Source organism: Oryzias latipes, chromosome 18 (genome assembly GCF_053564925.1).
Source record: "Oryzias latipes strain Hd-rR chromosome 18, Olatipes_Hd-rR_3.1".
In the NCBI taxonomy this organism is placed as follows: Eukaryota; Metazoa; Chordata; class Actinopteri; order Beloniformes; family Adrianichthyidae; genus Oryzias; species Oryzias latipes.
In genome coordinates, this window is record NC_136254.1 from 8,262,337 (window position 1) to 8,318,991 (window position 56,655).

Genomic DNA, 56,655 nt, shown 5'->3' on the forward strand with positions numbered 1-56,655 from the left:
TCCTCCCACAGTGAGAGTAGGGGGTTGGCCCTATGAGGGGGTGGGCTGTCTATTGAACTGATTGGACCGCTCTAGACCGCCTCTAAGTGGCAGCAGTAGGAATCTATCAAAGGAGTCGACAAGCTGAGGTTCTGGAGCTGCGGGCTGCTCTTTTATTTCTCCATTGTGGCTTTTTAATTGAAGAAAATGTTATTGCTTTTTATTTTAAAATGTGATGTAATTTTCTGATTATTCTGATATGTAGTTTATCAAAGCTGCACAAAAAATTGTGATGAATATTGAGAGTTGTGTGCCTCTGAAAATGTGTTAGTTATGAACAAATGTCTGTGTTGATCTGTGTCAATGTTGCGTGTGGGAACATGTTTGTGCAGAGAATCGCTATATGCGGCTTTTTCTGTGTGCAAATATCAACAGTGCAGTTGTGTGTGGTTGTATACAAATACAATAAAAGAAAAATAAATCATTGAATATTTAAAAAAAAATAGTTTTAAATACAGCGGAAAAATAGTGGATTGCAGAAAAGATTTTTTTATTCCTTTTTTAAACAGTTTACACACACACACACACACCCACACACACACGCACACACACACACACACACACCCACACACACACGCACACACACACACACACACACACACACACACACAGTATTTGCTCCACAACATTAAAACAGGTCCACCAGCTCTTTTTCTAATCATCTTATGATTTTATCATTTGCATGTTATGTTCTTCACATACGCAATGTCTGCATTTATTCTGTCATGAATCTTATAATTTCCGATTTTGCAATAAAAATGGTAAAATCATTCAAAGGCAAATCCAACAAATACATTTGAGTTTGAACATTTTCTGCTCTTCTAATTAGCTTCTATGTAAAAACAAACAAATAAACAAAAACAAGATTTAGATTCAGGAACCAAAATGAAGAACATGTAAATGGTGTCTCAGACTTATAAGAAATACTTGACCTAAGACTCATCTAAAGATCCTTAACTTAAAGAGTCCATTTGTGAAAGCAGGTGAAATCAACAGCATCTGGTCATACATGTGACCTCACCCAAGTTTTTAAGAACGTTACATTTGGCAGATTTCAAAACTCAAATTCAGGTTACTGGTTACAATGCATGAGCTGCATAATTATGTGATCGTTTCGATAGTGTCCACACCATAATTTAAACATTATTTATTGTTGATCTATTAGTAAGTGGAGTTATTTGAGCTTTGGACATTTGAAGCGTGAGAAAAGATTAAGGTGCGTCTGGTTCAGAAAACAATTTTTCTTTAAAGACCAATTAGATGAAGCAGATTTATAATCAGAATTGCTGGAGATCTCTATAAAAGGGCATAAGGAAACATAGTGAAGACGTATAAAGTGTATACTTACTATCAATTTTTAGTCACAATTGAAAATTTACATCGATCCACAAATCTAACCTATTCTTCTTTACCTTTCTAGTAGACACCCGTTTAATTCCTATGTCTAATTTTGGTCTTTACTGTGAATTTTAAACCCTTTTTCGGTCAAACTCATCAGAAAACATGTGTGGGTCTGAGCTGCTGTCTTTGAGGGACAGTGGGCCTATTTAGTGGTTGCATAAACCACATTTATGTCTTCTGCAGCTTTTGTCCTGGTCTTTGCTTTCCATCGGAAACTGACAGCTGCATAGTTCAAAGCATCAGAGTCCAGGTTCTGTAAAGATAGTTGATTTCCAAATTAAACAACCTAATTACAAAGAAGTAAATAATGTTCTTATTCACCTCTTTTTGGTGTCTTTCAACTGGAGCTGAAATTAAAAAAACAAAACAAAACATCAACCAGTAAAAAAAATGTTTTGTAGGATATTTTTCCAAGTATAAATTCAAGAAAATGTACCTTTTGGATAAGACCTGATTTTCATGAACAGCATGACGATGATGACCATCAGAAGAAAAGCAATAATGCTTCCCAGAATTATGGTCAGCAGTTCTGGTGATCTGGACATTTCTAAGTAGCAAAACAAGAATTAAATTATAAGTTACATAAAAAACATCCAGGTAAAAATGTAATATTTTTCTAAATGATCTTACCATATACCAGCAAATGCGTTGCACCAAAAATAACTGCGCTTGTACTGCCTCTATGTCCACAGAAATATAGTCCAGAGTCAGAGAAGTTCACATTTTTGATGTTGAGAAAAACATGTGTGATGTTAGATGTCATAAAAAATCTTTCTTTGAATCCATCCAACATAGTAGCGTTGGACTCTGAGGTTATCATTGATGAAATGATTGTGGCGTTGCGTCCATCATTCAGTTTGAACCAGAGAATGTTAGATATTAAGTTGCTGAAGTTTGAGCACTTCAGTGTAACTTCTCCTTCAGGTTGAACCTTTGCTGTGTGAAACTCAGGGGTTGACAAAGAGATCAGACCTGAAACATTAAAGAGAAATTTAAATCTAGCAATCAAACCAGTCTTTGAGAACAATCCAACCAGAGAAACGTTGGTGGTTTACGCGCGAAAGAAAGCAGTTACTGTGCTGAGAAGAAAATGTAGAAGTACCGTACTTACTGAGGGTGCAGAGTAAAGCCAGAACCAAGGTAAGGTTCACCATTGTGTGCACAGCAGAACTCCACCTTTACAGTGTTTGCTAGTGAACTGTGCTCCAGATACAATGATGTGAAGGTGAGGAGGGGGCTTGTCTACTGAGTGATGCAACTGCTCCCTTCATCCTTAAAATTTACATGCCACAACTTATTGTATCTTCAAGAGTGAGAAGTTCCATCATGAGAAAATAAAACTGAACTTTCACAGTTTATGTGAAGCGAGGGATATGTTAAACATTGACTAACGAATAAATTACTGATGTTGTTATTAGAGACGCTTTTGTTTAAGAATGTTCCCAATCTTCTATGTATTTTCTTTTCACAGATTTTTCTTTGTTCATACTCATTTATTTTGTTCATTTTCTTACATAAGCTAGTGCTTTTGTGCAATTCTTTTTTCCTAATAACATTTGAAGCAGACTACAAGTTTCCTCAAAGAGACCTGTAGTTCATATAAATGAGTCTTTGCCCATTATATAGCACAAATGTAAAGAGATCAATAATATAGCAGTGGTATATGGGCTTTGTGGTCAACATTAAATATTAGGTTAAAATGAGCCACTTATTTTGATCCTGCTCAGAGACAAACATGTGAGCCTTATTAAAATGAAGACAGCTCAAATGTTCTCATGCTGTGGTTGCTGCATCTATTTGCAGCCAGGATGCATGCTTTGATTTTATCTGGTTCAAGTGTTTGCCTCACTGAGTGAGATTTTTCAGTTTTCAGTTTACATCATTGGAAGATTCATGCCTCTGCTTCATCAATTCATTTCTAAAAATGGAGACCTCATCGGGCATGATCCCTTACTTTATTCTGTTTGTGTTCTGCCAAAACAGTTCAAGAAAAAAGGCCTTTCTCAAACTGTTATTATTAGTTTAATTTCTGTGTAAAATCGAGTTGATGGTTAAAGTTTTTAATTTTGTTTTTTTTAAAACAAGTAAAGTGTAAGTTAATATTATCATGGTGCCTCTGTCAGTGCTCCTCCCCTCCCAGCTCTGCTCTGCTCCTGACTCACCAGCTGTGACTACTCACCTCATCAGCCACCTGCTCTCCTTAAGGAGACCCAGCTCCAGCATTCTTTGCCAGTTCGTTAACCCTGATGGTGCCTAGTCTCCTGAGCTCTACGTCTGGCCCCTTGTTTTTCTTACTTCCATGCTAATCTTGTTTTGCTGTCTTTCAGGAACTTCATTCCACGAGAGTCACCAGAGTCATCCACCACCTCGAGCAGAAGCTGAAAACCAGAACTTCCTGAATCGTTCAGCTCCTCACGAACTCCAGCCAGGCCACAGTCACGGACTCCAGCCGCGCCACAGTCAAGTACTCCAGCCACGCTGGTGCTAACGCTCCGGATCACGTCAAGATCCAGATCCGCTGCTACGCCACTCGATCCTTCGGAGGTTACGCTACGAACTCTGAATACCCTCGTCCGGACCCCTGGCCATGCCTCGGGCTCAGCTACGCCAGGACTCCAGTCTCACTATACATCAAGACCCGTTGGATCTACAAATAAATATTATTACTTGCCTAACTACTTACCTGCCTCTTCCTTCCTGGTTACAGTCTCTGGGTTCGTCTCGTGTTCTGACCATGACAAATATTCTCTTTAAGTAGAGGACTTTGTCATTTAAAAAGAGAGACAGAGAGAAGTCTGCACACATATATGATGGTTTGGTCAAAGTCAAAGTCACCTTTATTGTCGATTCTTCGCATATGCATCACATACAATAAATCGAAATTGTCATGGTTCCCCCGGGAGCTTCCACTGATTGGACCCAGCTGCAGCCACTTACATCATCAACCCCACAGTATATCAGAGGGCCGGTTTCCAGTATTCATCGCCTGATCGTTGCCAACTATGGTGAAGTACCTGGTCTCATGCTCCACGTGTTCTAGCGAACTTCTGATTACTCCTGAACGTCCAACTCAACCTATCATTCTGTCTTTAGGACAAATCTCTGCAACCAATCTCCTGCCGCCTGGGTCCAGTTTCCACCTCGTTCATTCCAAGCCATCATCACGCCAAGCCCTCCAGCCTCGCCGTGCCACACGCCACACTCAACCACCGCTCCACCAGCAGTTCTCCGGGACCACCCCCTGAACAAGACCCCGCTACCAGAGGGTTACTTACCGCCAGTCCGCTCCTCGCCACAGGACTCTCGCTCCACGGATTCCCATTCATCCTTGGCAAATAAAATCCGTCATTGCCAACAGGCTTCGAGCGTGATCTTTTCGGGTTTCAGCATCTGGGTCTATTTTCGTTCTCAGTCATGACAGAACGATCAGGCCATCCTCCAGACTCAGCTGACCCGGGAGATCTACGTTTCGCGGTCTCCCAACAAGGCGTGCTCCTGGGCCGTCAGGCTGACGCCTTCTCGCAAATGGCATCTGCACAGCAAGACCTGTTTCGTCGCATGGACAGTATGTCTCAAGCGCTTATGGATTTAACTAGCCAAATGGCTACCGCTTCCGTGAGTACGGCTCCTCTTCCGTCAACAGTCAATACGGCAACTCCCACTTCCGCCGCGTCACCTGAGAACTTCCGCCTGCAACCCGAGCCCTTCAACGGGGAAGTAGAACACTGTAGTGGTTTTTTGCTTCAATGTCAGTTAATATTCCAACAAGCTCCCAGATTTTACCAGTCAGATCACAGCAAAATTACATTGGTTGTCAATTCCCTCAGACAAAAAGCCATGCAGTGGGCTCAGGCATATTTATCTGCCAATCCCATCTCACACTTGTCATTTCACAGATTCATCGAAGAATTCAAGTTGGTCTTCGATCAACCACGGAAAGAAGACGAAGCCACTCGTCGATTATTAAATTTAAGACAACGCAACCGTCCTGTGAGCGATCATGTAATTGACTTCAGAATCTTGGCAGTAGAAGCTGGATGGCCGGACAAGGCCTTAAAAGGCATTTTTTATCAATCTTTAAACGACTCCATCAAAGACCACCTATGTTCACAACCTGAGGCTCTTACCTTTGAAGAGTTAGTTTCTGCAGCACTCCGTTCTGATGCTCGTCTTAAAGAAAGACAAGCCGAAAAAAACCAGCTGGTCACGTAGACAATATACCAACCCCCATCATACAGCTCCTTTGCTTAATTCTGCTCCTGCTTCGACCATACAGGAATCGCCTCATAGGACCCCAGATGAACCAATGCAAATTGGACATTCGAAATTAACACCCGAGGAACGACAAAGACAGAGGGAGGAACGCTCCTGTTTCTATTGTGGCAAACCCGACCATTTCATCTCCCAGTGCCAGCTCTGTTTAAACGCCAGAGCCCCCCGCTAGAGGACAGGCCGCGGGTGGGTAAAACCAATCATTCTAATCAATGTTTTATGTTTATTCCTGTCAAGTTATGCCTGCACACAAAATACCAAGAACTTCAAGCCCTGGTGGATTCTGGCACGGAACAAAGCCTCATAGACCATGATCTGATGTCAAAGCTGGCCTTACCCACTGAACGTTTGGACACTCCGGTTGAAGCGGCCGGATTGGGAGGACAACATCTGTCTCGAATCACCCATTGTACCAAACCCATTCTACTAATCACTTCTGGTAATCATCATGAGCATATTCAATTTTACATAACTTGGACTTCCCAGAACCCTTTTGTATTAGGTTTTCCTTGGCTCAGATTACATAATCCACAGTTCGACTTGTCTAAAAGTCTTATTACTAAGTGGAGTTTTTTCTGTATGGCTAACTGTCTTCAATCTGTTGTTCCGTCCATCTCTGCTTCCCCCGACTGTTCAAAGGAAGATATTGACCTTACAAAAGTTCCCTCCTGTTATCATGACTTAAAACAGGTTTTTCAGCAAATCCAAAGCGTCAGCCCTGCCCCCTCATAGACCGTATGATTGTTCAATCAATCTGCTTCCAGGGGCTAGCCTTCCTAAAGGGAGGTTGTTTAACCTATCTGCTCCTGAGAAGGACTCTATGGAGAGTTACCTCCAAGAGGCTCTCGCCAACAACCACATTCGTCCTTCTTCCTCTCCTGTCGGTGCAGGATTCTTTTTTGTGGAAAAGAAAGATAAGACCCTACGCCCCTGCATTGATTATAGGGAATTAAATCAGATTACGGTCAAAGATAAATATTCACTACCTCTCCTCAGTTCTGTTTTTGATTCGGTTGAAGGGGCCTGCATTTTTTCTAAACTTGATCTGCGTAATGCCTACTATCTCATTCGCATCAAAGAAGGGGATGAGTGGAAAACCGCATTTAACACACCTCAGGGGAACTTTGAATATTTAGTAATGCCCTTCGGGCTTACTAATGCCCCAGCAGTTTTCCGACGTCTTGTTAATGACGTCCTTCGGGATTTTCTTAATCGTTTTGTTTTCGTTTATCTCGATGACATCCTTATTTATTCTCAAGACCCTGAACAGCATAAAACTCATGTGCGACGCGTGTTAGAACGCCTGTTGGAGAACCGACTTTTTGTAAAAGCCGAAAAGTGTCAGTTTCATGTCACCTCGATTCCTTTTTTAGGTTACATTCTTGAACCCGGTTGTATACGCCCAGATCCCTCCAAAATTGAGGCCGTTTCCACATGGGAACCACCTACCAGCAGGAAGAAATTGCAACAATTCTTAGGATTTGCAAACTTTTATCGCAGGTTTATCCGAAACTGCCTCTCCCTTAACCAAACTCACCTCTCCTGTTAAACCATTTGTTTGGTCTACTGAAGCTCAGAATTCATTTGACACTCTTAAGAACCTCTTTGTATCTGCCCCTATACTTATCCAACCAGATCCTGCTCGCCAGTTTGTGGTTGAAGTTGATGCCTCTGACTCGGGAGTAGGTGCAGTACTGTCTCAGAGGGAGATCACTACGGGCAAACTCAAACCATGTGCTTTTCTTTCCAAGAAGTTGTCCCCGGCGGAACGGAACTATGACATAGGAAATCGGGAGCTGTTGGCCATCAAAATCGCACTGGAGGAGTGGCGTCACTGACTGGAGGGGGCGGCTCAACCCTTCATAGTCTGGACTGATCACAAGAACCTTGCCTATCTACGCTCTGCTAAAAGGTTAAATTCCAGACAAGCCCGTTGGTGCTTGTTCTTTGATCGGTTCAACTTCACCATTACTTACCGTCCCGGCAGCCGCAATGTTAAACCAGATGCACTCTCTCGCCAATTCAACCCCTCTGATGACAACGCTGAGTCCTCCATTCTCCCTTCCACCTGTTTTGTGGGCGTCCTCACTTGGGAAATCGAGTCCAAGGTCCAACAAGCCCAAGGTGAGGAACCAAATCACGCTCCTTGTCCTAACGGTACACTATACGTCCCTTCTTCCCTGAGGTCTGATGTCATCACCTGGGGACATTTATCCCGCATCGCCTGTCATGCCGGTATCCATAGGACCCTGGCCCTCATCCACCGACGCTTGTTTTGGCCCACCATGGACAAGGACGTGCGTGAATACATCGGGGCCTGTTCCACCTCTGCACGAGCTAAATCAGCCAACACTCAACCCTCCGGTTTGCTCCAACCACTACCCACACCCAGTAGACCCTGGTCACACATTTCCCTGGATTTTGTTACTGGTCTTCCTCCGTCCCATGGTAACTCAGTAATCCTCACAGTCATTGACCGTTTCTCTAAAGGTGTTCATTTCATTCCACTGCCTCAACTTCCTACGGCCATGGAAACCGCCAATGTTCTTGTCCACCACGTCTTCCGTTACCATGGGATCCCTGCCGATATTGTGTCCGACCGGGGTCCACAGTTCGTGTCACAGGTATGGAAGGCTTTCTGCAATGCCCTTGGAGCCACTGTCAGTCTCTCTTCTGGATATCATCCACAGACTAATGGTCAAGCGGAGCGGGCCAATCAGGAGTTGGAGGCGGCTCTCCGTTGCGTGGCGGCGCAGAACCCTTCAGACTGGTCTACCCATCTGGTATGGATTGAGTACTCCCACAACACTCTTCCCTCCTCTGCTACCGGTTTCACCCCCTTTGAGGCCTCCCTGGGTTACCTACCGCCTCTGTTTCCGGCACAGGAAGTCGATTCAGCAGTCCTTTCTGTGCAGCACCATCTACAGCGGTGCCGGCGCGTCTGGAGACAGACTAAAGCTGCCCTCCTTCATACCAGAGAGGCTAACTGCAGGATCGCTAATCGACACAGGGTGGTAGGACCCTCATACTCTCCTGGTCAGAAAGTTTGGCTCTTGTCCAAGAATATTCCTATTCATTCCACGTCTCGGAAACTCGCCCCCCGCTTCATTGGTCCCTATGTTATTGAAAAAAATCGTTAATCCCACCTGTGTCCGCCTCCGCTTGCCTGCTGCGCTCAAGTTACATCCGTCGTTCCACATTTCACAGATCAAGCCCGTCCAGGAAAGTCAGCTTTGCCCGCCGTCCACGGCCCCACCTCCCGCCCGTATCATTGATGGTGCTCCCGCCTTCACTGTACGTCGGATTTTGGACGTTCGTCGTCGGGGTCGGGGTCTCCAGTTCCTTGTGGATTGGGAGGGCTATGGTCCTGAGGAGCGTTCGTGGATCTCTCGCTCCTTCATCCTCGACCACTCCATGATCGACGACTTCTACCAAGCTCATCCTGATCGGCGTCTTGGACCGCCTGGAGGCGGTCGATGAGGGGGGGGTACTGTCATGGTTCCCCCGGGAGCTTCCACTGATTGGACCCAGCTGCAGCCACTTCCATCATCAACCCCACAGTATATCAGAGGGCCGGTTTCCAGTATTCATCGCCTGATCGTTGCCAACTATGGTGAAGTACCTGGTCTCATGCTCCACGTGTTCTAGCGAACTTCTGATTACTCCTGAACGTCCAACTCAACCTATCATTCTGTCTTTAGGACAAATCTCTGCAACCAATCTCCTGCCGCCTGGGTCCAGTTTCCACCTCGTTCATTCCAAGCCATCATCACGCCAAGCCCTCCAGCCTCGCCGTGCCATACGCCACACTCAACCACCGCTCCACCAGCAGTTCTCCGGGACCACCCCCTGAACAAGACCCCGCTACCAGAGGGTTACTTACCGCCAGTCCGCTCCTCGCCACAGGACTCCCGCTCCACGGATTCCCATTCATCCTTGGCAAATAAAATCCGTCATTGCCAACAGGCTTCGAGCGTGATCTTTTCGGGTTTCAGCATCTGGGTCTATTTTCGTTCTCAGTCATGACAGAAATTCTGTTTCTTAAACTCTCATGCCTGTTCAAGAGAAAAAATAAATAAATAGAAAAGAAAAGAGATAATTCTTTAGTCTATTTTTTACACATTTTTTGTTTCACACAAAACAAAAAATGAGAACTTAAGTCAGCTCAAAAATTATTTTTCTGACCACAATATTAATAAACAGATAATTTCACTTGAACCATCGCTAACACATTTATTTTCAGTATTTGGCATATTATTCGGCACTTATATATAAATCACATGTACTCCATTTCTACATGTGAGATTTCTAGATGGCCTTGAGCAGCTGCCTAAGGGGGTACAAAAAAACAGCCCGTTCACAACTTAACCTCCAAAAGTGTACGCTCAGTGGCAAGATCAAAACAGCCGAGCAGACCCATCAAGGATGGAAACTGAACAGTACTAGAAAAGTATGGGATATCAATTACTTTTTTGGGAGATAGAGATAGAACATAGCAGCAAAGCCCAGTGGGTGGTCTCTCTGAGATAAGAACAAAGCAACCTCCATGAACAGAATCCAGTAACCATCACAGTGGCAGACATCCAAGAAAGAGTTTTAGGTATGAAGAACGGGACAACACTGGTCCCTGACATGATACATGCATACTGGCTAAAGAAACTTACTGCACTCCACGATCGCCTGGTAGCACTAATGAACCTGATGCTAATAGATGGGACTCACCAGAAGGATCCCTCGAAGGGTGCAGTCTCATCCAACTACCGGACAATAACCTGTCTCTCCACAACATCGAAGCACATGGCAGGCATCACAGGCACCACTGTCACCTTCCATGATTCCTCCAGTTTTTCTCTGTGTCCCTGGTATTTCTCCAGGTTCTCAAGTTCCTTCTTCCTGATGTTTCTGTCCCTTGGTACTGCCACATCCACCACAATAGTTTTCCTATTTTGCTATGCTTCCTGCTCTTGTCGAGGACGGACGCTTATCTTCTCGCTCCTCCTGTATCAGCCCCCCCCAGCTTTTGTCTGTCTTCCCTGGAGCTGCATCTTTCTGCCTGCTGCTACTCCTGCTCTTTTAACACCCTAAAGATGGATCTGATCAGCTGGTCTTTGAATTCGATCGACAGAGTTTTTTACACACTAAGGAACGAGAAAGCGGACCCTTCCTGCCCAGACGGCACCCACGCGGCTGGATACACCAACAATCCATGGGGCAAGTGGAGGCTGGTGTGCCTGGCCCAGCTGTCTATGGAAGACGTTGAGGATGTGTACCTCTTTGGATTTATGATAATTGGATTCCTCATCATTGGGATCGGAGGATTTCTGATCTATCAGGCAGTCTGGGAGCAGAAGACGGGGAGAGGCGATTCGTCTGAGCTCTGTGGAAGGATTCTTCGGGGAGGAGAGACTCAGTACGAGAAACTTTCACAGGTGGATCAAAAGCTCTGTGCTTGTCTTGCCCACTTAAGCAGGATGCTCTCGATCTTTGAACTTGTGCAGAAGATGGATACCAACTTGGAGCGCGTTTCTGCCCGAATTGAGGCTAGACTGGTCTAAATTGCCCACATTTTGGATCAAATCTGCCTCTCAGTGCAAGACCAGTCAAGGACACAGCCAGCAGAGCAAACAACCTGCTGGCGCCGGAAAATCTAATCTAATCAGACCCCGCCCCCCCTGAGCTGAGACTCCTTGGCTCCAACCAAAACATCATTCGCTCTCAGAGTGTGAAAACCGCCGCTGTGCTGAAGGCCGATGCTGCTGCTCACCCACCCCCCCCTCGACCTCGAAATTCCTCGGAACTCACCCCCCGCCCCCGAGTGAGCACTCCTGGAGATGCGAGCGCCCGTGAGGAGCAGCTGCGACCGGAGTGTAACACAGGGGGGGGCCCCACCCCCCTATCCAACCTTCCCAGTGATCCTTGTGTACTGCGTGGCCATGAGAATATGTGCTTCTGTGTTCAGAGGATCTTTTTTTCTTGTATCTACACATTGTATCACAGTGTTGAGATACGACTTTTTTTGTCACCAATCACCCTACCTAAGAAAAAGGTGCGCAGTCGCTGCAGCTGCCTCAGTAAAACTCGAACTGTATGTGTATTTGTTGTATGTCTGATCTTGTTCGGGTTGCACCGGAAGTAATTTCGTATGTCGGTGTAAAAGCTGTGCGTATGACAATAAAAGGATTCTGATTCTGATTCTTTATCGAGTACAACAATGTCTGGTTGGTTCGTCATTACCATCCTGTCAGTCTGTTTATGGAAGCCCCAAACGATCTTTGCTCTCTCATTCTCTACCACTTTCAGAGGTGTTTCCCATTTTGACTTTGGGGTTTCCAGTCCATATTCTGCACACATGTTCCTGTATATTATTCCAGCAACTTGATTGTGGCGCTCCATGTATGCTTTACCTGCCAGCATCTTACACCCTGCAGTTATGTGCGGGATTGTTTCAGGTGCCTCTTTGCATAGCCTACACCGTGGGTCTTGTCTGGTGTGGTAGATCTGAGCCTCTATCGCTCTGGTGCTCAGGGCTTGTTCCTGAGCTCCCAGGATGAGCGCTTCAGTGCTGTCCTGTAGGCCAGCCCTTTCTAGCCATTGGTAGGACTTCTTGATATCAGCCACTTCAGTTATGGTCTGGTGGTACATCCCATGCAGGGGTTTGTCCTCCCATGATGATCTATCCTCCAGCACTGTATCCTCTGCTCTCCATTGCCTTAGACATTCACTGAGCACACTGTCAGTTGGGGCCTTGATCTTGATGTATTCATGCATCTTGGATGATTCATCCTGGATAGTGACTTCTACGCTCACTAGTCCTCGGCCTCCTTCCTTGAGGCTAGCATACAGTCTCAGGGTGCTGGATTTGGGATGGAACCCTCCATGCATGGTGAGAGTCTTTCGTGTTTTAACATCCGTGGTCTGTATCTCTTCCTTTGGCCATCTTATTATTCCTGCAGAGTATCTGATAACTGGCAGTGCATAGCTGTTCATTGTCTGGGTCTTATTATTGCCATTGAGCTGGCTTCTCAGGACTTGCCTTACTCGTTGGAGGTATTTAGCTGTCGCAGCTTTTCTTGTTGCCTGTTCCAGGTTGCTATTTGCCTGTGGAATTCCAAGGTACTTGTAACTGACCTCAATGTCTGCTATTGTTCCTTCTGGGAGTGAGACGCCTCCTGTGTGGACTACCTTGCCTCTCTTTGTCACCATCCGGCTGCATTTCGTGAGCCCGAATGACATCCCAATGTCAATACTATAAAATTTTAAAAGGAGTAAAGAAAACTACAGTACAAAGATACCAGTACTCTCACAGCCCTTCCATCACTAATACTCCAACTGTGAGGATTCTTCGTTTTAGCTTTTTTTTTAGTGGGATTCTCCTTCTTCTGTGGTGTATTGGCATTTGACAAACAGCTTATTGGTGCAATTTCGCCACCACTTATTACTTAATGCTTATTAATAACACTTAATAATACTTATTTAAGTGGTACTTTTCAGTAATGTTTTGTTTTGAATAGCACCTTGTGAGTTACTCCAGGTTTATATTAATCATGCATCGCTGTTTTTATTTCAGTTAATTGTCATCTGTCTATTTACATAATTGTGTATTTACATAAGTTGTCAACATTATTTCTTATATTGTTTTGTTTTTCTTCCCAGAAATGTAATATGCTGACTATTTAACCAATTACTAACATGTCTAAAGTCTGGGCGTAACTTTTTTTTGCAGAAAATGTTTTTTTAAACTTTTTTTAACAGTGTTTAGCGTGACGAAGGTTTGGCTAGTTAAGAGTCCATTTGTGTCAAAATTTTATATCAAAAGTTTAAAACTGTCATCCTAGAAATGAGCATTTTGTGGTGCATATTTGTTATTTGAACATCTATGTGAGATATCTATATTGATCAGTAGCAAATAGTGCCCTTATAACGTCTTGATAGCTTTTTTGTGTGGTGCTGTGTGATGGATGCTTCACTTCTGTTTTCAGGAAGTGTGATCAAGCCACATTATTTTACCACAGACTGCGTCCCCACTTCCCCTCAGTCTGCCTGAGGTCCACCCCCTAAACATTGAGGCACATAATGCAACATTCTTGCTAGATTAAGAGGTGATTAAAACTAGCCCTCTGCTAGCATCCTCCTAGAGTGAGTTGTACTAAAAAATACTTATGAATTCTGAGAGTGCCTCTGAAAATAAGTTAGCTATGAACAAATGTCTGTGTTGATCTGTGTCAATGTTGCGTGTGGGAACAAGGTTGTGCAGAGAATGTCTATATATGGGCTTCTTTATGTCTGCGGATATTAACAGTGCAGTTAATATACATAAGAAAAAATAAATCAACAAGTATTTCTAAAAGTGTCGTTTGAAATACAATGGAAAAAGGTGGATTGGAGAAAAGATTTATTTATTCCATTTATGAGCAGTTTTCATGAAAAAAAATAAAATAAAAAAACGTATTTGCTCCACAACATTAAAACAGGTCCACCAGCTCTTCTTTAAACCATCTTTCAAGACTTTGTTAACTTCTTATCTGATATAATTTGCATGTTATGTTCTTCACATATGCAATATCTTAATTTATTCATTTATAAATTCTATAATTTCAGATTTATTCTACAAAAAGGTAAAATCAATTAGTTTGAACATTTTCTGCTCTTCTGATTAGCTTCTATGTAAAAACAAACAAACAAGATTTAGATTAAGGAACCAAAATGAGGAAGATGTTTATGTTATCTCAGACTTATAAGAAATACTTGAAACAGGCCTGAGACTCACCTAAAGATCCTTAATTTAAAGAGTCCATTTGTGAAAGCAGGGGAAGTCAGCAGCATCCGGTCCGACATGTCACTTCACCCAAGTTTTGAAGAACGTTACGTTTGGCAGATTTCATAATTGAAATTCAGGTTACTTAGCACAATGGATGAGCTGCATAATTATGTGATCGTTACGTTAGTGTCCACATCATAATTTAGACATTTTTTATTGTAGTTTCATTAAGTAGTTATCAAGAGATTGCTTTGGAGAGTCAAAGTGTGTTAAAAGATTATGGTGTGCGTGGTTCAGAAACACCATTTTTCTTTAAAGCCCAACTAGATTAAGCAAATTAAGATCCATTCACACGTCTAATTTTTTCTTTTTGGGAGACACATGTATCATTTCTATGTCTACTTTCGGTCTCCACTGTGAATACATTTAAAACATTTTTCCGTAAAACTCATCAGAAAACATGTGTGGGTCTGAGCTGCTGTCTTTGAGGGACAGTGAGTCTATTTAGTGGTTGCATAAACCACGTTTATGTCTTCTGCAGCTTTTGTCCTGTTCTTTGCTTCCCGTCGGAAACTGACGGCTGCATAGTTCAAAGCATCAGAGTCCAGGTTCTGTAAAGATAGTTGAGTTCCAAATGAAACAACGTAATTACAAAAAAGTAATTAATATTCTTATTTACCTCTTTTTGTTGTCTTTCAACTGGAGCTGAAATAAATAAACATCAATTGTTAAAAAAGAAAAGTTTTTTTGTAGGACTTTTTTTTATATGCATTAACAATACGTTTAAAAAATGTACCTTTTGGATAAGACCTGATTTTCATGAACAGCATGACGATGATGATCATCAGAAGAAAAGCAATAATGCTTCCCAGAATTATGGTCTGCAGTTCTGCTGATCTGGACATTTCTAAAGTAGCAAAACAAGATATAAATTTTAAGTTACATAAAAAAACATCCAGGTAAAATGTAATATATTTCTAAATGATCTTACCATTAACCAGCAAATACGTTGCACCAAAAATAACTGCTCTTGCACCATCTTTATGTCCACAGAAATATAGTCCAGAGTCAGAGAAGTTCACATTTTTGATGTTGAGAAAAACATGTGTGATGTTAGATGTCATAAAAAATCTTTCTTTGAATCCATCCTTCATTGAAGCGTTGGAGTCTGAGGTTATCATTGATGAAATGATTGTGGCATTGGGTCCATCATTCAGTTTGAACCAGAGAATGTTAGATATTAAGTCGCTGAAGTTTGAGCACTTCAGTGTAACTTCTCCTTCAAGTTGAACTTTCAAAGTGTGAAACTCAGGGGTTGACAAAGAGATCAGACCTGAAACATTTAAGAAAAATTTAAATCTAGCAATCAAACCAGTCTTTGAGAACAATCCAACCAGAGAAACGTTGGTGGTTTACGCGCGAAAGAAAGCAGTTACTGTGCTGAGAAGAAAATGTAGAAGTACTTACTGAGGGTGCAGAGTAAAGCCAGAACCAAGGTAAGGTTCACCATTGTTGCACAGCAGAACTCCACCTTTACAGTGTTTGCTAGTGAACTGTGCTGCAGATACAATGATCTGAAGGTAAGGAGTGGGCTTGTCCACTGCGTGAATCAACTGCTCCCTTCTTAATAATAATGTACATGCCACATGCCACAACTTCATGTTTTTTCAAGAGTGAGAAGTTCCATCGTAAGACGATAAAACTGAACTTTTCACAGTCTACGTGAAGCAACAGTCGTTTTAAAAAGACTCTAACTAAAATATTACTAATGTTGTTTTAAGAGATGCTTCTGTTAAAAAATGTTTCTATATTTTCTATGTATTTGTTTTTCACATGTTTTTCTTTGTTCATACTTATTTAATTATATCATTTTCCTTGAAAAACTAGTGCTTTTGTTCAATTCTTTTCTCTAAGAACATTTGAAACAGACTACAAGTTTCCTCAAACAGACCTGTAGTTCTTATGAATGAGTCTTTGCCCATTATATAGCACAAGTGTAATGAAGTCAATAATTTAGCAGTGGTATATGGGCTTTGCTGCCAACATTAAATATTAGGTTAAAATGAGCCACTTATTTTGATTCTGCTTCTGTCTATTATTCCGGCCAATTGATTGTCTCTATGTATGCTTTCCCTGCCAGCGTCTTACACCCTGCAGTTATGTGCTGGATTGTTTCAGGCGCCTCTTTGCACAGCCTACACCTTGGGTCTTGTCTGGTGTGGTAGATCTGAACCTCTATGGCTCTGGTGCTCAGGGCTTGTTCCTGAGCTGCCAGGATGAGTGCTTCAGTGCTGTCCTGTAGGCCAGCCCTTTCTAGCCATTGGTAGGACTTCTTGATATCAGCCACTTCAGTTATAGTCCGGTGGTACATTCCATGCAGGGGTTTGTCCTCCCATGATGATCTGTCCTCCAGCACTGTATCCTCTGCTCTCCAATGCCTGATACATTCACTGAGCACACTGTCAGTTGGGGCCTTGAGGTTGATGTATCTATGCATCTTGGATGATTCACTAGTCCTCTGCCTCCGTCCTTGTGGCTAGCATACAGTCTCAGGGTGCTGGATTTGGGATGGAACCCTCCATGCATGGTGATGAGCTTTTGTGTCTTGACTTATTATTCCTGCAGAGTATCTGATAACTGGCAGTGCATAGCTGTTTATTGCCTGGGTCTTATTCTTGCCATTGAGCTGGCTTCTCAGGACTTGCCTTACTCGTTGGAGGTATTTAGCTGTTGCAGCTTTTCTTGTTGCCTGTTCCAGGTTGCTATTTGCCTGTGGAATTCCAAGGTACTTGTAACTGACCTCAATGTCTGCTATTGTTCCTTCTGGGAGTGAGACGCCTCCTGTGTGGACTACTTTGCCTCTCTTTGTCACCATCCGGCTGCATTTTTTGAGCCCGAATGACATCCCAATGTCACTACTATAAAATTTTAAAAGGAGTAAAAAAAACTACAGTACGAAGATACCAGTTCTCTCACAGCCCTTCCATCACCAATGCTCCAACTGCGACGATTTTGCGTTTTAGCTTTTTTGTAACCCTTGTGCTATCCTAGGCACTTTAACGTTGGGAGTTGGGTCATCTAGACCCACTAGACAGTGCTCTAAACGTTTTTTTTCCCAATGCTTTGTGATCTTCACTGGTGTCCATGGATTACATGAAATCTTTTCACCTTTATCCACCTTTGTCATGGTAGGGAGAACACGTCAATGTAAGGGTGGGGTCTTCTAAGATAGCACAAGTGTTAAAGGGGATTCTCCTTCTTCTGTGGTGTATTGGCAGTTGACAAACAGCTTATTGGTGCAATTTCGCCACCACTTATTACTTAATGCTTATTAATAACACTTAATAATACTTATTTAAGTGGTACTTTTCAGTAATGTTTTGTTTTGAATAGCACCTTGTCAGTTACTCCAGGTTTATGTTAATCATGCACCGCTGTTTTTATTTCAGTTAATTGTCATCTGTCTATTTACATAATTGTGTATTTACATAAGTTGTCAACATTATTTCTTATATTGTTTTGTTTTCTTCCCAGAAGTGTAATATGCTGACTATTTAACCAATTACTAACATGTCTAAAGTCTGGGCGTAACTTTTTTTTGCAGAAAATGTTTTTTTAAACTTTTTTTAACAGTGTTTAGCGTGACGAAGGTTTGGCTAGTTAAGAGTCCATTTGTGTCAAAATTTTATATCAAAAGTTTAAAACTGTCATCCTAGAAATGAGCATTTTGTGGTGCATATTTGTTATTTGAACATCTATGTGAGATATCTATATTGATCAGTAGCAAATAGTGCCCTTATAACGTCTTGATAGCTTTTTTGTGTGGTGCTGTGTGATGGATGCTTCACTTCTGTTTTCAGGAAGTGTGATCAAGCCACATTATTTTACCACAGACTGCGTCCCCACTTCCCCTCAGTCTGCCTGAGGTCCACCCCCTAAACATTGAGGCATATAATCCAACATTCTTGCTAGATTAAGAGGTGATTAAAACTAGCCCTCTGCTAGCATCCTCCTAGAGTGAGTTGTACAAAAAAATACTTATGAATTCTGAGAGTGCCTCTGAAAATAAGTTAGCTATGAACAAATGTCTGTGTTGATCTGTGTCAATATTGCGTGTGGGAACAAGGTTGTGCAGAGTGTCTATATATGGGCTTCTTTATGTCTGTGGATATTAACAGTGCAGTTAATACACGAAAGAAAAAATAAATCATCAAGTATTTCATAAAAGTGTCGTTTGAAATACAATGGAAAAAGGTGGATTGGAGAAAAGATTTATTTATTCCATTTATGAGCAGTTTTCATGAAAAAAAAATAAAATAAAAAAACGTATTTGCTCCACAACATTAAAACAGGTCCACCAGCTCTTCTTTAAACCATCTTTCAAGACTTTGTTAACTTCTTATCTGATATAATTTGCATGTTATGTTCTTCACATATGCAATATCTTAATTTATTCATTTATAAATTCTATAATTTCAGATTTATTCTACAAAAAGGTAAAATCAATTAGTTTGAACATTTTCTGCTCTTCTGATTAGCTTCTATGTAAAAACAAACAAACAAGATTTAGATTAAGGAACCGAAATGAGGAAGATGTTTATGTTATCTCAGACTTATAAGAAATACTTGAAACAGGCCTGAGGCTCACCTAAAGATCCTTAATTTAAAGAGTCCATTTGTGAAAGCAGGTGAAGTCAGCAGCATCCGGTCCGACACGTCACTTCACCCAAGTTTTGAAGAACGTTACGTTTGGCAGATTTCATAATTCCAATTCAGGTTACTTAGCACACTGGATGAGCTGCATAATTATGTGATCGTGACTGTAGTGTCCACATCATAATTTAGACATTTTTTATTGTAGTTTCATTAAGTAGTTATCAAGAGATTGCTTTGGAGAGTCAAAGTGTGTTAAAAGATTACGGTGTGTGTGGTTCAGAAACACCATTTTTCTTTAAAGCCCAACCCGATTAAGCAAATTTAGATCCATCCACAAATCTAACTTTTTCTTTTTGGGAGACATCTGCATCATTCCTGTGTCTAATTTTGGTCTCCACTGTGAATACATTTAAAATGTTTTTTAAGTAAAACTCATCAGAAAACATGTGTGGGTCTGAGCTGCTGTCTTTGAGGGACAGTTGGTCTATAGTGGGTCTATGGGTCTTTGATCTGCAAGATGGCGCCGTGAACGGACGCCTGTTGCCATAGCTCCTGTAAACGCTCTTTTACTCAAGTCTGTAATCATTGTCTCCTTTACTTTTTTTCGCTTTTTTTGCACTTTTTTTGTTGTTCTCCCATTATTTCTGTCGTTTTTCCATTTTTGTGCGTTTTTTTTACTTTTTTTCTCTCGCTTGATATTCTCGCATCGGAGGGAATAACAATGGAAAGCATGGCCATTGTTTACACGCTCGACCAGCTGCTGGCCCTGAGAGAGCCTAGCCTGTTTCATGGAGCTCGGCATGAGATTCCAAAAAGATACGGAGGAGACGTCGGGGTCGCAGAGCCGGGACTCACGTTAAGATGAACAGAAGGAGATTTAAACCTGTCGTGCCTGCAGTCATTATGGGAAATGTGCGCTCACTGGCCAACAAGGCCGAGGAGCTAACGACGCTAATGAACACCCAGACGGAGTATCGGGAATGCAGCCTACTGAGCTTCACTGAGACGTGGCTGCACTCCCACATCCCGGACAGCAGCGTCGCGGTTCCCGGTTTTACGACTGTGAGAGCGAGAGATGCAGCCGGCTGCAGTAAGAAGAGGGGCGGCGGGACTGCTCTCTACGTGAGTGAGTGGTGGTGTAACCCTGGACACATCTGCGTGAAGGAGCGACTCTGCACGCCGCATGTGGAGCTGCTGGCGGCGGGACTCCGGCCCTATTATCTGCCGAGGGAGTTCACATCGGTTGTGGTGGTGAATGTTTATGTTCCTCCATCCGCCGATGCTGAGGCCGCCGCTGACGTCATCACTACCACCGTTTCCCGCCTGCAGACACAGCAGCCTAACTCTTTCTGCATCATCACTGGGGACTTCAACCACATCAACATGGACAGAACGCTTGGGGACTTCACTCAATATGTGAACTGTCCCACCCGGGAAAATAAAACTCTGGATCTGCTGTATGCAAATGCAAAGAATGCATACAGAGCCACAGCCCCCCCCCCCCCCCCCCCCTCGGCAGGTCTGACCATAACCTGGTTCACCTCATCCCAAACTATGTCCCTATTGCCCTGCGGGAACGTGTTCACATAAAGGCTGTGAGGAGGTGGACCCCAGAAACGGAGCAGGCCCTGCAGGACTGTCTGGGGTCCTCAGACTGGGACGCTCTTTGCACGCCTCATGGGGAGGACATTGACGGCATGACGGACTGCATTACAGAATACATTAAGTTCTGTGAGGAGTCCGTTGTGCCTACTCGAACTGTTCGATGCTTCCCTAACAACAAACCCTGGATCAGCTGTGACCTGAAGAACCTCCTGAACAGGAAGAAGACAGCCTTCAGGTCTGGAGACCGGGAGGAGCTGAAGAGGGTGCAGCACCAGCTTAGGGATCAGCTGAGGAACGGAATAGATTCCTACAGGAGGAAGCTGGAATCCAAACTCCAGAAGGACAACATGAGGGCGGTGTGGTCTGGAATGAAGAAGATCACAGGATGTGGGGGGAGAAGCAGACCCATCACAGGCAGAAAAGAGAGAGAGCTGATGAGCTTTACACCTTTTTCAAAAGGTTTAGCTCTCTGAATGCCTCAGCCTCCTCCCCCCCACCTCCACCACACCACCCCCCCGCTCCTGCTGCCTCTCAACTATCTGACCTCCCCCCTCATGAACCCCCCACACCTCCTCACCTTTCTCCCCCCTCTACACCACACCTACTGGGCCCGCAGTCCATCACCCTCCCCCCAGTCCAACCACCACCCCCCTCCCTCCCTGTTTGACTGTAACAGCCTGCCAGGTGAAGAAACAGTTGGAGAATCTTAACCAGCACAAAGCAGCCGGCCCGGATGGCGTCAGCCCTCGTACCCTGAGGACCTGTGCCCACCAGCTGTCTGCGGTTCTCCAGCATCTCTTCAACCTGAGCCTCAGACTGGAGAAGGTGCCCCTCCTCTAAAAAACCTCCTGCCTGGTCCCCGTTCCTAAGAAGACCTCGCCATCTCACCCCGGGGATTTCCGTCCGGTTGCCCTCACCTCCCATGTGATGAAGGTGCTGGAGAGGCTGGTGTTGGCTCAAGTGAGACCGGTGGTGAGCTTTTCTCTGGGCCCCCTACAGTTTGCCTACCGGCCGCGCCTTGGGGTGGATGATGCTGTCATCCATCTGCTGCAGCGAACTCACTCACACCTGGATGGTGGTGGAGGCATGGTGAGAATCACCTTCTTTGATTTCTCCAGTGCCTTTAACACCATCCAGCCTTCTTTACTGGGTGATAAGCTGCGGCTGATGGGTGCTGGTGCGTCCACCGTCTCCTGGATCACTGACTACCTGACAGACAGGCCACAGTTTGTCCGACTGGGCGGCGTCCTGTCTGACGTGGTGCTGAGTGGTGTGGGAGCCCCACAGGGCACTGTGCTCTCTCCATTTCTGTTCACCTTATACACCTCAGATTTTCAGCACAACTCAGAGTCATGTCACCTACAGAAATTCTCTGATGACTCTGTGGTTGTGGGGTGTATAAGCGGTGAACGGGAGGAGGAGTACAGGAGGCTGGTGGACGGATTTGTGGAGTGGGCTGGAGAGAATCACCTGCTGCTCAATGTGGACAAGACCAGGGAGATGGTGATCGACTTCCGGAGGAAAAGGACAGTCTTACAACCCCTCTGCATCCTGGGCAAGGATGTGGAAGCGGTCGAGGAGTATAAATATCTGGGTGTGACTATCGACAGCAGACTGAGCTGGAGGAGCCACAGCACTGCTGTGTACAAGAAGGCCTGCAGCAGACTCTACTTCCTAAGGAAGCTGAGGTCTTTCAATGTGTGCAGCAAGATGCTGGGGATCTTCTACCAGTCTGTGGTAGCCAGCACCTTGTTCTCCTCCGTGGTCTGCTGGGGAAGCAGTATTGCGGTCAGTGACACCAACAGACTGAACAAGCTCATCAGGAAGGCGGGTTCTGTCATTGGCTGCAAACAGGACACATTTGAAACAGTGATGGAGAGGAGGTACCTGAACAGACTCCTTTCAATCATGGACAACCCAGAGCATCCTCTCCACCCTGTTCTGGACAAACAGCGGAGCTCCTTCTCTAGAAGGCTCAGACAGCTCCGCTCCAAAACTGCCCGGTACCAAAAGTCATTCATACCCAATGCAATAACCCTGTTCAACAACACACAATGCAAAAGATAACTTTGAACATTTTTTTTAATTTTTTTTATATATATATATTTTTTTATTATCTCTCTATTTAGTTATTTTCTATTTTGCACATTTGTTTTGCACATCTTTTTACTTGCACTTATCTGTAAATAGATTTTTAAATAATAATACCTTGATGTCTGTATTTATGCTAAATTTTCTTGTTCTTGCTTTTTTTTTACTTAATTCTAAGTCTTTTTTTCCCTCTGCTGTCAGTTGCTATGGTGACAAACAAATTTCCCACGTGTGGGATCAATAAAGTATCTCTGATTCTGATTCTGATTCTGATATAGTGGTTGCATAAATGACGACTTGTCGTATTTCGGGCAGATACTCGCTGCAGTGTTTTACAGGTATCTACCCTAGGGCGGTTCAGTCAATTAACTCACCTGCTCAGCGTCCTATTTAAGCCCAGGTGCGTAGCTGTTCATTCTCTTTCTTACCTTCAGCGCTCATTCTTCGCCGGTCTCCGTGCCCGCGGGTCTCCTTCTCTTTCGGCGTCTTGCTGTGTTCCCCCCGTCCTTCGGATGGATGATCCCCATTTTTCTGATGTGGGGTTTTCGTTTCGCTGCGTCTGCTCTCCTTTTGCGGCGATCAGCGGGCGGCTGATGGCGCCCAGCGTGTTCGTTTCGCTGCGGTCGCGTGCATCTGCAGGGGGTGTGCTGCAGTCCGCTTCAGGAGCAGTCCGCTTCTTCTCGTCTGCCGTGGTCAGCCGAATTTCTACGGTGAGCGGCATGCAGTTCTTTTCCTGTGTTGTTTTTCTAAGGCTACACTCTTGCTTCCTGTTTACTTCGGTGACGTCACGCCCCTAAGGACCCTGGGAATTGTAGTTTTGGACTCATGGTCCACTTCGTGATGCACTGCTGATTCCTTTTCTGCTGTTTAGTTCTGCGTCGTCCGGTTATTGTTTCAGGGGTTGTGGGGTCTTTTCTGTGGTTGTGAAGGCTGGCGGTCCTCGTTTGGACAGGTTTCTCATGCTGGCTGAATTTGTTGTGGCTTTTAGCATTTTTTCTGTTGCTTTTTGTTCTTTGGGAGCTGAGTGTGAATCTTGACTATCTTTAATTCGATGCTGGCTTTATTATTATGGCGGTTCTTCTGTTTATTTTCTTCGTTGTTGTAGCTGCGGGTTTACTCAGAATGTGAATCAGTGTCTCTTGGACCCGTCTCTGCTCTGTGGACATTTTCCCTATGATTGGTCTCTCTTATGCAGCGTTTATGGCTCATTTTATTCACTCTGCGATCCTCGTTCGTTGCCTCGCACGTTCTGCATCTGGTTCTGCTCCGCCTGTTTTTCCCTGCTCTGTGTACCCCAGTGGGTCCTGCCCTGGCTTCAGGGACTTGCGTCGGCCGCATTGGTGAGTGTGTCAGTCTCGTCGCGGCCTTGTTTTCTCGGCTGGACAGTTAATTTGTTGTTCTCTCTCTGGTTTGGTTTGGAGGTTTGTGGAGGCTATGTGATGGATTCTTCCGGGGCATCGTTTTCAAAGCCGCCACTGAGGGTGGCCCCTAGGAAGTGTTCAGGTTGACATGACTTGATCTGGACCTGTTAGCGCCTCGCAGTTCATCTTCTGGGCATCAGTGGCCTAGTTCCCCATGCGCCTTCAGGATTAGTATATATTTTCTTCAGCTGCCCATGCTGTCTCCACGATTTTCCTCCGAACGCGATATAAGGCTGAGGATGACTGTTATCGGTGATGTTCTCACTGTTCTGCCTCTATGTCTCTCAGTGGCGTCTCTTGGCATTCAGTTGGCACTCGAAGTGTTTGTCGGTTTACCTTTCCGCTGTCGTGGCAGTCCTCATAATATCGACTTTATTATCAGAAGCTCTGTACTGGATATTTGTAGGCGATGGGTCCCCTTCATTTTGCGAGTTATTGATGATTTCTTGGTGGCCAAATTTCCTCTATATCCCTGGTCTTTTGAATCTCTGTGGAAAATATTTTATTTTCAATTCTGGGTTTCCGTGTTGTCTATACTGTATGGTCCTCCACCCGTCCGGATTTATTTTTCTTCTATGGATCTGGGTGGTTCATTGATGCTTGCCTCTCCCCATTATGTCATCTCTAGCTTTTGTGCAGCGTGTCGTTTATTCATTTTTTGGTTGAATATGATTTGTCAATGATTGGGCCATCTGACATTTGCTGTGGCTTTGGTCCTATGGTCATCCGTTCATCTTGTGTTCTTGTTCTATGTAGTTCGATCCTGGGCCCCGTGTTCCTGTTCGTGTTTTGCGTTTGATCTTTCCCTCTCTATGCTTGGAGTGGTTTTGTTATGATGAATGTCATGTCTTCAGGCTCCCTCCACTTGTTCTTCTGAGGCTGCGCCTTCTGGTTTGGGGGAAAAAGATTTAAGAAGAGTGGTTTGTGTTTGTCCGGCCGCCAGAATCCACAGCTCTGATGGTTTTTTAAGGGGTCGTCCGGTTATGAGAGATTTCAGCCTTGGAGATTATATTAAGGCTGTTTCAATAGTGAATGATAGTATTGTGTCATCGGTTGACTTGGTTACTGTTTAAATAACACCTTGAGCAATTTCTACCCTGACCGTAGGAAATATATCCCTTGCGCTCTCAAGCTTAGTTCAAGAGTTAAATCTTGTGTCCACAAGTCAGTCTTCTATCTGCCTTGCATTAGCAGATGACACTCTGCTAGATGCATCTCCATTTAGAGGCTTGTTATACTCCGCCTCTAAATGCTTAAGGTTCAGTCTAGCAAAATACTATCAAAACCTATGATCCCTCATGGCTCTCAAGTTCTCTTTTGCAGTATCCAGCCGCCCTTGGCTAATTAAAATTTCAGTAGTCTGTACTTTGTTGTCCACAAATTTGAGAACCACTAATATCAAATACAAAGCATCAAATCCAGCCGACTGCAATCCATTGCTACGTGGGATGTTGACCTTCCTCATCTACAAATCTCCTTGGTCCTTGGTTACCCTTCCCATCGCCTGCTGCTCGATGACCTTCTGAAGGTGCGTCCCTCTGGAATTGTCAAAGGTTACTTCTCTTACATTGGTGTATATAAAATTGGTGTTAAGATGTCGTTAAGGTTCTATATGTCACTATCAATTCACTGTTGGAATTTGTGATTCTCGCGGATTCTATGATGCGATGAATCCACAATGGGACTTTACCTTAACTACCTACTGAATTTCACTTTCTCAGATTTGTTCTTTAAAACACTGTTATTCTATTTATCTTAAGAATTTTAAAACTGATCAGTTTCTGGGTTATTTATATATTCTTTGCCATTACTAATACTGCTTTGTCTTTATCTATGCATCGCACCCTGAGCCTGCGAACCCCTACTTCCCGGTCTGCTTCTGCGTTTCCGGCTAATTATGTCACCCCTGCATTCCTTGATCTGGTGCTGCAACGATGACTGCTCGACGTACCTATTGCTGCACTGAAAGTAAGGGGCGGTCGACCTCCTCTGCATTCCAATGACACTTCTGACTGAATTATTCACTCAATCAATGTCAATAGCAGAATGAATGTAAATTCTTTGATTATAGATGTTAAAAGAAAATTATTGCCAGGTGGAAGCCTCAAAATTTAGAATGTTCTAAGTTGTATCATAGTATGCGCTGGAGCTCGAATTTGGTTCTTAAGCTCATTTGTTTGTAGTATGCCAATGAAGCATAGTAATTATGGGCGTTGAACTCGTTCTTAATATTTGGATGGAACCTCAATCAAATGGATGTTCCTTGAGCGCGTATAATTGGTATGTCAAATGGAGAAAATTGTACTGTAAATATAGTTGCCAAAATGGAAGAAGTTTATGGCCATCAAGCTTGTTCTTAGTTTAATGGAAGTTTGAATAATGGCTGTTACTTAAGCATGTCATAATACGCCATTGGAAGCATTGGAAAGGATGTTAAGTTAGTGTCTCATACGGGTGGTTCTTGGCGGTTTAAATTATAGTTCCGCACAGCGTTTTGCGGATGTGAGCTTTACGTTCTAAGATCAGGTATGAGTAATTCTTATGTTGGCTCCCCTTTTATTTCTTTCCCTCTCTCTTTCAGATAGTATGTTCCCCTAGTGGTTTCCACGAACGGGATCGGCCCAACGGTCAATGGTCCCGGGTCACACATGGCAGATCCACTAGATAGCTTGTTCTCTTTGTGATGCTGTACTCGAACGGGGCGGCCCAAACGGTCAATGGTGCCGGGTCACACATAGCAGTCATACGGGAAAATGGAATGAAATGAAAATGGAATGCCGCCGAAAACCCACCTCATCTTATTACACACTGATTATACATTCACATTTTTTCTTCTTCTGGATGATCTTGGTGTTGGGGGTTTTGTTACCCAAAAGTTTTATGGAAATTTCTCATGGAATTGAACGGAGCCTTATGCCAAACAAAAAGATGTGAATGCCAACTTAAAGAATGTGGAAAATTAAGTATGTCAAATAAATATTTTTTACTGCAAGAGTTGTCTGACTGAAACCACGTTTATGTCTTCTGCAGCTTTTGTCCTGGTCTTTGCTTTCCGTCGGAAACTGACAGCTGCATAGTTCAAAGCATCAGAGTCCAGGTTCTGTAAAGATAGTTGAGTTCCAAATGAAACAACTTAATTACAAAAAAGTAATTAATATTCTTATTCACCGCTTTTTGTTGTCTTTCAACTGGAGCTGAAATAAATAAACATCAATTGTTAAAAAAGAAAAGTTTTTTTGTAGGACTTTTTTTATATGCATTAACAATACGTTAAAAAAAATGTACCTTTTGGATAAGACCTGATTTTCATGAACAGCATGACGATGATGACCATCAGAAGAAAAGCAATAATGCTTCCCAGAATTATGGTCTGAAGGTTTGGTGATCTGGACATTTCTAAGTTTCTAAGTTACATAAAAAACCATCTAGGTAAAAAAGTAATATTTTTCTAAATGATCTTACCATATACCAGCAAATGCGTTGCACCAAAAATAACTGCGCTTGTACTGCCTCTATGTCCACAGAAATACAGTCCAGAGTCAGAGAAGTTCACATTTTTGATGTTGAGAAAAACATGTGTGATGTTAGATGTCATAAAAAATCTTTCTTTGAATCCATCCTTCATTGAAGCGTTGGAGTCTGAGGTTATCATTGATGAAATGATTGTGGCGTTGCGTCCATCATTCAGTTTGAACCAGAGAATGTTAGATATTAAGTTGCTGAAGTTTGAGCACTTCAGTGTAACTTCTCCTTCAGGTTGAACCTTTGCTGTGTGAAACTCAGGGGTTGACAAAGAGATCAGACCTGAAACATTTAAGAAAAATTTAAATCTAGCAATCAAACCAGTCTTTGAGAACAATCCAACCAGAGAAACGTTGGTGGTTTACGCGCGAAAGAAAGCAGTTACTGTGCTAAGAAGAAAATGTAGAAGTACTTACTGAGGGTGCAGAGCAAAACCAGAACCAAGGTAAGGTTCACCATTGTTGCACAGCAGAACTCCACCTTTACAGTGTTTGCTAGTGAACTGTGCTGCAGATACAATGATCTGAAGATAAGGAGTGGGCTTGTCCACTGCGTGAATCAACTGCTCCCTTCTTAATAATAATGTACATGCCACATGCCACAACTTCATGTTTTTTTCAAGAGTGAGAAGTTCCATCATGAGAAAATAAAACTGAACTTTTCACAGTTTATGTAAAGCGAGGGAGATGTTTTAAAGAGACTCTAACTATACTCTTATTACTCAAGTTTTTGTTAGAGATGCTTCTGTTAAAAAATGTTTCTATATTTTCTATGTATTTGTTTTTCACATGTTTTTCTTTGTTCATACTTATTTAATTATATCATTTTCCTTGAAAAACTAGTGCTTTTGTTCAATTCTTTTCTCTAAGAACATTTGAAACAGACTACAAGTTTCCTCAAACAGACCTGTAGTTCTTATGAATGAGTCTTTGCCCATTATATAGCACAAGTGTTATGAAGTCAATAATTTAGCAGTGGTATATGGGCTTTGCTGCCAACATTAAATATTAGGTTAAAATGAGCCACTTATTTTGATTCTGCTTCTGTCTATTATTCCGGCCAATTGATTGTCTCTATGTATGCTTTCCCTGCCAGCATCTTACACCCTGCAGTTATGTGCTGGATTGTTTCAGGCGCCTCTTTGCACAGCCTACACCTTGGGTCTTGTCTGGTGTGGTAGATCTGAGCCTCTATTGCTCTGGTGCTCAGGGCTTGTTCCTGGGCTGCCAGGATGAGCGCTTCGGTGCTGTCCTGTAGGCCAGCCCTTTCTAGCCATTGGTAGGACTTCTTGAAATCAGCCACTTCAGTTATGGTCCGGTGGTACATCCCATACAGGGGTTTGTCCTCCCATGAGGATCTGTCATCCAGCACTGTATCCTCTGCTCTAAAGACATTGTCGATTCAAAAGTAGCTCACACGCCCAAAAAGTGTGAGCACCCCTGCTTTAAGCTATCCGCTGAAGAGCGTCAGAAACGCAGAGAGGAGGGTTCATGTTTTTACTGCGGCAACCAAGGTCACCTAGTTTCTCATTTTCCATTACGTTTAAACATCAGAACTCCCTGTCATAAGACAGGCGGTTGATTCGGTGGGTTCCACAAAGAAAGACTTTTTATTTGTTCCTGTCAAGATTTGCCGCCAGTCAGTTTTTGATTTTCAAGCCCTAATCGATTCCGGTGCTGAACAAAGTTCATGTATTTATAATGTCCACATAAAGAAAACAGTTATAAATAACTTTAAAAAAAATCACACACGTTTGATTACTTACGTCCCTTTCTGACCACGTTCAGAAAACTTAACAGGAAAGGTTTAACAATCCCATTTGCAGCCAGCCAGCTGCCCGAATGCCGGCATGACGAGCACGGAAGTAGCTGCGGAAAGCGGAATTAGCGGCAGAATGGAGAGCAACGCTACTTTAATTCAATAGCATGAAATTAAGGTTAATGATCTAACTTAAATCACATGATCTTTAGTTTTACTCAGATTGGTTGAAGCAAAAATGAATACACCCTGCAACAAAAAACACTACATCTATTATTTTGTATGAGCACCGTGATTGTTAAGGACAGCACCAAGTCTTCTAGGCATGGATTGAGCAAGGTGGCAACATATTGGACATATCTGTCTTTTTCTATTCTTCAAGAATAGCCTCTTTTAGAGCGTCGATACTGGATGGACAGTGATGCTCAACTTGTTGCTTCAGAATTCCCCAAAGGTGTTACTTTTGAAAGACCACCATATAAAATCCAATAGTTTTACATAACACTGAAACATAATCTTGAAATGTTGTTTTACATACATGGACTGTGAACCAGAAAAAAACAAAATCACAATACAACAGACAAGCAATTGCAATATGAAGTTAGTTGTGTGTGTGTCTGTACATATGCACAGCACAAGAGTGACATGTCATCACACTGTGCTTTGTGCAGGTCATGCTTGTCTTGACCTGGATCCTGTCTCCGGCTTGACTCGTGCACCCTGCTGTCCCCCCAACTCTATCTGGATGAAGCTTGTCTGCTGGACTTTAAATATGTAGTTGAAGAGTTAGATAGATTAATTCTTCTCTATGTGTTCTGGTAAATTGCCTGTCCGTCCTCGGGAAGGATCCCTCCTTCATGTGGGCACCAATGAAGTTTTTTTAGTTTTTTCCGTTATCCGTTCTTTTTTTTCATTACCGTGAAGGAGGGTCTAAGGGCAGGGATGTCCAGTTTAGTTCAGTCTGTTTAGTTAGTTCAATTTAGTATTTTCCTATTGAATTCTATGTATTCATGATCCTTTTGATTTTATGTGATTTTAAGTGGGAAAATGTCAAGTTTTCACCAGATATTATTCACAATCTAATGTCAAAACGGCTGATAAGAAAACTCTGATGACCCAGCATTCTAGCAGCATTTAAACACATCACTTATCAAGGGCTTTTTGCATACGTTTTAAAGATTTGCATGCACAGTTAGTTTCAAGCTGTTGTAATTTAAACCACGTGTTTATTAATTTTGTAATTTTTTTTATATTTTGGAATTTTTCTAAATGGAATAGCAGAATTACAAGTACATAAAGTTACGCACAAAAAGTATTGAATGAGTTACAAATCAAGAACTACACACACATATAAATTGGATGAGACTACTTGGAAGGCGTAATAATAATATTAATTATACATTTTATCTAATTAGGCACCTTTCTGGACACTCAAAGTTGCCTTGCATCAGAAAGAGTAAACAACAAAAAAAAAAAAAATGAAACCAGTTACAAAAATTAATATACATTGTAAAAGAAAGAGTGGTTGTAAAGAGATAGGTTTTAAGTTTTACTGTGAGGTCTGAAAATGAATCAGTGATGTCAGGGGGAAGAAAGATCCAAAGCTGGACGGCAGAGTGAGTGCTCTGCAGCAGTTGGTGGTAATAGAAACTTGTTGGAAATCACAAAAGTATGGAGGGGCGATGTTGTATGCGCTTTAAAGGTCTGAAGGAGTATCTTACATTGGATCCAGTGAATAATGGGAAGCCATTGGAGCTGATCCAGAACAGGAGTTATGTGATGGGTTAAAGGGGTCAGACAGATTATTCTGGTGGCTAAGTTTTGAACTAATTAAAGTTAATAGAGGGTTTTTTTTGTGGGATCTATTTCTATGCAGTTTCATCTGCTTATAAATTGAATTAAACAAGGGAAATGTGTGGAAATTGAATTAAACAAGGGGAATGTGTTAAATGAGAAAAACCAGGGGACCCAGGACAGAGTCTTGTGGCACACCTGTGGTGACAGGAACAGCAAAGGAACAAGATAATTTAAGATGAACGAATTGAGTGTAATGTGAGATTGGAGTCTCTGATACCAATTGCTGAAAGTCGGCCTAGACGAATAGTGTGTAAGATGGTGTCAAAAGCAAAACTTAGATCTGGTAGGAGTAGGACAGATAGTAAACCATTGTCAGCAGCTTTGCTGTTACTTTGAGAAGGCTGTTTCAGTACTATGTTAGTAGACGGAGGCCAGTCTGGAATTGTTCAAATAGATTAGAGGAGAGGTGGTTGTGGTTGTCGTTGAGAAGAAAGTACTTTGGAGATGAATGAGAGGTCTGAGATGGGACGAAAATGATTGAGATTTGTGGGATCTGAGGCAGGTTTCTGAGAACAGGAGCGACAGCTGCTGATTTGAGAGCAAGGGGAACAATTCCAGAGGTAAGGGAGGCATGGACAATATTGGTGATGAGATTTCCTGGACATATCCCTCTGAGATGACAGAGAGTTAACTATTTACCCATTGTATAAAATGTGTGTTTATGTGTAAAAGTACTTTGACCAATTTTATTTATGAAACACCTTCACACTTATAAATACAAAATAAAAATCAAATTAGGCTACAATGGATTTTCTTGCAAAAGCTCTTAGTGAAAAATGTTACCACAAGAACCTTTTTAACAAAACTCAAGAAAAACTCAAGAAATACTACCGATGGTCCTTGCCCAGCAGAACAGTAAATTATTTAAAGATAAGATAAGATAGTCTTTATTGATCCCACGTTGGGGAAATTCAATTGTTACAGAAGTTCAGTGCAAAACAGAGAAATAAAGAGAAAAAAGAAGAACAACAGCAATGTGCAAAAATGCAAAAGTAATAACATTTAACAAGAAGAATCCACACCTATATACACTATTATGACATAACATATGTTATACGTAAAAATTAAATTAAGTAAAAGAGAGAATATTCGGATGGGCTATGGATGCATGACAACCGGTTTGTACATGCATATTTAAACTGTGGCATTGTACAATCTAACGGCTGTTGGAATGAATGACCTGCGGAACCGTTCCTTCCTGCATGGAGGGTGTAATTGTCTGCAACTGAAGGAAGTGTTCAGCACCTCCACTGTCTGATGTAGTGGGTGAGAGGTGTTGTCCATGATGGATGTTAGCTTGGCCAACATCCTCCTTTCACCCACTTCCTCCACAAAGTCCAGTGGACAGCCCAGGACAGAACTGGCCGTCCTGACCAGCTTGTTGAGTCTCTTTCTGTCCCGGTTTGTGCTGCCTGCTCCCCAACAGGCCATGGCGTAGTGGATAACAGAGGCTACCACAGAGTCATAAAATCTCCTTAAGAGAGGTCTGCACATTCCAAAGGACCTCAGTCTCCTCAGAAGGTGGAGGCACAACAGTTGCATATGAAATAAGAAGCAGAAGAATGGTTTGGCATCTTTATGGACCACAGGCTTGAACTCAGGGGAGAGAAAAACAGAAACAGAACAGCTCCTAAACTAACACAACTCGGTTCCCTTCATTCATGTCAATGAGCCATTCAGAGGATTTGTTTCATTTGTGAAGATCACAACTCTAGTTTCTACTTAGGTCAACCATCTCTTTCCATTTTCTCATGTTACCCTCCTCCTCTGCATTTGGATCCTTTAGAGTCCAAATAATAAAGAAGACTGAAAAACTGAGGCATCAAACCAAAGAGGCAAAACAAACTCTAAGCCAAGAAGACCAGACTGAAAGTGAAACCACAAGAGTAGCATGACATGAAAAAAAGTGGCGAAGAGCAACTCTAACCAGAAAGTGAAAAATAGAGAAGAAAAAAAAATTGATGAAAACAATTAACAGTTAATAATAAAATCTGACCATTAAATATTTCACGCAGAAATCCTGACTACAAATTAACATTTTGTAAACTAACTCCTATGATAACAAAAGTAAAAAGTTTCCAGAACTTTACAATCATTCATGTGAAAGTTGAAGAGCTTTTGTGAAATGTGGTTTCACTGCAGAAAGCTAAAGGTTTAGCTCTCTTTGGTCAAAGGCTCCCACCACAGTGGAAAAAAAATACTGCTGTCTACACATCTAATCACACAAATGAGGCTTTGGTTGTACTCTCACACACATGTCCACCATAACAGATAAAAGGAAACATAATTCAGAGAAATGATCTGTTCTCCCTGTCAAACACTGATACTTATCAGAGTACTTGAGTAACTAAACTTTATTAAATCTAACATTTAGGTTTTTGGAGATATCACAAAATAAAAGTATGTAAAAAACACCTGTTAAATGCATGTTAATAAATGATCTATAAATAATATTAATAATAACAATACTAATAATAAATAAGAGAGGTAAAAAGCACAATGTGTGTTACAAACAAACATCATGTTGAAGAATTCTAAAGCTCTGGTACTTTTTTGTTTGTAGAACAAATCTGGATAAAGACAGAAATCTTAAACCTAACATGTTAAAGAACTTCTATTTTTTTTAAACCTGTGCAAGTTTTTTTCAGCGTTTTGCTTTTATTCCCAGGCTGAATAGGGCTGCGCGGTGGTGCAGTGTGTGCCACTGCTCTTGCCTCACAGCAAGAGGGCCCCAGTTCCAGTCCCAGCTGGGGGACCGGAAACAGAAACACCAATGGGGGAGCTTCCTCCAGGTCAGACCGCCTTTTCCCAACAGAACTGCCTTAATCCCTGATGGCATAGATTCAACAAGGTACTAGAAACATGAGAGCATCATGCAGTTGCAGCAGATTTGTTGGCTGCCCATCTATGATCCCAATCTCCTGTTCCACAACATCCTGTCAAGCCTTGACAGTTCCTGTCCCTTCACTGCCCTCTAATGTTCCTGTTTGGTGTATTTTCCCTTTTGGTTCTTTGCTCACCCTCTCTCAATCTCTCCTCTACAGGTGTCCAGAATGAGGCAGGACATCCTGACACACCTGCAACTCATCACACCAACAGCATTTAAGACCACATCCACCAGGGGGGTATTCTAGAAAGCAGGTTATGCTAGTTACCATGGTACGTTTAAGGCTAAGGAAGCGGATAACCTCAGCTTTCTGTTCCAAAAACAGAGGTATGTTTCAGGGTATGTCAAGTTCCATTGGAACTCATGCTCTGAACATGACCTGGGGGGTATTCCAGGAAGCATGTTTAAACTAGCCTGACTTTAAGCCTGAACTTGCTTACTCTGGGTATGTTGGTTCCAAAAGACCGGATTTGAGTTGGCGTAAGTACGCTCGACTTGGTAACCCTGGGTTAATGCATGTGCATGTCAATTACATAAAGACATTTTCAATGGATCGCCATGGTTATATTCAGAGCTTGAGTTGCTATGGCAACTTGACGTACCCTGAAACATACCTCCATTTCTGGAACCGAAAAGCTGAGGTTATCAACTTCCTTAGCCTCAAACTTATCGTGGGAGCTAGCATAACCTGCTTTCTGGAATACCCCCCTGGTCTGGAGCAGGTTTAGTTGAAGGTTAGTTTGTTTTCAGAGAGGTCAAGCAGCATTGCGTGTCCATTTGAAGATGATTTAGTGGATGAAGAAGCTCAGATAATACTTTTTCTACCATGAGAGGGTGATAAGACCACATATGGATGTTGGAAAGAGAAATTTTTTACTTTGATCTAACTTAATTATTTGCTTCAGTTAAGATAAATCATTTTTTTAGTTAAGTCACCTTAAAAATAACACGTAGTTTTCAGACAATTAGATACCATTCCCTTTGCCTGTCTGGACGGATTTGGGTTTAAGTGTGGGTTTTTGACCAAATGTGTTTAGTTGTTTAGCTGTTTTACTGTGTTTTGCCGAGTTATTTTGTCCTGTTATGTTAATTCTTTCTGCACCATGAGTTCGAGGGAGAGAGGATGAGGTTACTTAGCACCACTAGTGTCTAGCATGGTAATATTAAAGTTGTAGAAATGGTAAATGATTTCACGCTGCAAATCTATATTGTTTTAATCATTTTATTGTTATAGAAATTAGTATATCTGCAGGCTCAAACTGACATATAAGAGTTCAAGAATTATAATTATTTAAGATGGAAAAACATTTAATTTAATAGGAGTAAATGACATTTAGTTATATAAATATGTAAATTTGGGTTGTATAAACAATAATTGAGTTAGATAGAAGTAAGAAATTACGTTGAATAAATTTAACTCAATTACTTGTTACCAATAGAAGTAATTAATTTAAGTTGGCAAAGTTAGGTAATTTATATATATACAGTGGTGGACAAAATTGTTGGTACCCCTCAGTTAAAGAAAGAAAGTCCGCAATGCTCACTGAAATGACTTGAAACGTTCAAAAGTAACAAGAAATTAAAATTTATTGAAAATTAAATAGTCAAAATCAGCCATTACTTTTGAGTTTTTGATTACCAGAATGATTTAAAAAAACAAACTAATGAAAAAGGGCTTGACAAAAATGATGGTACTGTCATGTGAGGGGGCTCGAGAGCAGGTAGGACCCAGACGCAGAGGCAGGAGGCAAACAGTTCCAGGGCAAGGGATTTATTAACGTAACAAAAGGCGCTGCAGAGGAGGATCACAAAACAAAACTCACTGTGGCGTGGCATGGAACAAGGCATGAAGGGATGACGAGGCATGAAGACGTTAAGAGACGTTACAGACGTTAATGGACCAGCACAAGAGGAAGGGAGAGACGAGACTTAAATACAGGCAGGGCAGACAAAACACAGGTGAACAAGATCAGGACAGATAGGGACCAGGAAGTAAAACTCAGGAACATGACCAAACAGAACACCTTTCAAAATAAAACAGGAAACAGAACCAAACATGACAGAACAAGGACCAAAAACAAGACAACAAAGTCGAATCATGACAGGTACCTCCATAAAAATAAATGCAAGGTAAAAAATTGTAACATGCTAATCTTGAACCCTTGATCTCTGGATACAGACACCACTAATTTTACCATTGAGCTGTAATTTAATTGCTGGCACCATGCCATGATTGTTTGTTTACGAGGAGCCATATTACTGCAGAGTGATTTGACGTTGATTCCGAAACAGGGGAAACAATAGAACTGGTGGGAAAACGTTGTTTGGGATTTATTTGTATTTATAGAGAATAGCACACCCTACTGTTCAAACACACGTGACACCTGGTTCGACCAAACAATGCATTCTGCGCTAGTTGACACACGCCCAGAAACATTGTGCCGAACCACCCTGCTTCACGTAAGTGAAACAAGTGCCAGAGCGTCCGTGTCAAACGGGCCTTAATCGCATCATTTTGTTTCTTTTTTTAGTCTGTCTTGACCCGGAACCATTGAGCCTGTTCTGACCTCGCAACTCCCTACTGCCTCTGACTTGCCTGGCAGTTCTCCTTCACAAAATCTTTTGTTTTCAACCAACCATCACCTCTCCGTATCTGACCATGACACATCCCGAAGGTGCTGTATTGGGTTGAGATCTGGTGACTGTGGAGGCCATTTGAGTCTAGTGAACTCATTATCATGTTCAAGAAACCATTCTGAGCTAATTCCAGCTTTATGACATGGCGCCTTATCCGGCTGGAAGTAGTAATCAGAAGATGGTAGACTGTATAGTCATAAAGAGATGGACATGGTCAGCAACAATACCCAGGTAGGCTGTGGCCTTGGAAGCATGCTCAGTTGGTACTAAGGGGCCCAAAGTATGCCAGAAAAATATCCCAAACACCATAACATCACCACCAGCCTAAGTCGATGATATAAGGCAGCAGAAATGGGGACGCATTACACCAGGCATTGTTTTTCTAATTTTTGATTGTCCAGTTTTGGTAAGCCTGTGTGAATTGTAGCCACAGTTTCCTGTTCTTATCTGACAAGAGTGGGAGTGGGTGTGGTCTCCTGCTGCTGTAGCCCATCTGTCTCAAGGTTGGTCGTGTTGCGAGTTCAGAGATGCTCTTCTGCAGGCCTCATTTTTAACCGGTGGTTATTTGAGTTACTGAGTAGCGACAGTCCAGTGTGAACATCATATGCTAAATGTCATATGCCCAGTGACTACACAAACAGTGTTGTACTAGCTCCATCCACAGCAGGTTACATGGCTGCTGAAAGTTTCAGAGCCATGATTAATCTCTGTCATTTAAAAACAAAAATTCATTTTGTGTTTGACTGCAACAAAACATAACTAATGTTTAGGGATGAAAGTGTTTAAGGCATGGAGTTTGATGTGTTGAGCATACTGATTATTTGAACTTGCACTATACGTACATTCTCTGGATACAATTTTTATGACGCTAGATGTATAATGGCCAAGCGTGGTTGGTCTTGTGGAACTCCCAAGGTGGCTGAGAAGTACCGGCAATCCCAGGCTGTTGAGAAGGCAAAAACTCTGTCCTGAGAGGAGTTAATTGAGGCCATGTCTATCAGGTCTTCCCTTCTGTAAAGGAAGCAGAAGCTGGGGACTTCTTGTCTCAGACTCTCAATCACCCAAGCTGTCTAAAATAGTCAAATTGCCCATCAGTGGCAAGGCACAGAGTATAGATGTTTTTCTTGAGGGTGACGTTGGTCCTGATTGTTTTTGGGTCTTGTTCAAAAGTGAAGGACAATTGGGGGATGAAATCGACAGGGAGGGCGTCACATCAAGAAGCAAAACTCTACTAATTGAACTATTTGATTTTCGTTCCAATACTCACCTACAGTCATGAGCTCCGGCCCATGACCAAAACGAGTGTGAATGCATAATTATCTTTCATTTAACATGAATGATCTCTGACTAAGTGTTGAGGTTTTTGTTTGGGTTTATATCTTACTGTTTTGACACAGTTTTGCTTTCATGGAAAGGAAAAGTAAAACCTTAAAAAACATGGCAGATCTTTGAGAATTGAAAGAATAAAACTGTTTGTGGTGTAATTAAATCTGAAGATGGAATCATCCTCCTCATCTTGGGCTTTGTTGTTCTCCCAGAAACCCCCTTAATTGGAAGTGTACATTAAATGTAAAAAAACAAAACATTTTCTGAGTCCTGTACATCCGTTGCTACACGTTATCATCCCCTAAATCTTCTGTTTCTGTTATATCTGTCAAAAAAAGGAAACTATAATGCCTCCCTTCTAAAAAGATTTTTGCACTTTTTAAAAAAAATCTGTGACATTGTGGTTTAAGGGTAAAAAAGTGTCTCCACCCTCTAACCATTATATTGGTGTAATCAGACACACAAAAACTCCATCACAGTTGTGTAGTTCAGATCTGCACAAAGAATGAAGCCCAACTTTACGCTGACATCACTCTGCGCCCTCGGTAAGTTTAAAAAACATTTTCTGTTTCTCAACAGAATTTCCTTCCAGCTGAAGTTAATGAATCCATGATGTGTTTCAGGTTTGATCACGGTGTCACTTTCTGAGTTTGTCATCAAAGAGGTTCAACATGGAGGAGAAGCCTCACTGCTGTGCTCCAACCTCAGCACCTCCATCATTAACATTTCCTGGTTTAAGATGGACAAAAGAGCCAACACCAAGCCCCGGTCCAGCAACAGGCAAATTGCTTCCATGAGCACTGCTGACTCCAATGCTACAGTACAGGAAGAATTTAAAAATGGAAGATTCCACATGTCCGCCAACACCACCCATGTTTTCCTAAACATCACAAAAGTTGATTTATCTGATTCAGGAATGTATTTCTGTGGATTGTACAAAAAAAGTACTTTGTCGTTTTTGATGCTACATTGTTGGAAGTTAAAGGTGAGAAACTATTTTATATCAAATTTTCACATAAACAATTTAAATTCTTTTTTCTCATTTTTACTTTGTTTGTCTCCTTTTTAGAACTGTTCAGTAAAATATCCCACCTGCTGAGGATAATCCAAGGAAGTGTTTTTACTCTCTTTACAATAATCTTATTTATTATTGTTTTCATCAAGATTCGAAAAACTTCCATAAGGTAAAGTATTCATGTCCAGAGATCAGTGGAACAAGAGAAACGGTACTTGGACTGTATTTAAAAAATATATATATTTTTAAAATTGCATTCACTCTCAGTGTTCCAGTGAATTACTGTGTTTAAGTTAAAAAAGTAATAAAGTAAAAAAAAAAAAAATAGACCGAGCAGATTGAATATTTAGTGAGAAACTTTTTGAGTGTTGTTTTTGAATTTTTATTCTGAATTTTTAGAATGAAACAGAAAGCAAAAAAATGAACAAATTCAGGTGTTATAAATTGTATTTACTATATAATCCATTATACATCCATTCTTTTATATTTTCTCAATATATTATAGGTTAAATAAATCAAAAATATATTAAACAAAAGCATGAGTACTGAGATAAGAGTAACTAGATGGAGAGCGGTAAAAGTTTGATTTCTTCAAGCCTACTGTGGTATAATACAAAACAATAAAAAAATATATTAAAATAAACATAACTGAATAAATGCAGTCTGTTCTATTTCCTTTTGTCTATACAAGTCCTAAATATTTGTAAAACGCAAGACTTTTTCTGTAGATCATAAAAATCTATTGTGTTAGGGTTAGATATGAATGAATGAAAGTTCACACTTTGGTTCTCCTATATTTTCAGACATATTTTTTATTTATATATTAATATAAATTCCTTTCGTTTGTTTCATCTACTAGAGAGAGAACATGTATTTGTGTATTTATTTTTAGGTTCTGGACACTGACGTGTTGAATTCTGCATCAGCGAGTTTTCTTCACAAAAGGAAACAGGAGAGAGTTTGCAGCATGGACACAGACAGCAGTGATGGACGCTGATGTGATGAACACAAACCACAGATGAGCCGATGCTGTTCTGCACAGCCTCCTCTTCTAAAGCAGCTCAAACAGACATTTCTGATCACTGCTCGATTTCTTTACTTAAAAGGATCCTTCCCTGACTGAACTGAACTATGGCTGATGCTCCTCTTCGTTTGTCTGGTTCCGTCTCTCTGTTACTCATCATGTGTTGTCAAATAATGATTTTTTAATCCAGCACTGTAGGCAGGTGAGGATACCAGGAAACTTCAAATCTATTTGTGTGTGGGAAGAAAATATCCAATCAAGTTTGGCAAAGATCCATTTTTTTGTTGTTGTTGTTGTTGATGATGATGATAATATTTTATGTTGGACATATACTTTAAAATTAAAAATAGGAGAAGACAAGAAAAAATAGTGAGAGTGGGAAGAAGTAAAAGCTTTATAAATGCTCACCCCCATGCCCTAGACCAGGGGTCTGCAACCCATGGCTCCGGAGCCACATGTGGCTCTTTCATCCTTCTGTTGTGGCTCCCTGTGACTTTGGAAAATAATGAGTATTTTATAATAATTAATTTTTTTTTTTAGTTTGTTCATCTGCTGGCACCGTACGAAGCGCGTACCACGTCAAAACCAGCTTCCTAAATGAGCTCGTATTTATCGGGCGAGAACTGCAGAGCTGATAGCAGGAGGACACACGCGGTCCGGAGTGATCTTCTGCCGGGAACTTGACGTGCTGTGGGGCAGAGACCAACTCGCTGATGACAGAGAGTTTGCGCCAGTGTTGCCAGATAGTCACAGTTTTCCAGCCCAAAAGTCATCTGAAAACCGCCAGACCCAGCCAAAAACCGCCCAACATAACTTTTGTTGATGTTTTTTTCCACACTGGACTGATTTAGCAAAATAAAATATTTTTCTAAATAAAAGATAGTTCTGACCAATAATAAAATGTGTACAATATTGAATATTTCTTCAGCGGGCCGCCTTCTTCCATTCATTTGCTTAACCCGCTATAACCTGCATCCTACTCTTTCATCCTTGTGCTGCGCTGGAGTGCCCCGACTATCGTATTTTGCGCTCTCTGTGTAGGACACACTGAGGAGCGCGGGGGAAACCACTCTCAGCTGCAGAGGATGTGAACAGGGGAACAGGTAGAGAGGAAAAGCAGGTAGAGAGGCGGAGGAGGGGCTTTGGCTTCAAACTCTGTCAGAGAGATGAAAACACGGGCGTTCGATTGAGACGCAGCTTTCCCTGCGGGAGTTGAAGCAGAGACTTTCTCTGGGAGGATTTTATGAACTCACACATGGAAACATGATTACCAAGTAGAACTCTTCAAAATAATAAACCTGATCTCTCCACATTCTCAGTTTCTACCATGCATTGATGAACACATCGATCCATGCAGCGATCAGACCAGAACTTCAGCTGGTGGCTCCTCCCAACGCGACCGCGGTATCATCCTTTTAAGAACACAATGTGCATTTGCAGTGATGTATGTTTCAGAGGATGTCCGATTGGCCAATCTATATGTCAATCAAGTCCCGTACTTCTCAGTGAGGATTTTGATTGGCTGGTGGATTTTTAAGAAGTACTTTTTTAAAATCTTTTCTGGCCCGCGATCTACACTCATGTCCTTGAAGATCGACGTAATGAGCACCTTTGAATAATATATACATCCATAATATAAATAATGATGTCAAAACGGGTTGTGGCTCCGGGTGCTTTCTTTTCATTAGGGGCGGTCCCAAATGGCTCTTTGAGTAAAAAAGGTTGCCGACCCCTGCCCTAGACCAAATTTATTACCACACCCAGTACACCAACTATCTATTATAGTTCTGAAACTTCATGTTCAGTTTCAGATATACGTTTACACTATTATAAGAAAACAAATAGATACATATACACATAGAAATGTAGACACATGGAAACATCTGACCCTCATTGTTCATGTATAAATACTTATTTGGTTCCATTTAAATCTTATTCCCCAACACCCCCCCCCTCCCCCCACCACCACACACACAACCAACCGTTTTAAGAGATATATAACAGTTTTTTATGTTTTGTATATGTACATATTTATCAATAGTCATATTTCTATACTCTTTATGTTTGGACATTGTTTTAAGTTTGAAGTGCTTCTGCTCTACAGCCTTGCTCAACATCCACTTTTGTTTTTGTTCTCAGCATGCTTTGGCTATACTTAGTTGACTTTTTTCTTCTTTGAAATTGTATCATCTTTCTGTAATTTTTGGTCCTACAATTGTTTTGTGCTTTGAATATTATTTTAGCTGTTCAGTATTCCACCAAATAATAAAGTTATTGTTCTATTAACTGTATAAATAAGTTGTTTGAGTGATTAAGGTAATTTACTTTGTATTGCTCCTTTTTGAAGTGTGAAAGTTAATATAATGTTAAATTAACCCCCCCCCAAGTTCTGTGCAATTGGAAATATAAGGTCAAATTCATTCACAACATATAGTGTGGAGAGATTTGTGTTCCAGAACCAGTTTAGCTCTACTCAAAACTCAGATGCTTCTGGATAATTTAGTTTGCAGATATCTAATATGTGCTTTCCAGCTTTGTTTGTCATCAATATCAGCCCAAAGAAGTTTTTTTTCATTAAATAGTTCAAGTTGCAACCTGTTTATGTGCATATCATTGTGTAAATTTTTTTCCTAATAGTTACCAAGCAGCATGAATTTTTGTTTTACTTAGGTTTAGTGGAAGCTTATTTGCATCAGACCATATTTTCAGTTGGTGCCTTGTGTCATTCAGTTGTTGCTGCCTTGCTGGGTTTAAGCTACGGCCACCGTACAGCAATCTTAAATTCCAGTCTTTCCAGCAAATTTGGCGGGTGGCCCCGGGGTGGCACTTGTAATCAGTAGGCGGCAGTCACTTTTGATAGGCGGTCGCTGAGATTTTAAGTCAAGGTTCAAAGCCAACAGTGACCGGACGATTTTTTGACATCGGTCAGTCTCTGCTCACCTTAAGGCTCTGAGGCTGTCACTCTCTCCTTTTTTTGAGATGTACTCAAGTAAATCAGTCATGTGATATTTGCATCTGAAATTAGAGGGATGAGCTTGTTTGAGCTCATGTGAACATGTGAAACTTTTGATGCAAATAGTACAGTCTGTATGTAAGTAGTATGCTGTGGCAATGATGAGGAGACATGTCTTGACTTCGATACGTGAAGCTTTATTCACTCATATGCCAACAACTGAAATAAAGCGGGCAAATCATCTTATATATGAACACTGAATCAGACCACGCCCATAGCAACTACAAACCCTGTTGGGTGTGAAGCCCAAAGGCAAGGATAACACCACAATGCAATCTTATTTTGTTCACTGCACATATTTCCTTGTGCGAGCAATGCACGATTGTGCAAGCATGCAGGAAACATGCGTGCCAGCGTGCGGCCAGTGGCACTTCATGTGGTAGCCCCCCCCTTCAGAGACATTTACACATTTAGAAATTAATGCAAATAATTTTGCAGAATAACTGGACAGCTGCAGTTGACTTGCTACCCCTAATTCTTTTATTCTTTAGCCGTGGTGTCACATTCACCAGCGTCCTCTGCCTTGGAAAAGTCCTAGTGTATTTCCTGATGTGCATTTTTAGAAAGTAAAGCAAACTAAATGGGTAACAAACTGGCACCATTGTAATCAGACAGTTGGGGAGAAATAAATAAAATGAAGTAATTAAAAAATAACTGTCTTTTATGACAATAGAAAGACCGAAACAGTAAAGCGCATGCGTCATTTGCAGCTCAGTCAGTGTGTGGTCTGCAGGCTGGGTGCAGGGGAGGCATGGGCTGCTGAGGCCCCACCTGCTGCTTTTTTTGTGTATTTGAACAGGAAATTCGCTAAATTCGCTACCTTTTTTTTTTACCAAAGGTCGAAAACCCACACAGAAAGAAGTTATCCTACAATAGACATGTCTAAAAAAATTTTTGATTAAAAAAGTATGTTAATTTTATATATTTTTAAGCTGTATTCTGACTCTAAGTCATTGGAGCACACCGTGGATTTTCAGAAAAGTCAGGTGGCGGCAGCTAATCTTGAAGATTCTGCCAATGTCTCCTCATCACCCGGTGCCATTTGTATACGTAACCGCAGCTTTAGTAAAGGAGCTCAAGAATTTCATGCCTAAATGCACTACGTCATAGAAACTGGCTGACTGGGATCCAGGTAACTCGTAACTACTTCATATTCTCAAGCACATCTCTGATGTTTGTCAAGAGAAAACATTTACGTCAGTGCAAAGATGGTAAATTAAGCCGATCCCAAATTGCTTCGCAACTACAACGGCTCCTCCCTTTTGCTCAATTTGTAGGGTCAATGAAGCTGTAGTGGTGTCCGAAAGTGTATTTTTACGGAGTACCTGTAGTCAATATAGAGCTGGCTATCCATCTGCTGGTAGGGGATCTGCAATTCGCTTGTGGGCGGAGGAGAAATGCCTTTCTTTACATGGGTGTGCTCTGAAACTGCAGACACCTTCAAACCAGTGGCGGTTCTACACTAACTTACTCCCTGGGCGAGTAACCCCACCAGCCCCCCCCCACACACACACACACATACAAAATTTGACAACATCCTGCTGTGTTCCCTATCTTCTATTAAGCCATTTTACACAAAAAATGCATGAATTTTCTAGACTCGTATTACAGGGGGGTCAAACTCAGTCACACAGGGGCCTAAGTTAAAAACACGCTTAAGGTTTTGGGCCGAAGAAGATAAATGTTTACTGAACACACTAAAGCTAAACTTTTAAACCTTTTAAACTGAACTTTTTGAACATAAATATGAATATATGAAGGAGCTGGACTCCTGCTTCATTTTTAGCAATAATTTCTTAATGTGTGATGTCCTGTGTGTGTCTTTGTGAAACACATCAGAGGGATTAGATCTAAAAAATAAAACTTATTGTGATTAATATGTTTAGGTCTTATAAAACATTAAAGACTAAATCTTAGAACTCATCAGTGGGATTACTCCAAAAATATTTGGCATTTCCCTAAATTTGTGCAACACCAACAGCAGAAATCCTCCAAAAAACCTCAATCCATATAAAATGGTCTGCGCTCACCCCCCTCCCCCCCCCCTTCCCTTTCCCTCTCACACGCGGCTCCGTCTCTATGACGGGAGGCGCAGCTGTGGCCCAGAGTTGATTGTCAGATAGAAAAAGACTCCCAATCCCCTGTTAGTGTGATTCAGCCAGCCACCGGCGAGTTGCGCTCCCCTCTCGAGTTTTTTGACTTTTGTTCCAAAGACTACCGCAAAGAGGTGTGGGCGCAAGCGCCTTGCAGCAGAGGGCGGTGGTCACGTGCGCATCGGGTCTGCTGTGTCGGAGCAAAGAATTGTGGGAAATAATCTCCATTGCCTGCTTTTTTCGAAATTGGGCTGAGCACGGGTGTTTGTTCTGCCTATTTCCTTTTCATGTGCCTGTTTAACGTTGTTTCACTCTGAGATATTCTTTATTTTTTTTTTTTTTTTTTTTTTTTTTTGCACCATAAGTGTGAAGAGCAAATAGGAGGAAGACATTCTTAAGAGTCTGATGTGTCAAACTCAAAGAGTCGGCTGCTGAAGCAATTTCAAACTAAAAGCTTCAAGCTTCCTCTTTGAATATAGTATGTAGCACATTAGGTGTAACGCCTCAGGCACGGCAAATGCCGCCCCCTATGAAGTGCCGCCCTGGGCGACCGCCCACATCGCCCATATCAGAAACCGCCACTGCTTCAAACACAGATGAAGACTGAATAAAGATGATGAACTTTACAAGACCTGTTTTTTTTTTGTTTGTTTTTTTCCATTTTGTGAACCAAAAGACAAACAAGAATCCAACATAAATGTATACAAGTATAAAAAGCAGATTCAATTAGAAATAATGTTTTAATTTTTCAATTCATTGTCAGCAGGAGGCACACATGTGGGCCAACAGAAGACATACTTTATCATCTCATAGCCTCAAATAAGGCCATCTCAAAACAGCTTTGTGGCCCACAAACCAAGAACTTCCATCCTAACCACCAAGAAACAAAGCATTTCTGATGGGTCTAAATGAAGGCCAGGGTAATGGTGTAGAAATATGAGGGGTACAGTGGCTGTGTGTTAAATGAACAACAGATGATGTTATTAATTGAGTAGCAAAAATTTAGAAATGAGAAAAGTCACTTCAATGAGACATTTAACTGTAAAACAAAGTAGAAAATGAGTCAGCTCTAATCCCAATGAACACTTTTGGGAAGACAACATTCTAGTTCTGTCCTAGGTTTCCACAGAAACACTAGAAAGTTGGGGGGGGGGGGGGGGGGGGTGCGGTTACAGGGGAAGTGGAGTGGCCTAAATCTGATTGTAATCTTCAGCATCAAGCCTATGAAAAGTCACTGCAAAAATGATTCAAGCTCCCTTTGATTGAAGATTGAATGATTCCAGAGTAACATCTGTGCAGATTGAAAGCCAGAAAGTTTTCCACGTCATTTATAGTTTTTAAGATGCATTTTTTTTCTGACTTTCTCATAGAAACAATGTAAAGTTTGAACACAGTTCAGCAGCAACTTCACATTTTTATCTGGGGTAGAGCAGTTTTTCACTGTCGTGAAAGCTTTAACCACAGACAGGCTTGATTTCAGCTCTGGTACAAACAATTAGCACAAGTTCTTAGCTTTGAATTTTTTTTTAAAATGAGGTGGTTCTTATCTTAAAGATGACAAAGTTTTTTATCCCGTAGGTTAAAGCTCAATGTTTCCCTGAACTTTCTTTAGTTTTCATATTCTGTAAGTGTTGCCAGTTCCTTTTATTACATCTTTTATTTTAAGAATTAACCCCAATTTTAATATGTGACCCATTTAACTCCACTCTTTCTCAGGACAGTGCCTCTACACCCAAACAGGAACCCAGATTCATGTTATGCTCTCTTACGCTAAATCTGAATAAATGAGCCCTTTATAAAAACTGAGTGTCCTCAAATGCTGGAATTTCTGCTGTCATTGTGAAATGTGGCATAAAGTCCTTTCTAAACATGGTTGGCAGGTGAGGTTTATCCGCCTATTTACAGGTGAAGCCAGTGGCGGTTTTTGATATGGGCGATGTGGGCGGTCGCCCAGGGCGGCACTTCATAGGGGGCGGCAATTGCCGTGCCTGAGGCGTTACACATAATGTGCTACATGCTATATTCAAAGAGGAAGCTTGGAGCTTTTAATTTGAAATTGCTTCAGCAGCCGACACTCAATGCTTATAGGTTGACACATCAGACTCTTAAAAATGTCTTCCTCGTATTTGCTCTTCACACTTATGGTGCAAAAAAAAAAAAAAAAAAAAAAAAAAAGAATACCTCAGAGTGAAACAACGTAAAACAGGCACGTGAAAAGGAATTAGGCAGAACAAACACCCGTGCTCAACCCAATTTCGAAAAAAAAGAGGGCAATGGAGATTATTTCCCACAATTCTTTGCTCCGACACAGCAGACCCGATGCGCACGTGACCACCGCCCTCTGCTGCAAGACGCTTGCGGCCACACCTCTTTGCGGTAGTCTTTGGAACATAAGTAAAAAAACTCGAGAGGGGAGCGCAACTCGCCGGTGGCTGGCTGAATCACACTAACAGGGGATTGGGAGTCTTTTTCTATCTGACAATCAACTCTGGGCCACAGCTGCGCCTCCCGTCATAGAGACGGAGCCGCGTGTGAGAGGGAAAGGGAAGGGGGGGGGGGAGGGGGGTGAGCGCAGACCATTTTATATGGATTGAGGTTTTTTGGAGGATTTCTGCTGTTGGTGTTGCACAAATTTAGGGAAATGCCAAATATTTTTGGAGTAATCCCACTGATGAGTTCTAAGATTTAGTCTTTAATGTTTTATAAGACCTAAACATATTAATCACAATAAGTTTTATTTTTTAGATCTAATCCCTCTGATGTGTTTCACAAAGACACACACAGGACATCACACATTAAGAAATTATTGCTAAAAATGAAGCAGGAGTCCAGCTCTAAAAAAAATGCTCTAAAAAATGATGAAAGAGCAAAAAAAATGGAATTATTTGATATGTAATTTCTTATTAATATTTCCAGGCTTTCTTTGTTTTGTCCTGCAGCATGTTCATATTTGTATAATTTTGACAGAATATATTTATATGGAGAACAAAATATTACAACTTATTTAAGGTTTAACTTGAGTTATTCTGGATTAATGTTCCTGTTTTTATTCATATTTATGTTCAAAAAGTTCAGTTTAAAAGGTTTAAAAGTTTAGCTTTAGTGTGTTCAGTAAATGTTTATCTTCTTCGGCCCAAAACCTTAAGCGTGTTTTTAACTTAGGCCCCTGTGTGACTGAGTTTGACCCCCCTGTAATACGAGTCTAGAAAATTCATGCATTTTTTGAGTAAAATGGCTAAATAGAAGATAGGGAACACAACAGGATGTTGTCACATTTTGTATGTGTGCGGGGGGGGGGCTGGTGGGGTTACTCGCCCAGGGAGTAAGTTAGTGTAGAACCGCCACTGGGTGAAGCCATAAAAGATGAGACCAGCTCAAACAATATATTAACTCAAAATGAGATGGTTACCAAAACTGATTTAGATCTCTTTTTGTCTTTTTTTTAACTCATACAGATTTGTTGTAAAAATTACAACAAAACATATCTACAGACGTTTTGACTGAGAAAATCATGTCACTGAGTAAGATTCAGGGAAATTAAGTTTTTGTAGCAGGATATTTTAAGCACAATAAAATAAAATAAAAAATAGAGAGAAGAAACTCTTAAGCTGCGTGCACCTCGAACCCGATTTGCACCACAAATTCACATCGGCTGCCTCTACTTCCCCAAGCAGCGAATTCTCTACTCGTAGTCTGTCCAAAAATGTGTCCACAAGCTCCGGCCGTGTTTGGGAGGAGCTACCAGCTAATGTTTTTAGTCTGATCGCTCATGGTGTGGTGTCTGTTTGTGTTTATCTCATTTACAATGCATGTAAGACACAGATGATGTTGAGAGATCAGGTTTATTTCCTTTAAAGAGTTCTACAAAAGCATCTGTGATCATGTTTCCATGTTTGGGTTCATGAGATCCCTCAGAGTCTCCCACTGCCTCCGTGGTCTTTCCGTCTCTCTCTGACCGAGTTTGAAGGCTTGCTGTCCTAACCAGAGAGGGTAAAAATAAAAACATGAAAAAAAAAAAAACAATCAGGAGACATTTCTTTTATTATTGACCGCTTGAAAATAAGAAAAACATCATAATTCAGGAGGTCCGAGCTGGCTGGCTCCCCATTCTGCAGCGGGTCTGTGGTTGACCGCCAGCTCTCCTCCTGGGAACTGCCATGGTGATTGCTCCAGCTCCATTGTCCCTGTGATAGACTCTCCAGGGTGAACCTGCCTTTGCCCAACAGTAGCCCGGAAGGGCTCCGGAAACCCCTTTGCCACGAAAGGGAGCAGACGGTTGAAAAATGGATGGAAATTCAGTAGGAGAACTAGGGGATCGATGCATCATTTTGGATGTGTATTCTACCCGCTGTCACTGAAAATGTCACAACCCCCAAGGTTGAGTCCCTGATTGGTTGACACAACCTTGCCAGACTTTTTTCAGGCCCGTCGCGACACACAGCCAACATCTTGCCACACCGCTCAAATCCTGCTGCTACCATAAATATCCAGTTTAATGTAACTGAAAGCTTAAAGTGCACCTGAGACGATGCATTGATGTTATTTTGTGAGCACAGCTCTGACAGTTACAGAGATGTTATAGAGTCTGAAGGCAGACAGCAGGAATGACTTCCTGTACCGTTCCTTTGAACGCTGCAGGAGCCTGTTGCTGAAGCCTCAGTGTGCATGGACCACTCCAGTTTACTGTCCAGATGGACACCCAGAGAGATTAAATAATTGCTACATCTTTTCCACTTATTTAGACGGGAAGGTGGGGACTTACTCCTACTAAAGTCATCACCATCTCTTTTGGCATGGCCACACTCAGCTGCAAGTGATTCTCTGCCACACCACCTGACAAAACCCTCCACAGGGCCTGCCGTCTGTCCTGACTATGGCTCTGTCATCCGTGTACTTCTAAAGGTAACATAACTTAGAGTGGTACAGCTATGTTGGATTGTGAATAGGAAGGAAGACAGCACAGTTCCTCGAGGAGCTCCAGTGTTGCTCGTCAGTGTCAGACACACAGCTCTGCAGTCTCACAAACTGTGGTCAACCTATCAGGTGGTCCTCAACCCATGGGACAAGGGCAGCATCCACCTAGCCCTCATCAGTCTTGGCTGGATGGTGTTAAAGGCAGAAAATAAAATCAAAGAACATGACCTGCACTGTGGTGTTCAGTCTGTCTAGTAAACACTCTGTAGCAGGTGTATCACTGCATTACCGACCCCAAATAAAAAATGATTCATGTGAAATTCCAATATTATTTATATGAATATTAACATTAATTACCTCCTTCAGGAGCATCAATTTATTTCCCTTTTAATGCTATGGACACATTGACACATCGCGGAGGTGTCATGGCTAGCTAGGCTAGGCAGACCCAGATGCTGAAACCCGGAAGGACGACAGAAGGTGAGTTTGAATAAGTAAGAATTTTATTTGCTCCGCTGATGGGGATGTTCCGGTGTGGCAGGAAGGCGGCGTGGCTGGAGAGGGTCCGTGGGTCCGGGGCGAGACCTGAGGATCGGCGATGGCTCGAGACGTGGCTGGAGGTCCGGCTAAGGCTCGTGAGGCGGCTTGGCGTTCGGCGAGGTTTCCCAGTGAAGTAGGTAACTCCCGATGGGTGTCTGCTTGGCGAGTCCAGATTTGAGCGTCCACTCGTGGGCATTAGATTCCTGGAGACACGACAAGGTGTACGTAAGACAAAGGCGAGAGGTACATAACAAGGGACTGTGAGGTGACCAGACTAAGCACCATTAGAGGCAACGAACTCGCATTGAATACTGGTCCTGGAGCTCCTTATGAAGGTCTGGCAGGCTGATGAGTTGAGTGGCGGCAGCTGCGGTGAATTAGGCCAAGCAGAGAGGGGAGGGGGGGAGGAACCTGACAGAGGCACCATGACAGGAGGCATCAAAAGAATCTCCAAGAATAGCTGCCGCCGCCTGATTAAGAAAAAATCATTGCCATGGTCATGAATGCAGACGGCAGCAGCCAGACAGGGATGATGTCATTATAAGACGATAGCTTGGCATCGGCTGCCAGATCGCTGGCCAGCAGCAGTTCTGACTGTATGATGCTGTAAATGTCTCCAAATGGTCACCAGGTGCCCGGTAGCCAGGGCGTATTTAGTCTAGTCAATTTACAAGTTTTTAGACGAAAAAGAAATTTGAATGTTCTGTCTTCTTTGTATTCTCCTCAGCATCAACTGAAATCTTTCAGTATTTAAAGTTTCATGATCTTGAACTTGATCTCTTTTTTTTCATCTACTTCTAGAAAGAAGCAGATGTAACTGCAATGCGCACTCTTGTGTTCCGGGGCTTACCTATCCTGCTTGGTGATGATGCCAGTAACTTCTACAACCTGCAATGTAAGTTCTTATTATAAAAAAATAAAATAAAAGGGTTACTTCTTCCAAAAAATAAGAATCCTCATCAATTGCACTTCTGTGCTCCGAAAATTGTTTGACCAAAAAACTCTACTAGTTACCAAAAAACTTTTCATAACTTTTTTAAAATATTAAAATAATACTGCATTTCTTTAAAAAATTAATAAAAGTACCCTTTTCCTAACTTTTGACTGGTAGTTTTGTTGCTGCACTTTTATTGAGACAACACTTAAGATTAATCTTGATTACATCCTATGAGTGCAGTAAAAAGACCAAGGCTCCAAAATGTGGCAATTCAGTGAAAGCTGGAAGGGTGATCAGAGAAAATAAATCAGGAAAACTTTACCTTTATTTTCATAGCATTTATACAATACAAAAGTAAGTTCACAGTGCATTAACTAATGTTTTTTAACTAAGATTTTAATAAAGTATTTGTGTGTAAATGTGTATTATATTTGTAAGGATATTAAACAATCAACGTCAATTAAGTAAAAAAGAAAATATTGAAAAGTCCATGAAACAATTGATCTTATGTCTGGTAACAATTGTGACCAGTAGTAGAACACAGTGGGTCTTGGTCTATGGTGTTAAAGCATTTACAAATTGACAAACCTCCAGCAATTAGTTTAAAGACTGTTAAATAGAAGGACAAAATAGCATTCATGCAGCATTGCAGCACAAATGATCAAATAAAATGATGACAAAAGGACAAATTTTAGGAAAATGCAAGGTAATTATTATCAACTTTATAATAAACTTAAATAAATAACAATATAGACAGACAACGATAGACAGACAGACAGACAACGATAGACAGACAGACAGACAGACAGACAGATATGATGTAAAACTGTGGATTTTCACGTTTCCCTGTTGTAATATTTGTACTGTTTGGGTTTTATTCAGGCATGTGATGTTTATGGCTGGCCACAAGTGTCCATTGGGGTGCTGACTGTTATTGATGAAGAAGAACCTCTCATTCCAAATAAACTTTACCTTGACCCAGTGTCTACTGCAGTATTTGTGGAGGGAGGTATAGTACTGGATAATCTGCAGAATCTGCCTCAGGCAATTTGCATCTTGTTTGGTCTGTCTTATGCTTTAAATTTGAAGTACCCAAAAGGCATGATCAACACTTTCAACATCATTCAGAAAGTGATGCTTGGTTTGGGACAGAACAAACTGCCACCAAAACTACAATCTCTGAAAAATCTCCTGTTGAGCGGAAATGTAATCAAATGTGAAAGAGTGACATTTGACATTTGATTAAAAAAATGTTCTTTGATAAAAAAAAAAAAATGTTCTGACAGTGGATAAGAGTAGTTGATAGAAAAAAAAGGAAAACTAAGTCACTTGTTTAAAATTGTCAGCCCATTGGTTCTTGAGCAAGTTAAGAGGCTGCCAGTGTAATCGACGTTTGTCAGAGACATTGCTTTTGGCACTCGTTTGGTCTCTGAAATGTTGTTGATTTAAAGTTGTTAAGATTCAAAGTATGGCCCATTTACTTAGATTTTATATACATTTATTTAGATTTTTGTACTGTAAAATATTTTTGTTTTAAACATTTTAAAAACCTGACTATTTGCATTTTTTTTACCCCAGTGCAAACTTGTGTGTACCATCCTTGTGTCAGTTGTTAAGAAAAATAAATATTTTTACCTTTGAATTGTATAAATGCCTTTAATTTATTTGTCCAGTTGCAAAATTTATATTTGAAAAATTGTGAACCTCTTCTATGTGATTTATAATAGATGATTGTTAGCACTTAAGTTATTTGAGTAACGCTTGCTTGTTTTTTTAAGGCAATCGGTTTGCATGGTTTTAACAAGTAAACTGGATTGCCTTTGAAGTAAAGTAAATTCTGTAATTCCAAGTTGTCTGCAGAATACATCACCTTAGCACAACTTGCATAAATACCTCCTGGCTGCAGGTAGAGGCGTGGTCCGTTGTGGTGAGGCGCCTCAGAGTCTGAGGAGTGGAGTGGTAATTCCGAGGCAGACGCCGCCAGGATCACCTGAGGCAGACGCTGCCAGGATCACCTGAGGCAGACGCCGCCACGACCGCCTGAGGCAGACGCCGCCATGATCACCTGAGGCAGACGCCGCCACGATCACCTGAGGCAGACGCCGCTACGATCACCTGAGGCGGACGCCGCCACGATCACCTGAGGAAGACGCCGCCACGATCACCCGAGGCGGACGCTGCCACGATCACCTGAGGAAGACGCCGCCACGATCACCTGAGGCGGACGCCGCCACGATCGCCTGAGGCAGACGCCGTCACGATCGCCTGAGGCAGACGCCGCCACGATCACCTGAGGCAGACGCCGCCACGATCGCCTGAGGCAGACGCCGTCACGATCGCCTGAGGCAGACGCTGCCACGATCACCTGAAGCAGACGCCGCCACGATCACCTGAGGCAGACGCCGCCACGATCACCTGAGGCAGACGCCGCGATCATAAAGTCGCGGTTCGCCCTTGCAGCTGCTGTTGAAGCTGGTGTGAAGCATCGCTGAGCGGAAGAACAAGGAGTCTTCCTGAAGATTCATCTTCAGAGAAAGATTCATCCTTCCCAGAGTCTCTGTTTTCACCTGACCATGGCGGTTTTTTCAGCTTGTCAAAACTGCTGCTGTGATCAAATGAATGTAACCGTCACCAAGCTCAAGGATGAATTAGTAAAACTTGCTGATGCCCTCACTGAAAAAGAGACCTTTCTCTCCAGTGCCTATCAGCTTGCTGCAAAGCAATCGCAGGTGATCACCAGGTTAACCGTCACACAGGACACACTTACATGGGACCCCGAGTGTGTCCGGCCTTCCTCTTGCTCCACACCGAGAGACCATCCATCCTGGGCATAGGTAGTTGTTCGGGGCCCAAGGAGATCCCAGTCGAGGCCGACTCCGCCATCAACACCTCCAAAGCTCCCCCTCTCTAACCGGTTGACCATTCTGGGCAACGATGATGCTGATGCTGGGGATGGGCTAGGACCATCTCTCACCACACCAGTACGGTTGCCCGGGGGAGCGAAATGCTCCCCCACAATTGTGAATGGTGCAGACAACCCTGCTGCAGTTTCCTTCACTGGGGCCCGTGCGAGGAAGCGAACCCCGGTAGCGGCTCAGACCCGGCGGTCGGCGCGCGGAGAAGCAGCTTCCACTAACTGGAGGATAAAACTCCTCCGGGACGCGGTGACCGAGCGGTGCATCGGCAACGATCCACCACAATCTGGGCAACCCTGCAATCGCCCCACAGCCACACGAGCAGCACTGAGATCAGCAGAAGAGCGGGAGGGCTCTGCACCTGCCGAGTCCCACTCTCCCCCACCTCGTCCACTCTTCACCCCAACAGCCTTGATCATCGGAGTCTCCATCACCAGAAATATAAGATTCATCAACGCAGTCACCAGATGTTTTCCGGGAGCAGAAGTGATGGACATTCTCCAAAAACTCCCAGACGTTCTGCTCTCTCTTCCATCCACCATCATCCGGATTATTGTTCACGTTGGGACTAATGACACCACACTGCAGTAGTCAGAGGTAACAAAACGTGATTTTCTGGATCTTTTTCACTTCTTAAAAAACACTGGAAAAACTGTCTTTATTTCTGGACCCATCCCAACACTCTCCCGAGGATCCACTAGATTCAGTAGGATCCTTTCCTTGAACACCTGGTTGCAGTCTGCCTCTCGCAAGTTCAGCTTTGGTTTTATTGACAATTTCAGTCAGACAACTCTTGCAGTAACAAATATTTATTTGACATACTTAATTTTCCACATTCTTTAAGTTGGCATTCACATCTTTTCTTTTGGCATAAGGCTCCGTTCAATTCCATGAGAAATTTCCATAAAACTTTCGGGTAACAAAACCCCCAACACTAAAATCATCCAGAAGAAGAAAAATGTGAATGTATAATAAGTGTGTAATAAAATGGGGTGTGTTTTCGGCAGCATTCCATTTTCATTTCATTTCCCAGTATGACTGCTATGTGTGACCCGGCACCATTGACCGTTGGCCCGCCCCCGTTCGAGTACAGCGCCACGAAGGGAACATGCTGTCTGTTGGATCTGCTATGTGTGACCCGGCACCATTGACCCGTTTGGGCCGCCCCCGTTCGAGTACAGCGCCACGAAGGGAACATGCTAACTAGTGGATCTGCTATGTGTGACCCGGCACCATTGACCGTTGGGTCAATGGTGCCCCTGTTCGAGTACAGAGCCACGAAGGGAACATGCTATCTAGTGGATTTGCTATGTGTGACCCGGCACCATTGACCGTTGGGCCGCCCCCGTTCGAGTACAGCGCCACGAAGGGAACATGCTATCTAGTGGATCTGCTATGTGTGACCCGGCACCATTGACCGTTGGGCCGCCCCTGTTCGAGTACAGAGCCACGAAGGGAACATGCTATCTAGTGGATTTGCTATGTGTGACCCGGCACCATTGACCATTGGGCCGCCCCGTTCGAGTACAGCGCCACGAAGGGAACATGCTATCTAGTGGATCTGCTATGTGTGACCCGGCACCATTGACCATAGGGTCGCTCCCGTTCGTGGAAACCACTAGAGGAACATACTATCTGAAAGAGAGAGGGAAATAAATAAAAGGGGAGCCAACATAAAATTATTCATACCTGACCTTAGAACGTAAGCTCACTTCCGCAAAACGCTGTGCAGAGCTATAATTTAAACCGCCAAACAACCCGTATGAGACACTAACTTAACATCCAATCCAAAGCTTCCGATGGCGTATTATGACATGCTTAAAGCCATTCTTCAAACTTCTATTAAACTAAGAACAAGCTTGATGGCCATAAACTTCTTCCATTTTGGCAACTATATATACACGCGCTTAAGTAACATCCATTATTTCGAAGCTCCCAACGACAGTACAACGAACGAGCTTAATAGCCATAATT

The 56,655-nt window shown here is 42.2% G+C and overlaps 3 protein-coding genes and 1 long non-coding RNA gene across 4 annotated transcripts; 1 reads left to right on the plus strand and 3 right to left on the minus strand.

Annotated features, from left to right (window-relative positions):
- Positions 1-566: 566 nt before the first annotated feature.
- LOC105353772 (uncharacterized) lies at positions 567-2,703 on the minus strand. Its single transcript, XM_078936307.1, has 5 exons — positions 2,552-2,703; positions 2,071-2,412; positions 1,877-1,987; positions 1,762-1,787; positions 567-1,693 (listed from the first exon to the last, which is right to left on the minus strand). Exons 1-5 carry the CDS (start codon positions 2,592-2,594, stop codon positions 1,583-1,585), a joined length of 633 nt encoding a protein of 210 aa, XP_078792433.1. The 5' UTR covers positions 2,595-2,703; the 3' UTR covers positions 567-1,582.
- A 6,483-nt stretch (positions 2,704-9,186) lies between these two features.
- LOC144987293 (uncharacterized) lies at positions 9,187-9,678 on the plus strand. Its single transcript, XR_013651170.1, has 2 exons — positions 9,187-9,325; positions 9,414-9,678. It is a non-coding gene; the product is annotated as an uncharacterized LOC144987293 (long non-coding RNA).
- A 4,492-nt stretch (positions 9,679-14,170) lies between these two features.
- Positions 14,171-16,206, minus strand: LOC144987318 (uncharacterized). The gene is made up of 5 exons (XM_078936660.1): positions 15,938-16,206; positions 15,462-15,803; positions 15,267-15,377; positions 15,150-15,175; positions 14,171-15,081 (listed from the first exon to the last, which is right to left on the minus strand). Exons 1-5 carry the CDS (start codon positions 15,978-15,980, stop codon positions 14,971-14,973), a joined length of 633 nt encoding a protein of 210 aa, XP_078792786.1. The 5' UTR covers positions 15,981-16,206; the 3' UTR covers positions 14,171-14,970.
- Positions 16,207-27,226: 11,020 nt separating this feature from the next.
- On the minus strand, positions 27,227-28,224 carry LOC110014846 (uncharacterized). The gene is made up of 5 exons (XM_020701950.1): positions 28,182-28,224; positions 27,717-28,047; positions 27,529-27,647; positions 27,412-27,437; positions 27,227-27,343 (listed from the first exon to the last, which is right to left on the minus strand). The coding sequence occupies exons 1-5, from the start codon at positions 28,222-28,224 to the stop codon at positions 27,227-27,229; spliced, it is 636 nt and encodes a 211-aa protein (XP_020557609.1).
- Positions 28,225-56,655: the final 28,431 nt, after the last annotated feature.

Bases quoted from the DNA above. Each gene is read 5' to 3' on its own strand.
- LOC105353772 (XM_078936307.1), bottom strand. From the start codon at position 2,594: ATGGTGAACCTTACCTTGGTTCTGGCTTTACTCTGCACCCTCA. The intron at 2,413-2,551 runs GTAAGTACGGTA...TTAATGTTTCAG, and splicing joins GGCTTTACTCTGCACCCTCA to GTCTGATCTCTTTGTCAACC. The intron at 1,788-1,876 runs GTACATTTTCTT...TTTTAATTTCAG, and splicing joins AATCAGGTCTTATCCAAAAG to CTCCAGTTGAAAGACACCAA.
- LOC144987318 (XM_078936660.1), bottom strand. From the start codon at position 15,980: ATGGTGAACCTTACCTTGGTTCTGGCTTTACTCTGCACCCTCA. The intron at 15,176-15,266 runs GTACATTTTTTA...TATTTATTTCAG, and splicing joins AATCAGGTCTTATCCAAAAG to CTCCAGTTGAAAGACAACAA. The intron at 15,082-15,149 runs GTAAATAAGAAT...CTATCTTTACAG, and splicing joins TTGAAAGACAACAAAAAGAG to AACCTGGACTCTGATGCTTT.
- LOC110014846 (XM_020701950.1), bottom strand. From the start codon at position 28,224: ATGGTGAACCTTACCTTGGTTCTGGTTTTGCTCTGCACCCTCA. The intron at 27,438-27,528 runs GTACATTTTTTT...TATTTATTTCAG, and splicing joins AATCAGGTCTTATCCAAAAG to CTCCAGTTGAAAGACAACAA. The intron at 27,344-27,411 runs GTGAATAAGAAT...CTATCTTTACAG, and splicing joins TTGAAAGACAACAAAAAGCG to AACCTGGACTCTGATGCTTT.